At 43.2% G+C, this 72,089-nt stretch overlaps 2 protein-coding genes, 1 long non-coding RNA gene and 1 pseudogene across 4 annotated transcripts; 1 reads left to right on the top strand and 3 right to left on the bottom strand.

Moving 5' to 3' along the window:
• Window positions 1–24,208: 24,208 nt before the first annotated feature.
• Window positions 24,209–25,335, bottom strand: LOC123134532 (cytochrome c oxidase subunit 3-like; annotated as a pseudogene).
• A 635-nt stretch (window positions 25,336–25,970) lies between these two features.
• Window positions 25,971–26,549, bottom strand: LOC123134533 (60S ribosomal protein L5, mitochondrial-like). The gene has a single exon (XM_044553772.1). It carries the CDS (start codon window positions 26,538–26,540, stop codon window positions 25,971–25,973), a length of 570 nt encoding a protein of 189 aa, XP_044409707.1. The 5' UTR covers window positions 26,541–26,549.
• A 1,930-nt stretch (window positions 26,550–28,479) lies between these two features.
• LOC123138224 (AP2-like ethylene-responsive transcription factor BBM1) lies at window positions 28,480–33,447 on the bottom strand. 2 transcript variants are annotated; one of them, XM_044558156.1, is made up of 9 exons: window positions 32,994–33,438; window positions 32,193–32,856; window positions 31,987–32,069; window positions 29,862–29,870; window positions 29,556–29,644; window positions 29,404–29,477; window positions 29,266–29,316; window positions 29,093–29,169; window positions 28,480–28,971 (listed from the first exon to the last, which is right to left on the bottom strand). In XM_044558156.1, exons 2-9 carry the CDS (start codon window positions 32,777–32,779, stop codon window positions 28,814–28,816), a joined length of 1,128 nt encoding a protein of 375 aa, XP_044414091.1. In that variant the 5' UTR covers window positions 32,780–32,856; window positions 32,994–33,438; the 3' UTR covers window positions 28,480–28,813. The 2 variants fall into 2 exon arrangements, with proteins under 2 accessions (XP_044414091.1, XP_044414090.1); XM_044558155.1 differs by having other exon boundaries at window positions 29,093–29,316; window positions 32,994–33,447.
• Window positions 33,448–34,381: 934 nt separating this feature from the next.
• Window positions 34,382–35,345, top strand: LOC123134531 (uncharacterized). The gene is made up of 2 exons (XR_006465660.1): window positions 34,382–34,555; window positions 34,655–35,345. It is a non-coding gene; the product is annotated as an uncharacterized lncRNA (long non-coding RNA).
• Window positions 35,346–72,089: the final 36,744 nt, after the last annotated feature.

Below are 72,089 nucleotides of genomic sequence, written 5' to 3'. Positions count from 1 at the left end.
TCTCCCTGAGTATGCACCGTTGCGAAAGTTCTTCGTGCTGAGACACCACGTGATGATCGGGTGTGATAGGCTCTACGTTCAAATACAACGGGTGCAAAACAGTTGCACACGCAGAATACTCAGGTTAAACTTGACGAGCCTAGCATATACAGATATGGCCTCGGAACACGGAGACCGAAAGGTCGAGCGTGAATCATATAGTAGATATGATCAACATAGTGATGTTCACCATTGAAACTACTCCATCTCACGTGATGATCGGACATGGTTTAGTTGATTTGGATCACGTGATCACTTAGATGACTAGAGAGATGTCTGTCTAAGTGGGAGTTCTTAAGTAACATGATTAATTGAACTTAAATTTATCATGAACTTAGTCCTGGTAGTATTTTGCAAATTATGTTGTAGATCAATAGCTTGCGTTGTTGCTTTCATATGTTTATTTTGATATGTTCCTAGAGAAAATTGTGTTGAAAGATGTTAGTAGCAATGATGCGGATTGGATCCGTGATCTGAGGTTTATCCTCATTGCTGCACAGAAGAATTATGTCCTTAATGCACCGCTAGGTGACAGACCTATTGCAGGAGCAGATGCAGACGTTATGAACGTTTGCTAGCTCAATATGATGACTACTTGATAGTTTAGTGCACCATGCTTAACGGCTTAGAATCAGGACTTCAAAGACGTTTTGAACGTCATGGACCATATGAGATGTTCCAGGAGTTGAAGTTAATATTTCCAGCAAATACCCGAGTTGAGAGATATGAAGTCTCCAACAAGTTCTATAGCTAAAAGATGGAGGAGAATCGCTCAACTAGTGAGCATGTGCTCAGATTGTCTGGGTACTTCAATCGCTTGAATCAAGTGGGAGTTAATCTTCCAGATAAGATAGTGATTGACAGAATTCTCTAGTCACCATCACCAAGTTAGTAGAACTTTGTGATGAACTATAGTATGCAAGGGATGACGAAAACGATTCCCGAGCTCTTCGTGATGTTGAAATCGACGAAGGTAGAAATCAAGAAAGAGCATCAAGTGTTGATGGTTGACAAGATCACTAGTTTCAAGAAAAGGGCAAAGGGAAAGAAAGGGAACTTCAAGTAGAATGACAAGCAAGTTGTCACTCCCATGAAGAAGCCCAAAGCTGAACCAAAGCCTGAAACTGAGTGCTTACACTGCAAAGGAAATGGTCACTAGAAGCGAAATGCCTTGAATATTTAGTGGATAAGAAGGATGGCAAAGTTAACAAGGGTATATTTGATATACATGATATTGATGTGTACCTTACTAGTGTTTATAGTAACCCCTGAGTATTTGATACTTGTTCGGTTGCTAAGATTAGTAACTCGAAACAGGAGTTACAGAATAAACAGAAACTAGTTGAGGGTGAAGAGACGATGTATGTTGGAAGTGGTTCCAAGATTGATATGATCATCATCGCACACTCCCTATACTTTCGAGATTAGTGTTGAACCTAAATAAATGTTATTTGGTGTTTGCGTTGAGCATGAATATGATTTGATCATGTTTATTGCAATACTTTATTCATTTAAAATTAGAGAATAATTGTTGTTCTGTTTAAATGAATAAAACCTTTGATGGTCATACACCCAATGAAAATAGTTTGTTGGATCTCGGTCGTAGTGATACACATATTCATAATATTGATGCCAAAAGATGCAAAGTTGATAATGATAGTGCAACTTATTTGTGGCATTGCCGTTTGGGTCATATCGGTGTAAAGCGCATGAAGAAACTCCATAAAGATGGATTTTCGGAATCACTTGGTTATGAATAATTTGATGCTTGCGAACCGTGCCTTTTGGGCAAGATGACTAAAAACTCCATTCTCCGGAACAATGGAACAAGCTACTGACTTATTGGAAATAATACATACCAATGTATGCGATCCAATGAGTGTTGATGCTTGTGGCAAGTATCATTATTTTTTGACCTTCACAAAATGATTTGAGCAGATATGGGTATATCTACTTGATGAAACATAAGTCTGAAATAATTGAAAGGTTCAAAGAATTTCAGAGTGAAGTGGAAAAATCATCGTAACAAGAAAATAAAGTTTCTACGATCTGATCGCGGAGACGAATATAGTTTGGTCTTCAGTTAAAACAATGTGGAATAGTTTCACAGCTCACGCCACCTGGAACACCACAATGTTATGGTGTATCCGAACATCGTAACCGCACTTTATTGGATATAGTGCGATCTATGATGTCTCTTACTGATTTACCATTATCGTTTTGGGGTTATGCATTAGAGACAGCTGCATTCACGTTAAAAGGGCACCATCTAAACCCATTGAGACGACACTGTATGAACTATGGTTTAGCAGTAAACCTAAGCTGTCGTTTCTTAAAGTTTGGAGTTGTGATGCTTATATGAAAAAGGTTTTCAACCTAATAAGCTCGAACCCGAATCGGAGAAGTGCGTCTTCATAGAATACCCAAAGGTAACTATTGGGTACACCTTCTATCACAGATCCGAAACCAAGATTCGTTGCTAAGATGGATCCTTTCTAGAGAAGGAGTTTCTCTCGAAAGAAGTGAGTGGGAGGAAAGTAGAACTTGATAAGGTAATTGTACCTTCTCCCAAATTGGAAAGTAGTTCATCACAGAAATCAGTTCCAGTGATGCCTACACCGATTAGTGAGGAAGTTAATGATGATGATCATGAAGCTTCAGATCAAGTTACTACCGAACCTCTTAGGTCTTCTAGAATAAGATCCGCACCAAAGTGGTACGGTAATCCCGTTCTAGAAGTCATGTTACTAGACCATGATGAACCTACGAACTATGAGGAAGCGATGATGAGCCCAGATTCCGCGAAATGGCTTGAGGCCATGAAATCTGAGATAGGATCCATGTATGAGAACAAAGTATGGACTTTGATTGACTTGCTCGATGATTAGCAAGCCATGTTAAATAAATGGATCTTCAAGAGGAAGACGGACACTGATAGTAGTGTTACTATCTACAAAGCTCGACTTGTCACAAAAAGGTTTTCGACAAGTTCAAGGTGTTGACTACAATGAGATTTTCTCAACTGTAGCGATGCTTAAGTCTGTCTGAATCATGTTAGCAATTGCCACATTTTATGAAATCTGGCAAATGGATGTCAAAACTGCATTCCTCAATGGATTCTTAAAGAAGAGTTGTATATGATGCAACCAGAAGGTTTTGTCAATCCTAAAGGTGCTAACAAAATGTGCAAGCTCCAGCGATCCATCAATGGACTGGTGCAAGCATCTCGGAGTTGGAATATACGCCTTGATGAGTTGATCAAAGCATATGGTTTTATACAAACTTTTGGAAAGGCCTGTATTTACAAGAAAGTGAGTGGGAGCACTGTAGCATTTCTGATATTATATGTGTAAGACATATTGTTGATCAGAAATGATGTAGAATTTTTCTGCAAAGCATAAAGGAGTGTTTGAAAAGAGTTTTTCAAAGAAAGACCTCAGTAAAGCTACTTACACATTGAGCATCAAGATCTATAGAGATAGATCAAGACGCTTGATAAGATTTTTCAATGAGTACATACCTTGACAAGATTTTGAAGTAGTTCAAAATGGAACAGTCAAAGAAAGAGTTCTCGCCTGTGTTGCAAGGTGTGAAGTTGAGTAAGACTCAAAACCCGACCATGGCAGAAAATAGAAAAGAATGAATAGTCATTCCCTATGCCTCAGTCATGGGTTCTATAAAGTATGCTATGCTGTGTACTAGACCTATTGTATACCTTGCTCTGAGTTTGGCAAAGGAATACAATTTTGATCTAAAAGTAGATCGCTAGAACAGTGGTCAAGAATATCCTTAGTGAGGACTAAGGAGAGGTTTTTCGATTATGGAGGTGATAAAAGAGCCAGTCGTAAAAAGTTACAATGATGCAAGCTTTTACACCAATCCAGATGACTCTAAGTCTCAATCTGGATACATATTGAAAGTGGGAGCAATTAGCTAGAGTAACTCCGTGCAGACCATTGTGGACATAGAATATTTGCAAAATACATACGGCTCTGAATGTGACAGACCCGTTGACTAAACTTCTCTCATGAGCAAAACATGATCATACCTTAGTACTCTTTGGGTGTTAATCTTAGCACACGATCGTTTAGTATGTTGCTACTGCTTTCTTCATGACTTATACATGTTCCTGTGACTATGAGATTATGCAACTCCCGTTTACCAGAGGAACACTTTGTGTTCTACCAAACGTCACAAAGTAACTGGGTGATTATAAAGGTGCTCTATAGGTGTCTCCGAAGGTACATGTTGGGTTGGCGTAATTCGAGATTAGGTTGTGTCACTCCGATTGTCGGAGAGGTATCTCTGGGCCCTCTCGGTAATACACATCACTTAAGCCTTGCAAGCATTTCAACTAATGAGTTAGTTGTGGGATGATGTATTATGGAACGAGTAAAGAGACTTGCCGGTAACGAGATTGAACTAGGTATTGGATACCGACGATCAAATCTCGGGCAAGTAACATACCAATGACAAAGGGAACAATGTATGTTGTTTTGCGGTTTGACCGATAAAGATCTTCGTAGAATATGTGGGAACCAATATGAACATCCAGGTTCCGCTATTGGTTATTGACCGAGAATAGTTCTAGGTCATGTCTACATAGTTCTCGAACCCGTAGGGTCCGCACGCTTAACGTTACGATGACAGTTTTATTATGAGTTTATAAGTTTGATGTACCGAAGGTTGTTCGGAGTCCCGGATGTGATCACGGACATGACGAGGAGTCTCGAAATGGTCGAGACATAAAGATTGATATATTGGATGACTATATTCGGACACCGGAAGTGTTCCGGGTGTTTTCGGAGAAAAACCGGAGTACCGGAGGGTTACCGGAACCCCCCCCCCCCCGGGAAGTAATGGGCCTTGATGGGCCCTAGTGGAGAGAGAGAGGGGCCGGCCAGGGCAAGAGGCGCGCCCCCTCCCCTTGAGTCCGAATAGGACAAGGAAGGGGGGGCGCCCCCCTTGCCTCCCCCTCTCCCACTCCTTCCTTCCCCCTCCTTCTTGGAATAGGAAAGGGAGGGGGCAAACCTACTTGGAGTAGGTTTCCCCCTCCTAGGGCGCGCCTCCCCTTAGGCCGGCCCCCTCCTCCTCTCCCCCTTTATATACGGGGGAGGGGGGCACCCCATAGACACACAAGTTGATCTACGAATCGTTCCTTAGCCGTGTGCGGTGCCCCCCTCCACCATATTCCACCTCGGTCATATCGTCGCGGAGTTTAGGCGAAGCCCTGCGCCGGTAGAACATCATCATCATCACCACGCCGTCGTGCTGGCGGAACTCATCCCTGACGCTTTGCTAGATTGGAGCCCGGGGAACGTCATCGAGCTGAACGTGTGCTGAACACGGAGGTGCAGTACGTTCGGTGCTTGGATCGGTCGAATCATGAAGATGTACGACTACATCAACCGCGTTGTCATAACGCTTCCGCTTATGGTCTACGAGGGTACGTGGACAACACTCTCCCCTCTCATTTCTATGCCATCACCATGATCTTGCGTGTGCGTAGGAATTTTTTTTTTTGAAATTACTACGTTCCCCAACACACTTTGGTGTGGAACGTGTCCTCGTGGACCTACGAAGTTCAGTAGTAACTTGATCCGAAGTACCTTGATCATCAACATTAATTTCCTCTTTAGTTGGTGCTGGCACCACAGGAACATCAAGAGGTAGTACTTCATCAAGCTCTACTTTCCTCCGACTTAATTCTTTCGAGAGAAACTCTTTCTCCAGAAAGGACCCGTTCTTAGCAACAAAGATCTTGCCCTCGGATCTTAAGTAGAAGGTATACCCAATGGTTTCCTTAGGGTATCCTATGAAGATGCATTTTTCCGACTTGGGTTCGAGCTTCTCAGGTTGAAGTTTCTTGACATAAGCATCGCGTCCCCAAACTTTTAGAAACGACAGCTTAGGTCTCTTCCCAAACCATAATTCATATGGTGTTGTCTAAATGGATTTAGACGGTGCCCTATTTAAAGTGAATGTAGCTATCTCTAGAGCATATCCCCAAAATGATAGCGGTAAGTCGGTAAGAGACATCATAGATTGCACCATATCCAATAGAGTGCGATTACGATGTTCGGACACACCATTACGCTGAGGTGTTCCAGGCGGCGTGAGTTGTGAAACGATTCCACATTTCCTTAAGTGCGTACCAAATTCGTGACTTAAATATTCCCTCCATGATCTGATCGTAAGAACTTTATCTTTCAGTCACGTTGATTCTCTACCTCATTCTGAAATTCCTTGAACTTTTCAAAGGTCTCAGACTTGTGTTTTATCAAGTAGACATACCCATATCTACTCAAGTCGTCAGTCAGAGTGAGAACATAATGATATCCTCCGCGAGCCTCAACGCTCATTGGACCGCACACATCAGTATGTATATTTCCAATAAGTTGGTTGCTCGCTCCATTGTTCAGGAGAACGGAGTCTTGATCATTTTGCCCATGAGGCATGGTTCGCATGTGTCAAATGATTCATAATCGAGAGACTCTAAAAGTCCATCAGCATGGAGCTTCTTCATGCGCTTGACACCAATGTGACCAAGGCGGCAGTGCCACAAGTATGTGGGACTATCGTTATCAACTTTACATCTTTTGGTATTCACACTATGAATATGTGTAACATTACGCTCGAGATTCATTAAGAATAAACCATTCACCAGCGGGGCATGACCATAAAACATATCTCTCATATAAATAGAACAACCATTATTCTCGGATTTAAATGAGTAGCCATCTCGAATTAAACGAGATCCTGATACAATGTTCATGCTCAAAGCTGGTACTAAATAACAATTATTGAGGTTTAAAACTAATCCCGTAGGTAAATGTAGAGGTAGTGTGCCGACGGCGATCACATCGACCTTAGAACCATTCCCGACGCGCATCGTCACCTCATCCTTCGCCACTCTCCGCTTATTCCGCAGCTCCTACTTTGAGTTACAAATATGAGCAACCGCACTGGTATCAAATACCCAAGAGCTACTGCGAGTACTGGTAAGGTACACATTAATTACATGTATATCACATATACCTTTGGTGTTGTCGGCCTTCTTGTCCGCTAAGTACTTGGGGCAGTTCCGCTTCCAGTGACCACTTCCCTTGCAATAAAAGCACTCAGTCTCAGGCTTGGGTCCATTCATTGGCTTCTTCCCGGCAACTGGCTTACCGGGCGCGGCAACTCCCTTGCCGTCCTTCTTGAAGTTCTTCTTACCCTTGCCTTTCTTGAACTTAGTGGTTTTATTCACCATCAACACTTGATGTTCCTTTTTGATCTCTACCTCCGCTGATTTCAGCATTGAATATACCTCAGGAATGGTCTTTTCCATCCCCTGCATATTGAAGTTCATCACAAAGCTCTTGTAGCTCGATGGAAGCGACTGAAGGATTCTGTCAATGACCGCGTCATCTGGGAGATTAACTCCCAGCTGAGTCAAGCGATTGTGCAACCCAGACATCTTGAGTATGTGCTCACTGACAGAACTATTTTCCTCCATCTTACAGCTGAAGAACTTGTCGGAGACTTCATATCTCTCGACTCGGACATGAGCTTGGAAAACCATTTTCAGCTCTTCGAACATCTCATATGCTCCATGTTTCTCAAAACGCTTTTGGAGCCCCGGCTCTAAGCTGTAAAGCATGCCGCACTGAACGAGGGAGTAATCATCAGCACGAGACTGCCAAGCGTTCATAACGTCTTGGTTCTCTGGGATTGGTGCTTCACCTAGCGGTGCTTCTAGGACATAATCTTTCTTGGCGCTATGAGGATGATCCTCAGGTTTCGGACCCAGTCCGTATAGTTGCTGCCATCATCTTTCAGCTTGGTTTTCTCTAGGAACGCGTTAAAGTTGAGGGTAACGTGGGCCATTTGATCTACAAGACATATTGTAAAGATTTTAGACTAAGTTCATGATAATTAAGTTCATCTAATCAAATTATTTAATGAACTCCCACTCAGATTAGACATCCCTCTAGTCATCTAAGTGAAACATGATACGAGTCAACTAGGCCGTGTCCGATCATCACATGAGACGGACTAGTCGACATCGGTGAACATCTCCATGTTGATCGTATCTTCTATACGACTCATGCTTGACCTTTTGGTCCTTCGCGTTCCGAGGCCATGTCTGTACATGCTAGGCTCGTCAAGTCAACCTAAGTGTATTGCGTGTGTAAATCTGTCTTACACCCGTTGTATTCGAACGTTAGGATCTATCACACCCGATCATCACGTGGTGCTTCGAAACAACGAACCTTCGCAACGGTGCACAGTTAGGAGGGACACTTTCTTGAAATTATTGCAAGGGGTCATCTTATTTAAGCTACCGTCGTTCTAAGCAAATAAGATGTAAAACATGATAAACATCACATGCAATCAAATAGTGACATGATATGGCCAATATCATATAGCTCCTTTGATCTCCATCTTCGGGGCTCCATGATCATCTTCGTGACCGGCATGACACCATGATCTCCATCATCATGATCTCCATCATCGTGTCTCCATGAAGTTGCTCGCCAACTGTTACTTCTACTACTATGGCTAACGTGTTTAGCAATAAAGTAAAGTAATTTGCATGGCGTTATTCAATGACACGCAGGTCATACAAAAAATAAAGACAACTCCTATGGCTCCTGCCGGTTGTCAAACTCATCGACATGCAAGTCGTGATTCCCATTACAAGAACATGATCTCATACATCACATATATATCATTCATCACAACTTTTGGCCATATCACATCACAAAACACATGCTGCAAAAACAAGTTAGACGTCCTCTAATTGTTGTTGCATGTTTTTACGTGGCTGCAATAGGGTTCTAGCAAGAACGTTTTCTTACCTACGTGAAAGACACAACGTGATATGCCAACTTCTATTTACCCTTCATAAGGACCCTTTTCGTCGAATCCGCTTTAACTAAAGTGGGAGAGACAGACACCCGCTAGCCACCTTATGCAACTAGTGCATGTCAGTCGGTGGAACCTGTCTCACGTAAGCGTGCGTGTAAGGTCGGTCCGAGCCGCTTCATCCCACGATGCCGCCGAAGCAAAATAAGACTAGTAGTGGCAAGAAAGTTGACAACATCTACACCCACAACAAATTGTGTTCTACTCGTGCAAAGAGAACTACGCATAGACCTAGCTCATGATGCCACTGTTGGGGAACGTTGCAGAAAATAAAAAAATTCTACGCTATCACCAAGATCAATCTATGAGTTCATCTAGCAACGAGATAAAGGAGTGCATCTACATACCCTTGTAGATCGCGAGCGGAAGCGTTCAAGAGAACGGGGTTGAGGGAGTCGTACTCGTCGTGATCCAAATCACCGATGATCCTAGTGCTGAACGGACAGCACCTCCGCGTTCAACACACGTACGGTTGAGGAAGATGTCTCCTCCTTCTTGATCCAGCAAGGGGGAAGGAGAGGTTGACGGAGATCCAGCAGCACGACGGCGTGGTGGTGGATGCAGCAGCGATCTCGACAGGGCTTCGCCGAGCTTCTACGAGAGGGAGAGGTGTAGCAAGGGGGAAGGGAGGTGCCAAGAGCATGGGTGTGGCTGCCCTCCCTCCCCCCTCTTTATATAGGCCCCCTAGGGGGGCGGCCCTAGGAGATGCATTCTCCAAGGGGGGCGGCCAGGGGGGAAACTTGCCCCCCAAGCCAGGTGGAGGAGCCCCCACCCCTAGGGTTTCCAACCCTAGGCGCGGGGGGGCCAAGGGGGGGCGCACCAGCCCACCTGGGGCTGGTTAACCTCCCACTTCAGCCCATGGGGCCCTCTGGGATAGGTGGCCCCACCCGGTGGACCCCCGGGACCCTTCCGGTGGTCCCGGTACAATACCGGTGACCCTGAAACTTTCCCGATGGCCGAAACCTGACTTCCTATATATAATTCTTCACCTCCGGACCATTCCAGAACTCCTCGTGACGTCCAGGATCTCATCCGAGACTCCGAACAACTTTTGGGTTACTGCATACTAATATCTCTTCAACCCTAGCGTCACTGAACATTAAGTGTGTAGACCCTACGGGTTCGGGAGACACGCATACATGACCGAGACGCCTCTCCGATCAATAACCAACAGCGGGATCTGAATACCCATGTTGGCTCCCACATGCTCCTCGATGATCTCATCGGATGAACCGCGATGTCGAGGATTCAATCAATCCCGTATACAATTCCCTTTGTCAATCAGTACGTTACTTGCCCAAGACTCGATCGTCGGTATCCCAATACCTCGTTTAATCTCGTTACTGGCAAGACACTTTACTCGTACCGTAATGCATGATCCCGTGACTAGACACTTGGTCACATTGAGCTCATTATGATGATGCATTACCGAGTGGGCCCAGAGATACCTCTCCGTCATACGGAGTGACAAATCCCAGTCTTGATTCGTGCCAACCCAACAGACACTTTCGGAGATACCCGTAGTGCACCTTTATAGTCACCCAGTTACGTAGTGATGTTTGGCACACCCAAAGCACTCCTACGGTATCTGGGAGTTGCACAATCTCATGGTCTAAGGAAATGATACTTGACATTTGGAAAAGCTCTAGTTAAACGAACTACATGATCTTTGAGCTATGCTTAGGATTGGGTCTTGTCCATCACATCATTCTCCTAATGATGTGATCCCGTTATCAATGACATCCAATGCCCATAGTCAGGAAAACATGATTATCTGTTGATCAACGAGCTAGTCAACTAGAGGCTTACTAGGGACATGTTGTGGTCTATGTATTCACACGTGTATTACGATTTCCGGATAACACAGTTATAGCATGAATAACAGACAATTATCATGAACAAAGAAATATAATAATAACTATTTTATTATAGCCTCTAGGGCATATTTCCAACAGTATGAACCATAGTAAGTTGGAGTACAGTAGATATTACACCAATATGAATTTAGAATGAGTTCATTACTGTACCTAAGTGGTGGTTTTATTTTCTTATACTAACGGAGCTTACGAGTTTTGTTTTGAGTTTTGTGTGGTTGAAGTTTTCAAGTTTTGGGTAAAGATTCGATGGACTATGGAATAAGGAGTGGAAAGAGCCTAAGCTTGGGGATGCCCAAGGCACCCCAAGGTAATATTCAAGGACAACCAAGAGCCTAAGCTTGGGGATGCCCCGGATGGCATCCCCTCTTTCGTCTTCGTTCATCGGTAACTTTACTTGGAGCTATATTTTTATTCACCGCATGATATGTGTTTTGCTTGGAGTGTCATTTTATTTTGTTTTGCTTGTTGTTTGAATACAATACCAAGATATGAAATTCTTTAATGAGAGAGAGTCTTCACATAGTTGCATAATTATTTAGCTACTCATTGATCTTCACTTATATCTTGTTGGAGTAGTTTTTCGTTTGCTCTAGTACTTCACTTATATCTTTTAGAGCACGGCGGTGGTTATATTTTGTAGAAATTGCTAGTCTCTCATGCTTCACTTACATTATTTTGAGAGTCTTAAACAGCATGGTAATTTGAACGAAAACTTTCATAGGAGGTGAATTGGATGCTATGATCAATTTGATACTTGATAATTGTTTTGAGATATGGAGGTAGTGATATTAAAGTCATGCTAGTTGGGTGATTATGAATTTAAAGAATGCTTGTGTTGAAGTTAGCAAGTCCCGTAGCATGCACGTATGGTTAAAGTTGTGTAACAAATTTGAAACATAAAGTGTACCTGGCTTGTGCATCCTTATGAGTGGCGGTAGGGGACAAGCGATGGTCTTTTCCTACCAATCTATCCCCCTAGGAGCATGCGCGTAGTGCTTGATTTTTGATGACTTTTAAATTTTTGCAATAAGTATATGAGTTCTTTTGACTAATGTTGAGTCCACGGATTATACGCACTTTTACCTTTCCGCCATTGCTAGCCTCTTCGGTACCGTGCATTGCCCTTTCTCACCTTGAGAGTTGGTGCAAACTTCGCTGGTGCATCCAAACCCCGTGATACGATACGCTCTATCACACATAAGCCTCATTATATCTTCCTCAAAACAGCCACCATACCTACCTATTTATGGCATTTCCATAGCCATTCCGAGATATATTGCCATGCAACTTTCCACCGTTCCGTTTATCATCATCATGACATACATTACTTTTGTCATATTGCCATTGCATGATCATGTAGTAGACATCGTATTTGTGGCAAAGCCACCATGCATTAATTTTTATACATGTCACTCTTGATTCATTGCACCATCCCGGTACACCGCCGGAGGCATTCATATAGAGTCATATCTTTGTCTAGTTTCGAGTTGTAATTCATATGTTGTAATCAATAGAAGTGTGATGATCATCATTATTAGAGCATTGCCCAAAGAAAAAAAGAAAAAAAAGAAGAAAAAAAGAAGAAAGGCCAAAAGAAAAAAAAAGAGGCCCAAAGAAAAAAAGAAAATAAAGAAAATAAATAAAAAGGGCAATGCTACTATCTCTTTTTCCACACTTGTGCTTCAAAGTAGCACCATGTTTTTCATATAGTGAGTCTCATATGTTGTCACTTTCATATACTAGTGGGAATTTTTCATTATAGAACTTGCCTTGTATATTCCTACGATGGGCTTCCTCAAATGCCCTAGGTCTTCGTGAGCAAGCAAGTTGGATGCACACCCACTAGTTTTCTTTTGTTGAGCATTCATTTATAGCTCTAGTGCATCTGTTGCATGGCAATCCCTACTCCTCATGTTGACATCAATTGATGGGCATCTCCATAGCCCGTTGATTATCCTCGTCAATGTGAGACTTTCTCCTTTTTTGTCTTCTCCACACAATCCCCATCATCATATTCTATTCCACCCATAGTGCTATATCCATGGCTCATGCTCATGTATTGCGTGAAGGTTGAAAAGGTTTGAGATTATTTAAGTATGAAAACATTGCTTGGCTTGTCATCGGGGGTATAGAAGTTGGGAACATCTTTGTGTGATGAAAATGAAGCATAGCCTAACTATATGATTTTGTAGGGATGAACTTTCTTTTGCCATGTTATTTTGAGAAGACATGATTACCTTTATTAGTATGCTTGAAGTGTTACTATTTCTTATGTCAATATGAACTTTTATCTTGAATCATTTGGATCTGAACATTCATGCCACAATAAAGAGAAATTACTTTGAGAATCATGCTATGTAGCATTCCACATCAAAAATTCTGTTTTTATCATTTACCTACTCGAGGACGAGCAGGAATTAAGCTTGGGGATGCTTGATACGTCTCCAACGTATCTATAATTTTGTATTGTTCCATGCTATTATATTACTTGTTTTGAATGATTATGGGCTTTATTATACACTTTTATATTACTTTTGGGACTAACCTATTAACCGGAGGCCCAGCCCATATTGTTGTTTTATTGCCTGTTTCAGTATTTGAAAGAAAAGGAATATCAAACGGAGTCCAAACAGAATGAAACCTTCGGCAACACGATTTTTTGGAAGAATATCACCCAGGAGACTTGTAGTTCATGTCAGAAGACCCTCGAGGAGGCCATGAGATAGGAGGGCGCCCCCTACTGGGCACGCCCCCATGTCTCGTGGACCCCTCAAGCACCCCCCGACCGACTTCTTTCGCCTATATATACCTACGTACCCTAAAACCATCAGAAATCAAGATAGATCGGGAGTTCCGCCGCCGCAAGCCTCTGTAGACACCAAAAACCTCTCGGGAGCCCGTTCCGGCACCCTGCCGGAGGGGGAACCCATCACCGGTGGCCATCTTCATCCTCCCGGTGCTATCCATGACGAGGAGGGGGTAGTTCACCCTCGGGGCTGAGGGTATGTACCAGTAGCTATGTGTTTGATCTCTCTCTCTCTCGTGTTCTCTCTCGTGTTCCCTCTATGGCACGATCTTGATGTATCCCGAGCTTTGCTATTGTAGTTGGATCTTATGATGTTTCTCTCCCTCTACTCTCTTGTGATGAATTAAGTTTCCCCTTTGAAGTTATCTTATTGGATTGAGTCTTTTATGAGAACACTTGATGTATGTCTTGCCGTGCTTATCTGTGGTGACAATAGGATATCATGTGCCTCTTGATGTATGTTTTGGTGACCAACTTGCGGGTTCCGCCCATGAACCTATGCATAGGGGTTGGCACACGTTCTTGACTCTCCGGTAGAAACTTTGGGGCACTCTTTGAAGTACTTTGTGTTGGTTGGATGAATCTGAGATTGTGTGATGCATATCGTATAATCATGCCCACGGATACTTGAGGTGACAATGGAGTATCTAGGTGACATTAGGGTTTTGGTTGATTTGTGTCTTAAGGTGTTATTCTAGTACGAACTCTTTAATAGATCGATCCGAAAGAATAACTTTGAGGTGGTTTCGTACCCTACCATAATCTCTATGTTTGTTCTCCGCTATTAGTGGATTTGGAGTGACTCTTTGTTGCATGTTGAGGGCTTGTTATATGATCTATCTATGTTATTATTGTTGAGAGAACTTGCACTAGTGAAAGTATGAACCCTAGGCCTTGTTTCCTATCATTGCAATACCGTTTACGCTCACCTTTACCACTTGTTACCTTGCTGTTTTTATAATTTCAGATTACAAAAACCTTTATCTACCATCCATATTGCACTTGTATCACCATCTCTTCGCCGAACTAGTGCACCTATACAATTTACCATTGTATTGGGTGTGTTGGGGACACAAGAGACTCTTTGTTATTTGGTTGCAGGGTTGTTTGAGAGAGACCATCTTCATCCTACGCCTCCTACGGATTGATAAACCTTAGGTCATCCACTTGAGGGAAATTTGCTACTGTCCTACAAACCTGTGCATTTGCAGGCCCAACAACGTCTACAAGAAGAAGGTTGTGTAGTAGACATCAGTAACTATCTATGAAATTGATTGATGGATATGAGAGTGGTGCAAGACCGGGACAGAGGAACCATAGGAATGTTATGTCAGGTTCCTTGCTCACTTCTCAAGCCCAATATCATTCCTCCAACTCAGACTTTCTGAAGGAAATATGCCCTAGAGGCAATAATAAAGTTATTATTTATTTCCTTATAATCATGATAAATGTTTATTATTCATGCTAGAATTTTATTTACAGTAAACATAATACATGTGTGAATACATAGACAAACAAAGTGTCACTAGTATGCCTCTACTTGACTAGCTCGTTAATCAAAGATGGTTATGTTTCCTAACCATGAACAATGAGTTGTTATTTGATTAACGAGGTCACATCATTAGTAGAATGATCTGATTGACATGACCCATTCCATTAGCTTAGCACCCGATCGTTTAGTATGTTGCTATTGCTTTCTTCATGACTTATACATGTTCCTATGACTATGAGATTATGCAACTCCCGTTTACCGGAGGAACACTTTGGGTACTACCAAACGTCACAACGTAACTGGGTGATTATAAAGGAGTACTACAGGTGTCTCCAATGGTCGATGTTGGGTTGGCGTATTTCAAGATTAGGATTTGTCACTCCGATTGTCGGAGAGGTATCTCTGGGCCCTCTTGGTAATACACATCACATAAGCCTTGCAAGCATTACAACTAATATGTTAGTTGTGAGATGATGTATTACGGAACGAGTAAAGAGACTTGCCGGTGACGAGATTGAACTAGGTATTGGATACCGACGATCGAATCTCGGGCAAGTAACATACCGATGACAAAGGGAACAACGTATGTTGTTATGCGGTCTGACCGATAAAGATCTTCGTAGAATATGTAGGAGCCAATATGGGCATCCAGGTCCCACTATTGGTTATTGACCGGAGACGTGTCTCAGTCATGTCTACATTGTTCTCGAACCCGTAGGGTCCGCACGCTTAAGGTTACGATGACAGTTATATTATGAGTTTATGCATTTTGATGTACCGAAGGTTGTTCGGAGTCCCGGATGTGATCACGGACATGACGAGGAGTCTCGAAATGGTCGAGACGTAAAGATTGATATATTGGAAGCCTATATTTGGATATCGGAAGTGTTCCGGGTGAAATCGGGATTTTACCGGAATACCGAGAGGGTTACCGGAACCCCCCGGGAGCTATTTGGGCCATAGTGGGCCTTAGTGGAAAAGAGAAGGGGCTGCCCTAGTTGGGCTGCGCCCCCCCCCCCTTCCCCTAGTCCTATTAGGACTAGGAGAGGTGGCCGGCCCCCTCCTCCTCTTTTCCCCTCCGAGGAATCCTAGTTGGACTAGGATTGGAGGGGGAATCCTACTCCCAGAGGGAGTAGGACTCTCCTGCGCCTCCCCCCCTTGGCCGGCCAGCCTCCCCTCCTCTCCTCCTTTATATACGGAGGCAGGGGCACCTCTAAACACACAAGTTGACACAAGTTGATCCACGTGATCGATTCCTTAGCCGTGTGCGGTGCCCCCTGCCACCATATTCCTCGATAATATTGTAGCGGAGTTTAGGCGAAGCCCTGCTGCTGTAGTTCATCAAGATCGTCACCACGCCGTCGTGCTGACGAAACTCTTCCCCGACACTTTGCTGGATCGGAGTCCGGGGATCGTCATCGAGCTGAACGTGTGCTCGAACTCGGAGGTGCCGTAGTTTCGGTGCTTGATCGGTTGGATCGAGAAGACGTACGACTACTTCCTCTACGCCGTGTCATCGCTTCCGCAGTCGGTCTGCGTTGGGTACGTAGACAATACTCTCCCCTCGTTGCTATGCATCACATGATCTTGCGTGTGCGTAGGAAATTTTTTGAAATTACTACGAAACCCAACAGTGGCATCCGAGCCTAGGTTATTGATGTTGATGTTATATGCACGAGTAGAACACAAGTGAGTTGTGGACGATACAAGTCATACTGCCTACCAGCATGTCATATTTTGGTTCGGCGGTATTGTTGGACGAGACGACCCAGACCAACCTTACGCGTACGCTTACGCGAGACCGGTTCCCTCGACGTGCTTTGCACAGAGATGGCTTGCGGGCAACTGTCTCTCCAACTTTAGTTGAACCAAGTATGGCTACGCCCGGTCCTTGCGAAGGTTAAAACGGAGTCTATTTGACAAACTATCGTTGTGGTTTTGATGCGTAGGTGAGATTGGTTCTTACTTAAGCCCGTAGCAGCCACATAAAACAAGCAACAACAAAGTAGAGGACGTCTAACTTGTTTTTGCAGGGCATGTTGTGATGTGATATGGTCAAAGCATGATGCTGAATTTTATTGTATGAGATGATCATGTTTTGTAACCGAGTTATCGGCAACTGGCAGGAGCCATATGGTTGTCGCTTTATTGTATGCAATGCAATCGCGATGTAATGCTTTACTTTATTACTAAACGGTAGTGATAGTCGTGGAAGCATAAGATTGGCGAGACGACAACGATGCTACGATGGAGATCAAGGTGTCGCGCCGGTGACGATGGTGATCATGACGGTGCTTCGGAGATGGAGATCACAAGCACAAGATCATGATGACCATATCATATCACTTATATTGATTGCATGTGATGTTTATCTTTTTATGCATCTTATCTTGCTTTGATTGACGGTAGCATTATAAGATGATCTCTCACTAAATTATCAAGAAGTGTTCTCCCTGAGTATGCACCGTTGCCAAAGTTCGTCGTGCCCAGACACCACGTGATGATCGGGTGTGATAAGCTCTACGTCCATCTACAACGGGTGCAAGACAGTTTTGCACACGCAGAATACTCAGGTTAAACTTGACGAGCCTAGCATATGTAGATATGGCCTCGGAACACGGAGACCGAAAGGTCGAGCGTGAATCATATAGTAGATATGATCAACATAACGATGTTCACCATTGAAAACTACTCCATCTCACGTGATGATCGGTCATGGTTTAGTTGATTTGGATCACGTAATCACTTAGAGGATTAGAGGGATGTCTATCTAAGTGGGAGTTCTTAAATAATATGATTAATTGAACTTAAATTTATCATGAACTTAGTACCTGATAGTATCTTGCTTGTTTATGTTGATTGTAGATAGATGGCTCGTGCTGTTGTTCCGTTGAATTTTAATGCGTTCCTTGAGAAAGCAAAGTTGAAAGATGATGGTAGCAATTACACGGACTGGGTCCGTAACTTGAGGATTATCCTCATTGCTGCACAGAAAAATTACGTCCTAGAAGCACCGCTGGGTGCCAGGCCTGCTGCTGGAGCAACACCAGATGTTATGAACGTCTGGCAGAGCAAAGCTGATGACTACTCGATAGTTCAGTGTGCCATGCTTTACGGCTTAGAATTGGGACTTCAACGACGTTTTGAACGTCATGGAGCATATGAGATGTTCCAGGAGTTGAAGTTAATATTTCAAGCAAATGCCCGAATTGAGAGATATGAAGTCTCCAATAAGTTCTATAGCTGCAAGATGGAGGAGAACAGTTCTGTCAATGAGCATATACTCAAAATGTCTGGGTATAATAATCACTTGATTCAATTGGGAGTTAATCTTCCGGATGATTGCGTCATTGACAGAGTTCTCCAATCACTGCCACCAAGCTACAAGAGCTTCGTGATGAACTATAATATGCAAGGGATGAACAAGACTATTCCCGAGCTCTTCGCAATGCTGAAAGCTGCGGAGGTAGAAATCAAGAAGGAGCATCAAGTGTTGATGGTTAACAAGACCACTAGTTTCAAGAAAAAGGGCAAAGGGAAGAAAAAGGGGAACTTCAAGAAGAAACGGCAAGCAAGTTGCTGCTCAAGAGAAGAAACCCAAGTCTGGACCTAAGCCTGAAACTGAGTGCTTCTACTGCAAGCAGACTGGTCACTGGAAGCAGAACTGCCCCAAGTATTTGGCGGATAAGAAGGATGGCAAGGTGAACAAAGGTATATGTGATATACATGTTATTGATGTGTACCTTACTAGAGCTCGCAGTAGCACCTGGGTAATTGATATTGGTTCTGTTGCTAATATTTGCAACTCGAAACAGGGACTACGGAATAAGCGGGCACTGGCAAAGGACGAGGTGACGATGCGCGTGGGAAACGGTTCCAAAGTCGATGTGATCGCAGTCGGCATGCTACCTCTACATCTACCTTCGGGATTAATATTAGACCTAAATAATTGTTATTTGGTGCCAGCGTTGAGCATGAACATTATATCTGGATCTTGTTTAATGCGAGACGGTTATTCATTTAAATCAGAGAATAATGGTTGTTCTATTTATATGAGTAATATCTTTTATGGTCATGCACCCTTGAAGAGTGGTCTATTCTTATTGAATCTCGATAGTAGTAATACACATATTCATAATATTGAAGCCAAAAGATGCAGAGTTGATAATGAAAGTGCAACTTATTTGTGGCACTGTCGTTTAGGTCATATCGGTATAAAGCGCATGAAGAAACTCCATGCTGATGGACTTTTGGAACCACTTGATTATGAATCACTTGGTACTTGCGAACCGTGCCTCATGGGCAAGATGACTAAAACACCGTTCTCCGGTTCTATGGAGAGAGCAACAGATTTGTTGGAAATCATACATACCGATGTATGTGGCCCGATGAATATTGAGGCTCGTGGCGGATATCGTTATTTTCTCACCTTCACAGATGATTTAAGCAGATATGGGTATATCTACTTAATGAAACATAAGTCTGAAACATTTGAAAAGTTCAAAGAATTTCAGAGTGAAGTTGAAAATCATCGTAACAAGAAAATAAAGTTTCTATGATCTGATCGTGGAGGAGAATATTTGAGTTACGAGTTTGGTGTACATTTGAAAAACTGTGGAATAGTTTCGCAACTCACGCCACCCGGAACACCACAGCGTAATGGTGTGTCCGAACGTCGTAATCGTACTTTACTAGATATGGTGCGATCTATGATGTCTCTTACTGATTTACCGCTATCTTTTTGGGGATATGCTTTAGAGACGGCCGCATTCACGTTAAATAGGGCACCATCAAAATCCGTTGAGATGACGCCTTATGAACTGTGGTTTGGCAAGAAACCAAAGTTGTCGTTTCTTAAAGTTTGGGGCTGCGATGCTTATGTGAAAAAGCTTCAACCTGATAAGCTCGAACCCAAATCGGAGAAATGTGTCTTCATAGGATACCCAAAGGAAACTGTTGGGTACACCTTCTATCACAGATCCGAAGGCAAGACATTCGTTGCTAAGAATGGATCATTTCTAGAGAAGGAGTTTCTCTCGAAAGAAGTGAGTGGGAGGAAAGTAGAACTTGACGAGGTAACTGTACCCGCTCCCTTACTGGAAAGTAGTTCATCACAGAAAACTATTTCAGTGACACCTACACCAGTTAGTGAGGAAGCCAATGATAATGATCATGAAACTTCAGATCAAGATACTGCTGAACCTCGTAGATCAACCAGAGTAAGATCCGCACCAGAGTGGTACGGTAATCCTGTTCTGGAGGTCATGCTACTAGATCATGATGAACCTACGAACTATGAAGAAGCGATGGTGAGCCCAGATTCCGCAAAGTGGCTTGAAGCCATGAAATCTGAGATGGGATCCATGTATGAGAACAAAGTATGGACTTTGGTTGACTTGCCCGATGATCGGCAAGCAATTGAGAATAAATGGATCTTTAAGAAGAAGACTGACGCTGATGGTAATGTTACTGTCTACAAAGCTCGACTTGTCGCAAAAGGTTTTTGGCAAGTTCAAGGAATTGACTACGATGAGACCTTCTCACCCGTAGCGATGCTTAAGTCCGTCCGAATCATGTTAGCAATTGCCGCATTTTATGATTATGAAATTTGGCAAATGAATGTCAAAACTGCATTCCTGAATGGATTTCTGGAAGAAGAGTTGTATATGATGCAACCAGAAGGTTTTGTCGATCCAAAGGGAGCTAACAAAGTGTGCAAGCTCCAGCGATCCATTTATGGACTGGTGCAAGCCTCTCGGAGTTGGAATAAACGTTTTGATAGTGTGATCAAAGCATTTGGTTTTATACAGACTTTCGGAGAAGCCTGTATTTACAAGAAAGTGAGTGGGAGCTCTGTAGCATTTCTGATATTATATGTGGATGACATATTACTGATTGGAAATGATATAGAATTTCTGGATAGCATAAAGGGATACTTGAATAAAAGTTTTTCAATGAAAGACCTCGGTGAAGCTGCTTACATATTAGGCATTAAGATCTATAGAGATAGATCAAAACGCTTAATTGGACTTTCACAAAGCACATACCTTGACAAAATTTTGAAGAAGTTCAAAATGGATCAAGCAAAGAAAGGGTTCTTGCCTGTGTTACAAGGTGTGAAATTGAGTAAGACTCAATGCCCGACCACTGCAGAAGATAGAGAGAATATGAAAGATGTTCCCTATGCATCAGCCATAGGCTCTATCATGTATGCAATGCTGTGTACTAGACCTGATGTGTGCCTTGCTATAAGTTTAGCAGGGAGGTACCAAAGTAATCCAGGAGTGGATCACTGGACAGCGGTCAAGAACATCCTGAAATACCTGAAAAGGACTAAGGATATGTTTCTCGTATATGGAGGTGACAAAGAGCTCATCATAAAAGGTTACGTTGATGCAAGCTTTGACACTGATCCGGACGATTCTAAATCGCAAACCGGATACGTGTTTACATTAAACGGTGGAGCTGTCAGTTGGTGCAGTTCTAAACAAAGCGTCGTAGCGGGATCTACATGTGAAGCGGAATACATAGCTGCTTCAGAAGCAGCAAATGAAGGAGTCTGGATGAAGGAGTTCATATCCGATCTAGGTGTCATACCTAGTGCATCGGGTCCAATGAAAATCTTTTGTGACAATACTGGTGCAATTGCCTTGGCAAAGGAATCCAGATTTCACAAAAGGACCAAACACATCAAGAGACGCTTCAACTCCATCCGGGATCTAGTCCAGGTGGGAGACATAGAGATTTGCAAGATACATACGGATCTGAATGTTGCAGACCCGTTGACTAAGCCTCTTCCACGAGCAAAACATGATCAGCACCAAAGCTCCATGGGTGTTAGAATCATTACAGTGTAATCTAGATTATTGACTCTAGTGCAAGTGGGAGACTGAAGGAAATATGCCCTAGAGGCAATAATAAAGTTATTATTTATTTCCTTATAATCATGATAAATGTTTATTATTCATGCTAGAATTGTATTTACCGGAAACATAATACATGTGTGAATACATAGACAAACAAAGTGTCACTAGTATGCCTCTACTTGACTAGCTCGTTAATCAAAGATGGTTATGTTTCCTAACCATGAACAATGAGTTGTTATTTGATTAACGAGGTCACATCATTAGTAGAATGATCTGATTGACATGACCCATTCCATTAGCTTAGCACCCGATCGTTTAGTATGTTGCTATTGCTTTCTTCATGACTTATACATGTTCCTATGACTATGAGATTATGCAACTCCCGTTTACCGGAGGAACACTTTGGGTACTACCAAACGTCACAACGTAACTGGGTGATTATAAAGGAGTACTACAGGTGTCTCCAATGGTCGATGTTGGGTTGGCGTATTTCAAGATTAGGATTTGTCACTCCGATTGTCGGAGAGGTATCTCTGGGCCCTCTCGGTAATACACATCACATAAGCCTTGCAAGCATTACAACTAATATGTTAGTTGTGAGATGATGTATTACGGAACGAGTAAAGAGACTTGCCGGTGACGAGATTGAACTAGGTATTGGATACCGACGATCGAATCTCGGACAAGTAACATACCGATGACAAAGGGAACAACGTATGTTGTTATGCGGTCTGACCGATAAAGATCTTCGTAGAATATGTAGGAGCCAATATGGGCATCCAGGTCCCGCTATTGGTTATTGACCGGAGACGTGTCTCGGTCATGTCTACGTTGTTCTCGAACCCGTAGGGTCCGCACGCTTAAGGTTACGATGACAGTTATATTATGAGTTTATGCATTTTGATGTACCGAAGGTTGTTTGGAGTCCCGGATGTGATCACGGACATGACGAGGAGTCTCGAAATGGTCGAGACGTAAAGATTGATATATTGGAAGCCTATATTTGGATATCGGAAGTGTTCCGGGTGAAATCGGGATTTTACCGGAATACCGAGAGGGTTACCGGAACCCCCCGGGAGCTATTTGGGCCATAGTGGGCCTTAGTGGAAAAGAGAAGGGGCTGCCCTAGTTGGGCTGCGCGCCCCCCCCCCTTCCCCTAGTCCTATTAGGACTAGGAGAGGTGGCCGGCCCCCTCCTCCTCTTTTCCCCTCCGAGGAATCCTAGTTGGACTAGGATTGGAGGGGGAATCCTACTCCCAGAGGGAGTAGGACTCTCCTGCGCCTCCCCCCCTTGGCCGGCCAGCCTCCCCTCCTCTCCTCCTTTATATACGGAGGCAGGGGCACCTCTAAACACACAAGTTGACACAAGTTGATCCACGTGATCGATTCCTTAGCCGTGTGCGGTGCCCCCTGCCACCATATTCCTCGATAATACTGTAGCGGAGTTTAGCCGAAGCCCTGCTGCTGTAGTTCATCAAGATCGTCACCATGCCGTCGTGCTGACGAAACTCTTCCCCGACACTTTGCTGGATCGGAGTCCGGGGATCGTCATCGAGTTGAACGTGTGCTCGAACTCGGAGGTGCCGTAGTTTCGGTGCTTGATCGGTTGGATCGAGAAGACGTACGACTACTTCCTCTACGTCGTGTCATCGCTTCCGCAGTCGGTCTGCGTTGGGTACGTAGACAATACTCTCCCCTCGTTGCTATGCATCACATGATCTTGCGTGTGCGTAGGAAATTTTTTGAAATTACTACGAAACCCAACACTTTCATGCTATAATTAAGAACCCTCCTAAACAATGACAACGTATCGAGCGGGCCCTACGTCTATCGGGGAGCTCAAATCCTCACTAGAGTGAGGCACGTCTCGATCAATACATCTCGAATCTAAAGAGAGAATGTTATTGTTATGCTGTCCCCACTCTAGAGTATGATTGACCATATCATCCAGCGAGTGGTCTTAAGCGTTCAATGCATTCATACTGAACTCAAATGTGCGCGCTTCCCAAGAGAAAGTAATGCGAACTACTAACTGTTATGCTAGCTTGGCCCGATCAAGACTTCTATAACTCAGAAACTATCTTGTGTCTTATCTGTGTGCGCGGTTGAGGAAATTGGACTTCGTATTCTTCCTGGGTCTGGCTCGGCCGGAATCTACAATCTACACCTCTCGAAACACAATATCTTGAGTACCCGGAGAAGTTCTCTTTGTCTTCGAGCTTTTATTCCTCAATCCATTTATTCGTTCCCTTCTTTCATATACCTCCCCACCAATAGATAGAGACAAATGGGAATAACCGAACCACGTCTACAAAATGCCAGTACCATGCAGCTGCTTCAAAGCCAACGTGATGCTTCTTGGTTAGATGACCAAGATATTGGCGAATACCACATACGATCAAGAAAAGAGTACCTGTAATCACATGAAAACCATGAAAGCCAGATGCTAAGAAAAAGATAGAACCATAAATACTATCTGAAATAGTGGAGGGTGCTTGGTAATATTCCATTCCTTGAAATCAAGTGGATACTAGAGCCAGTGAAACGGTTGCTACTAAAGCGTAAACTGCTCCATTTTCCTTCCCCGCGAGTATAGCATGATGAGCCCAAGTTACGGCAGCTCTGGATGAAGGGAGAAGATGGGTATTAAGAAGAGGGATTTCCCAAGGATCTAAAACCCCAATCCCTTTTGGGGGCCAAATACCTCCGATCTCTACCGTAGGTGCCAAGGAAGAATTAGAAGAAGCCCAAAAAAGCAAAAAGGAACATAACCTCCAAGACTATGAAGAGAATAGAACCATATCGAGGTCCTAATTGTACAACTTTTGTATGATGCCCTTCCAACGTGGATTCACGTAGAACATCCCGCCACCATACGAACATGGTATAAAGGATAAATATTAGGCCCAAACTGAGAAGTGTTGCACCCCCTTGAAATGAGTGCATGTACATCACACCTCCTACGGTGGTTGCCAAAGCACTGAGTGAACCCGAAATAGGCCATGGACTTGGATCTACCAAATGATAAGAATGCCTCTGAGATTCAATCATAAACCACTTTCTCCCGGTTGTATGTAAACCCCCCCTCACCCCCATCCCCTAAAGTGGTAAAGAAGGAGGCTCTTTTTTGTCTCATTAGGACAAACAAATAGGAAGGGATAGTTCTTTCATTGCATTGATAGAAGTGAGACTATCAAAAGATCTCTCTATTATTTAGAGAAAAGAGTTGGCGTGGGTTCTACCAACGAAACGAAGAAGTTTTTGATTGGTCTTTATCATTCGGAACCCTCTCCGTATTAGTAAGAAAAACACATCCAGACTCTGACTTCAATGGTGGGAACAACCTCAGCACTCCGGCATGAACATGAACAATCATTCTATGAAAAATTTCATGTATGATAATGGTCGATCCCTCGGGAGTGACATTCGTTACTTTGGATTTTGTTCACGCGGTGATCTTCTCTCTTTCCAAGAGTACTACCCTTTACGTAGTCTATGTCTGGGGAGACATGTGCGGTAGAGAGGTCCCCCACTTCGATACCTGGCCCGTTAGCATCTCCGATCCGAGAGTTGGGATGAATCCGTTAGTTTCGGTTGGGAGCCAGACGGTAATGGACCTACAACCCTTGCTTGTCGACTAGCTGCAGAGCTAACCTTTGTTCTATTGGTTTGGTGGTTGCTACCAAGACGATTTCTTTATGCCCATCAAAGAACCTCGAGATGCTAATCCACGAAAAACGATACGAGAAATGCGAAAGAACTCAACTATGGAACGAGGACGACCCGTGAAAATACCTCGATTTCTTACTCATGCCATTGAACTCTTTCTTGGCAACTTGGACAACTTATAACAATGTTTGTCCTGCATATCAGACGGAAGATTGGGTTACAAAATTCAAAAGCTTTCGTCTCAATTCATATTTAGCCGCGAGCAATCTACATTTGTGATCTCGTATATTTCGTCGCTTCTCCGGCATCTTACTTAGTTTCCCCCTCATCTTTTAGCAAAAAGTCGCTCCACAGTAGTAAAGTCTCATCTTTTGTATTGGCCGAAGTGACAATAGTCACATTGAACCCTCGAATATGGTCGAAGATCTCGAAATGATCTTCCAGTTTCGGGGAGAATTTGCAAAACTCCGTTTCCATAAAGAATTTGATGGAGTTTTCCTGTATTTCGACCGGAGAATCCAACATAGACATTATTGTAAAGATTCTGACCAAAAAATGGTACATTCCATGCCCTCGGAGAACGCTTTGTCGTGCAAAGTCACTGACATATCCAGTGTCTTTTTCGGACCCCGAGAATGGATTGGATCGAAACGACTTTCCTGCTTGAAAATAGGGGGCCCTTTGTGTCTGTATGAATCTCTGACCGCACAAAATCTCCATAGCCAATTTTCCAAATTGGATTATGAAATTAGAGGCAACTTTTGGTACTGATCTTATTTCAAATAATCCAGGAACTTCCATAACATTGGCGTGATTCAGTTTGAGCAACAGATCCCGACGTAATACATCTTCGTAATGAAAATGGAGTGGAAACATCATGGCTTTTCCGCTTTTTTTGAGAATGAGCACTATGAACTATCCGGTTCAAAAAGGATAGTTGATTGAACCGAAACCAACACCAAGTACGAGTTATTAAGCGCCGAATCAAAAAAAAGTGTACTTCATTTACGCTTGATGTAGGATTTACCTATTCATATGAAGTTCACTCTTCTGCTGACTTGAGTCTAGAAGGGAAGCGACTGATTTCCAATTCTTCTTTGCTAGCGCTTGACTCCTGTGGAATTCCATTAACAAGCTTAAAAGAAAGCCTTTTATTTGGTTTTTGAGATACTAGTTATTTATAGGTTAAGTTCGATATTTCACTCCGTGGGCCGACTAATTAATTCAAGTAATTCCTGGAGGGGAATCAATCGAAGAGATTGCCTGCACATGCTACAATTCCTTACTCAAAAGGACTAGAGTGCTAAGCTGCCTTCCCGGCACCACCACTATAATGAATGGCTCAAACAAATAGGAGATGAGAATATAATTGATCCTTTCTAGAATATAATATAAAGAGTAGCTTGTTCTACCCATCTATCTAGAGAATAAAAAGGAACTAATGTCACTGATAGGAAATACATAGACCGTGCGCCCACTTACCACTCTACCACTTCAATTCAATGATGGACTTCATCGATACCGATACCAAACCTAACTTGAGAGAGATCGATCACAGGCATATCGAGCACATGTCTCACTCTACAAGTCAAGTTTGATGAGCTCTTAGCGGACTTGTGCCTACTATCTACTAAGTGTGTGCTAGGGAAAGAAAGCAAGCTGAGCAGTTCTCACTCTGTCCGTTGACCAAGAAAGCTTAAAGAATACCGTAAAGTGATCACTGAAACTTCATACCGATTCGCCACGTGAAAGCGGGGTTAAGGTAAGGCAAGAAAGACTGGCGCCGAAAGATATATATGTTTTGAAGAGAGAGATCAGCAGGCAAAAATCTTGAAGGAAGGACTAACCGAAGGAAGGAACAGACCGTAGCAAAAGCCGAAGAAGATGCGAATCAGGAAAAGGGAGACGAGTTCCAGTTGTTAGAAAGACCGGTGCCCGGAAAAGCAAGTCGGAAGGGGATCCGGATGGTCAGTGCTTAAAGAAAAAAGATAGGTGTTGCTCTGTTGTTTGCTTTGAGGTTTTCCCTGGTTGGGGAGACCGAGAAGAAAACCAGTAGGAAGGCGATCCGAAGTCTAGTGTTAAAAGAGATAGTTGCCCGCCTCTTGATGGAGAATTGAAAACATCCCAACGTATTTTTCACTAATTAAGTAGTAGTGAGGCGTCCGTACGTCAGCTGGAGAAGAATGCTTGCTTTTCGTATCACTGGTGTAGTGATTGACACGGTCTTTGCATATTGAACAACCTAAGAGTGGAAACACCTTAATCGCTTCTCCAAACTTATCTATATATATTTCTCGATGGAAGCAGAAGGAAAGGCTTAAAGAAGGTGACAAGAAGAGAAACTTATTAGTTCGTTGTAGCCAACTTGTCATTCCAATGAGAGGTCGAAGTACGATAGAAGTTATTGATGCCGATTTAGGCGAGCAACATAGCCTGGCAGAGCCAGAGGAAGAAGTCCGTCTTGTTGGCGAGTTAGCAAGTAGTTTCCTTTAGATGATTTCCGCGAGCATACTAGCTTTTCACGAACGCAGAGGAGAAAGAAAACCAACAACCAATAGGGTGAGGCAACTAACTACCAACCCTTTTATTGAATAGCCGCGGCGTGGGTAAACATAAAGAAGCCACAGAAGAAATCCAGCAATATATGGTTAAAATCTTGTTCTGGACACAAAAGCATGCTAAATTGCTGAAATTCTCTCTGAAAGAACTACATATAATCTGAAGAATCATACAGCAGCAGATAATGACAGGCTGCACATGTGTTGCGACACTGCAAATGAATGAAAAAAATGAAGGCAAATGGATTTAAGAAGCTGGCTCATGGGAATATACACTTGAATATTTCATTAAACCAAGCATCAAAACTTAGAAGTAAAATGTATTCTCCGTTTTAGACATGTGAAATGAAGCAACATCTTCCAGTGCAACTCTAGCCTACAAACACTATAACAGTAATGCATGGTCAAAATCTTGTTCTGGACACAAAGCATGCTAAATTACTGAAATTCTCTCTGAAAGAACTATATATAATCTGAAGAATCATACAGCAGCAAATAATGACAGGCTGCGACCAGTTCTTCTATCTGTATGTACCACTAGGCTCCAAAATATGGCCAACCAAATCTGTTCAATATACGATACCAAATCAGGTACTATTCTGGCTTGGTTGCAAGCAGCTTCAACCCTGCGCCTTCTATACAATGCATGCCCCTGTCCATGTAGTTGCTTCTGTCAAAGTTGGTCACCGCGTTTTTGCCTCGTATCTCGATGGCAGCAATATCATAAGCTTCTGCGGCTTCTTCCTCAGTTTCTAGTTCAAACACGAAAACAGAACATCAGGGAATTGAAATGGGATGCTGTCTTTCAGTTAGAAAAATGGGTAACTGTTGATGAGAGTTCAAGGGGGGCAGAATTAGGGATGTGCATCGTACTGAAAGTTCCAAGGTAAATGTCTCTAGTTCCAGCAATCAGTCCTATGCGTGCCTGCCATCGACCATCTTTCTGCCTCCTGTCGTAGGACATGGTTACATGTGAGTTTTGAGCTGGTTTGAAGAAGAAAAGCTGGCTTTTTGAACAAGCTGAACAAATGAGAAGGAGACGCCACCTTGTAACTCCTCTGTAAATAGACGCCCCTCTTGAGAAGCAGCTACTCCTCCTGCAGGACAAATCGACTTGTTATAGAAGTCATCATCTCACTAGAACACTGATCTGAAGAGTCTGAATTAATATACCCTTGACATACCTTCTCAAGTATGTCACACATTCCTCTGGAGACATGTCCTGTATGTCCGCCAGCTCCTTCTCATATTCCGAAATCTGGAATAATATTGACTCATGAGATCCACTTGTCCATAACTATATCGGTGCAAGCAAAAACAAGAGAGAAAAACGTACCGAAAAGTTCAGCTTTGTATTTAGTCCAAAGAATTTAAGAGCTGCAACATCATATGCCCTGGCAGCTTTTTGCTCAGTATCATAACTTCCTGCGTAGTAGAAAATTTGGAGAGAAAACAATCAGATCCTATGCACAGATCCTTAGGCCTTAGGCCACAACGGAACGCCTAGCGCTTAATCATGCTAGGCGTGCGCTTAGGCGAATAGACGCTAGGCGGTGGCAAAATGCACAATTAATGCCTGGCGCTTTTTTTCCTTGAGAATAATGAAAGACATAATGACAGGACTGAAATAAATAATGCTTACCTAAATAAACTGAAGCACCGCCGTATTGGAACACCATTGCAAGAAACCATCAGTAACCAATCAGAATATATATCTAATATAATAGTATATCTTAAAGAAACAGGAAATAACAAAGATACCAGAAAAGATTAACATGATATATGTTAAAACTCATGACAATTAAATGTTATGCCTAATTTTGAAGCAATTCAAGAAAGCTAGTATGTTATACTTGCTAAGAGATAACGTCCAAGACATAAATTTAAGGGGCCGTTTGGATCATAGTCAAGAGCTGCCGCACCAAAAAATTGGCGTTGACTGCTAGGGCGGTTGGCCACTTGGTTGGAAGCCAAAATTTTGAAGCCATGCCACAATATTGGCTGGCAGTTCAGCTTTTACGCCCACGAGCGGGCAAAACGCTGGCGGCGGATTCCCTTGCCAATATATTAGCACATCAGCTATTTGCAAGGCGGGTGTGGGCGGGATCCAAACAGCCTCTAAGAGCCAAAACAGGAGGGACAGGGTAGTATGGTAGTGCCAAAACCACAGGAGTGGATCATATAAAGAGAAAAATAGTGAATTAATTTTAGTTAGTTCACAAAGTTGGTATCAAACCCCCCACCTCATGATGATCGAAAGGGAGACACACTGCCAACCTACCTACACTCCTGGACAGGATGTAAGAGGCAAGATAGTTTGTATATTATCTTGTTACAACTATTACCACTTGACATCTTTAGCAATTGTTTCCTAACTAAAAAAAGATGCTAAATAATTTTCTTATACCCGATTGGTCAACCATTGAATTGATCTTTGACCAGTAAATCAGTGAACTGGTAATTTGACCGGCTAATTGTTCGGTTTGAGTTTTAAATGCATGGTCTTATGGGACACAAAACTCCAGAATTATATGTTTGGAAGTCCAGGTTAACAAACAGGACATGATTCTTCCTGTTATGCAAATTCAGGTGCTCACTATGGTGTTTAGTGATATGCATCTGACAGCTAAATTTTCTTTGCATTCTAGTCCGGTTTGTGTCTAGGCATCCCAGGCCCCAGCTTTCTTAGCACCATGTACTCAGCAAAAATTTAACCTTGCTAACTTATCATATAAGTTCCTGATTCCAAAAAAAAGGCACAACGCATAATATATTATCCTCATGTCGAATAGAAGATAGTCAAATTCAATAGGTACCTCTGCATGGCGCAGTGTGATAGGATCTCACACCCCACTAAATGCATGCCAAATATAGTCTTCACTTAAACCAAAACAAGAAAACCTACGCACGGATACAATTCCTTCGAAAGCTATGTCGCTTTTTTATTTTTATTGAGGAAAAAAAATTAAGAGTGGAGTTCGAAGTTGCATGAGACCTATGTTGAGTCGGTACTCTTGCTGGAGATTGGTTAAATAAAGGATAGCATTAATGCAGCCCAAGACTGTAATGTCAGCACTACTAACTACCAAGTGTAGTGAATCAGATGGCGCAAAAAGGCATGACGATACAAATTATAAACTTGGACAAACAGAAAATTTCATGAAATGCAGAAACGACACAGTACTACCTTGCTGACACAGAAACTACGGGAAAAAAGATAACGTTACAAAGAAACCGCCAATAAACTGGCATTTTCTTTTAACGAAAATAATAAACACGTGAAACACAATGTTCCATTATTTTTCCCTTTGAACTATATATATATTGCCTACTACTCCCTCCGTCTTGACACTAATGTAGTGTCAAAAATGCTCTTATATTATGGGACGGAGGTAGTATTTATGATACTTCCGGAGCCAATCAAACTATATGTCCTACTCTGTCCTAGTATTTGTTTAACTATTAGCCAGCCGAATTGCACATCATTAATGTTCTTTGTGCTCCATATAGCAAGGTCTCCATCAAAAGTGAAAGTAAGAGTTATCTACCTATTTATCTCTAGTGTTTCTATGCCTACGCGTGGGCTGTGGCTCTCTCCTGAGTGCATGCTGCCCTAGACCTAGCCACATTCTACAATGGACCGCCGACAACGAGACTATAAGCATAAACCGCCAACTATCACAAATGTATCCTTCACAAATAGGTCATGGCACAGAGATACAATGTATATAACTGCCCCTTAGAAGCTCCAAATAAAAGAGGCATACCTTGCTTTCCTTTCCTTCTCCGTCCTTCTACTCTGCAAGTACTGTCCCACAAATGAGCTTCATATTTCCCACTCCACCTGTGCCTGCACAATTGATTAAGTTTGGTAAGCAGTGCCATCTATGATTTGTTTAGTTAATATAGTGAAACACATTGTTGTGTTTCCACTGATCAAATACTAATTATAGGAACACAAAACCAAGCTTACCTGGTCACACCATGGAAACAAGATGAGCGGGAGCCAGGTGCTCGCACCGCAGTAATTGCAGAAGTAGAACCGGCGGTGCCCTTCTCCTCTCTATACCCCGCAACGGTTACAGGATTAATAGAATCAACAATTTCCTCAGACTCATCCTTTTTGACAATGCTGAGAACATGAACTCCCTTGTGATTATCGCCACCATCAGCACACCCCTCATTTTCTGGCACAGTTACCAAAGCATCCTTCTCCCCGGCATGGTTCTCGCTGTTCAAAGGGTCAACCGAGTGGCTCTTCACATCTGCACAGGCCTGAACTTCAGCTTCATCAACTTCCTCATTCTTCGGGACCTTCTTCTGATCAGTGCCACTGGACTCGTCTCCCTTGTGAGTGCTTGCATCGTTGGCCTCTGACTCCACTGCGCCGTGCAAGACACCAATCTCCGCCGTGGCAGGGGCTATTGCAGGCAAGGAATTCAGATTGATAGAAGGGCTCCTCTCGATCTTCCGACCATACCCAGATTCCCCAGCAGCTTTCTCCTCCACAAAACCGTTCATTTGCTGACCCTGACTAACTTCCTCCCCGGATTTCATCATCTATGTACTGGAGCAGAGACAAAACAACTCCCAAAACCCTAATAACCTACCAATCAGCCTTCCTATTCACGAACTATCTGAAAGACGGGAAAAAGACACAGAGCATCCCAAACAAGAAAAAAGAATCAAACGGTTAGATCCCAACCAGGCAATCATTCCATCGCCCAGCAGAACTTCTTCTGCCGCCGCCAGAATCGGAAAAACAAGAAAGTACCTTGAGCCGCCTGCTCGCCGCGATCGAAAGATCCGGAGGCCTCCGGGGGGCTGGACGAGCGCCCAAGAAAGCAAAAGAAGAAATATCCCAGCGCGGATATTAGTAGCAACGGCGAGGCAGCAAAAGCTGGGAAAATCTATCAACGGCAATGGATACCGATGCAGGAAATAAATATCGGCGGGGTGGGGCGGCGGAATTGGGGAAGGAAACGACGAGGCCAGCGCGGGCGAGGGGCGGGGCGGGGGGCGGCCTAGTGCGGAGTGATGCCGGAAACAACAAGCTAATCGCCGGTGGAGAAGGAGAACAAAAGATTTGGACAAATCGAGAGAGGAAACGCGAAGTGGGGGAAATCGCGGAGGGCGGATTTTATCTCGCGCTTGACAGGGCGCCGCCGCACTGGCGCTCTGAAACCATCGGATGGATATTTGCTGGATCTTTTACTCTTACCACCTGCAGCGGTTACTGGCAGCACTACATCAGGAGTAAAATACAGTAGAAAAATAAAATAATGCTCGTTTTATATTAATATAAATGGGGGATTTGCTGGTAATAAAAATGGAGGCGATGTGGTGATGTGGGAGTTTTGCTTCGTGGGCGACGCCCTCGTGATGCGTGCCAGGCTGGAGGAGCCTGGCAGTCCGTGCCTCGGAGGCCCCGTTCTGTGGCAGTTACACGTGGACGCAGAAAAATGTGCTGCGAGTGTGGACGGAAGATCTGAGCCGTTCAGGAGGTATGAGAGCTGAGAGTGCGTGCTGGAACGTTCTAGCGGATGTACGGCGGGGAGCCGATCTCGAGGCCGACCGCCTCGACGGCTCGGAGCTGCGGAGGATTAGAGGGCCAAGATCCTGCGGCTGGCTGCGCGTTTTGCTTGTTTATTTATGGGTCAATTCAGCTCTGTGATTTTAGGGTTGTTTAGTTCTTAGCCACATATTGCCACACTTTGCCATATCTTATCTTAGGCAGATTTGATCAAGTTAGATGATTGTTTGGTTCTACCCATATCTAATTTAAGAATTTTATTATGAGCAGTGAACCCCACATGTCATAGACACAAAAGGTGTGGCAAGATTTCCTTAGACAAGCCAAAGCATGGCTAACAATTTAAACAACTCAAGCCCATATAAAATAGTGGATTATACCATGATCGTCGTGCTTAGGTGCACTAGTTTTCACATTTGGATTTGTTCTATCATTAGTGGAACTAGAACCATCATTAGGGTTAGGGGAAGTAGAAGTAGATGCATCATTACTGGCAAGTATGGCAAAAAGTAATGTGGCAAATATAAGGCAAAGATAATCACAATCCAAACAACATTTTTATTTTATCCTAAAATCTAAAAAGTGCATACGCACTATTTGGAAATAATGAACGGCCGGCTCATGACCGCTCGATCCTGTCCGATTCATCGCGCGCGTGGGGCAGGTGCTACGAGGCTCTCAATGGCTGACGTTTGTCGCTATCCGCTCGCGTCTACGCCCTTCATCCTCATCCCCTCGCGTCGGCTGCCGCCACCACGCCTCACCGGACACCTCCGCCTTCGCCCCAACTTGCACTGGCCGCAGTAACCCACCTCTGGCACCCTATCGCTGCCCCTCTCTCTCTCCAGGAAAAAAAATCCACATCCATCACATTTGTTGTGTCTATCTTTCTTGTTTCCCAGCTCGATCCCCTTTGCTTGGTCAACGTTCGATGCTGGAGCTCGCGACGAAGCATGGAGGAGAAGAGGAGCAACGGCGTTGACGCACTGCTCCATCATCTCGCAGGGGCCGTCGTATTCCCTGCTGCCTCCCCGACTCACCGTTCGCGAGCACCCCACGGTCACCGGTGCGCTTAGGCCGTCATTTCCCTGCGTGTGTGTCATCGTCCATGCCGGCATCTTCCTTCTGCGCATGGCGTCTTGGGGGCCGGCGTCTACCTCCCTCGCGTGGCTCACCGTGTCTGCATCAATCTACATCTACGCAAGGCAGCCATCTTCGATCTGACATGCGTGACGGCGTCCTGGTCGCCATCGACCTCCTACTCGTTAGCTAGGCATCGAAGCCTGCAAGCTGTGGCAACTTCCCAGCGCATGGATGCATCGACCTTGAGTCGTGGCCGTCCCTGTCATCCCGTTCACGGCAGACTCTTTTTCCTCTCGCGTGTGTGTGTTTCTTTCTCTCACGGTGTGTGTGGATTGTTACGTTTACTAGTTGCCTCATGTCAGGTGGATGGATCTGAGTGCTAGCTTAGTGTGTGTCGTGTGCATATGGATCTGAATGCTAGTCACATAGTGTTGAATTCATGTCCCTTCCCGTGTGTGTGTATGGAGATCAAATCGATCTCTACAAATTAATTCTAGTTGAAATTTGCTACCCTCTATGGTGCTCCATTCTGTTTGGTACATCTTTTTTCCTTTTAAATGATATATGCAATGCTAAAATTGACATGCTTACGGCGATGTTTTGCACGATCTGTAGTTTTAGAGCAAGCAGGCTATGTTGCACACTCACGATTATGCAGTTGGCTGGGGAAGTAGACGAAGTTGAGATGGTGAAAACCACACATCCATGCTGAATATCGACTACTAGACAGTTGGTCAAGATAACAGACGAAGTTGCACATTATTCGTTAGACAGTTGGTCAAACTATCCCGACCATATTTTTTTAATCATGAATAGGAAATATGTATGATGGAAACATCCCCTTTTGGTAGTCAATTTTTTGTTGGCATTTATAGTAGTTGTAGTTGCAAATATAGTCGTTTTTATACAACCTATGGGAAGTTGCACACACGCGATGATACTAAGAGTAGTCTTTAGCAGATCTTGTAAAATACCGTACCGCAAAATCATTTTCGTGTACACCGAAAAACAGTTTACGGTAATGTAGTCCAGTTGCACACATATTGATGTCTAGTTGGCTTGTAATATAGTCTAGTTGCACATATATTGATGTTTAGTTGACAGAAAGACTAGTTGCACACACATTGATATTTAGTTGGCAGGAAGACTAGTCACACATATTGATGTTTAGTTGGCTTGTAATTTAGTCTAGTTGCACACACATGAATGTTTAGTTGACAGGAAGACTAGTTGCACATACATATGCTCAGTTGGCTTGTAATTTAGTCTAGTTGCACACACATTGATGTTTAGTTGGCAGGACACTAGTTGCACACACATATATATGCGCAATTGACATGGCTATGTAGTCTAGTTGCACACACATTGATATTTAATTGGCAGGACTAGTTACACACACATATACTCAGTTGGCGCGTCACTGTAGTCTAGTTGCACATACATTAATGTTTAGTTGGCAGGACTACTGGCACACACATATGCTCAGTTGGCGCGACAATGTAGTCTAGTTGCATATACATTGATTTTAGTTGACAGGAAGACTAATTCGTCAAAACATCCACATAGGGGGTCTACTTTTGAAGAGCACGCCGCGAGGGTTTCAAGGGTGAAAACGGATCTGAATTTTGACACGTGGTTTAAAAGATATGTCTTCTATAATTTTGAAAACCAAAAATTAATGCATAAGAGATGAACATGAAGAACATTAATGCAGCGGCATGCAGGCATCCATCATGTGAGAAGAGACCACATAGAGTAATTAATTAGTCGTGTCCTTTTTAGTGGCACTTTTGGATTACAGTAATTTTGCCTTCTAACGTGCTGCCTTTTCTGGGACCAGGGGCCGGCCGCTCGCGAGAGCTAGCGAGCCCCCGACCGCCAGCTAGACGCGCCCTTATTTTATTCGCGATGTATTCATGTGATTTTTAAATGGTAAACATTCCCGGTCGGAAACTAGTTGAGGACAATACTTTTTAGATATTTTATCTAAAACTCAAAATCTATCTCCCAGTTCTTTTTTCTAAACCCCTATATTAATTAATAAAAAAGGTTATTATCTTTCATTACAAAACACACCATGCAGGACGGAACACTACTAAGATTACCCACAGTGGGAGTAATGTAAGTAGTAACATCACACATATATAGATAAAATAGATGATGTGGCAAGCAATAAATGAAGAAAGAGAGGCATGTGGTAACATAGCTAGTTACTACTAGTATGAGTAACATCATACATATCAAAGTAAGATGAGTCTATAGCCTAATAAATGAAGTGTTGCATGTTACCACACATATGTTACTCCCCGCTAGTCCTGGCCATCTCCGGCCCGACCCTAAAATCCAGGGCCTAGGCCCGATGGGCTTGCCCGTGGGCCGGGCTTGGGCCTGAGTTTTGAGCCCACCAACAGGGCTTGGACGGGCTTGAGCTTGGCATATTGGCATTTTAAGGAAGAGGCCCGACCCACGGCCCTATGCCCTAAGGGCTTTTCAGGGCTTTTTACAAGATGGGTCGGGCTTGGGCTTGAAAAGTAGGCCCGATGATAGGGCCTGGGAGGTCCTGAGCCTCAGTTTTCTGTCGTGGGCTTTTTTAGACCTAGCCCGGCCCGGCCCATGGCCAGGTATACTCCCCACTATAGAGGTATGCCCGTCCCATGGGCATGTTACTACTCTATGTTACTACCCATTGTGGCTAGTCTAAGAAGAATCCCATCAGATCTACTAATAAAGCTAAACTTCACAATTTTGCGAGCCACCTCATTGGCTAGCCGATTAATTTTCGCAATTTTAAAATTCTTGATCATCCTGGACATACTCAAGGATTCTTTCTTCAGATCAACGAGAGGCGACCTATCGAGCTTCTCATTTGTAAGAAAAAAGAACAAAAACACAATCAGTCTCTAGAATAATGGACTCGTGAAGGATAATACCGATATAGAGGTCTGCCGGACATGCACATAGCTCAGCTTCATTCACGCTAGAACACTGACCTAGAAAGTCCCACGAAGAAATAATAACTTCATCAGATGAGTTTCTAGCAACCACCCCCCATAATGGCAGCATTAATACTCTCTACATAACTGGCATCGACATTGATCTTGATATTATCATCTGGGGGAGGTTTCCACAACACATGATCTTGTAATGGTGCGGAAACTGGTATAGCACCTCCTATTTCTCCTTTGCCTTTGTTACTAGAAACAACCTCAATAGTGTCGTGACATGACGTAAAAGAAGACGAATAATTGTCCACAAAAATTGCAGAAGCACCAATAAATTCCTTCCCCTTTTCAAAAATTACCAAGCTCGCCAAAAGAGAAACAAAATTTGCTCTTGTTGTTGCAAGCTCAGATAATCCAACAAAATCAAAAGCCAATCTGATATCGAGAATTTGAACAACTCTTCATAGGAATATTCCACGACTCTCTCAAATTCAATCGCAGAGCGCGGGCCTTTGAACAAGTAATGAGAGCATGAAAAGTGTTTTCATCTTCTACTCAATAAATGGAGCACATACCTGAAGTAATTTGATAGTGTTTAACTCTATTAGTTTGCAGTGCAAAGCTATTGGATGCGGCACGCCATGCAAAATTCCTTATCATCTGAGGAATATTAGCCTTCCAAATTAGATTCCAAAGCCTACTTTCTACGTTTGGTTCACCACTAGATTGACTCACTTTATCATGACTATCCTTCAACTTAAGCACAAAATTGTACGCACTTTTAACAGAAAAAATTATAGCTCTTCTCATAGTGCCATGCAATAATATCCCCACCCCCAGAAGCGTGAATACGAATCTTAAGAATCTCCTTTGCAGGGATAGAAAAGATACTTAATCAAATTTTCATCCCAAACCTTTCTCCCGCTGAAGAACAAATTGGAGACCCACTTTAATCTAGATTATGCCTTTTAGTTGAAATTTTAAGACTAGAGCTCCTAGGTAACCAATATCCCTCCAAATATTAATGCTAGATCCATCACCCACCCGCCAAATGACTCCCTTCTTAAGCAGTTCCAGACCATGCACAATACTTTGCCAAGTCACTCATGCAGACTACTATAGGATCGAAAGTATGTCTAGAGGGCGGTTATTAGACTACGTGAACAAATAAAAATCTATCATTTTCCCAATTTTAGTTGTGGGCAGAGTTTAGCAATTATGACAAGTCAAGCAATCAACCTACACATGCAATTCTAAGAGTATAGCAGCAGAAAGTAAAACATTGCATATGAAGGTAAAGGGAAGGGTTTGGAGAAGGCAAACACAATGGAGATACGAAGATTTTTGGCGTGGTTCTAATAGGTTGTGCTGTCGTACTTCCACGTTGATGGAGACTTCAACCCACGAAGGGTAATGGTTACGCGCGTCCACGGAGGGCTCCACCCACGAAGGGTCCATGAAGAAGCAACCTTGTCTATCCCACCATGGCCATCGGCCACGAAGGACTTGCTTCACTCGGGTAGATCTTCACGAAGTAGGCGATATCCTTGCCCTTACAAACTTCTTGGTTCAAACTCCACATCTTGTCGGAGGCTCCCAAGCGACACCTAACCAATCTAGGAGACACCACTCTCCAAAAGGTAATAGACGGTATGTTGATGATGAACTCCTTGCTCTTGTGCTTCAAATGATAATCTATCCAACACTCAACTCTTTCTCACACATTTGGCTATGGTGGAATAAGGATTTGAGTGGAAATCAACTCGGGGAAGGCTAGAAATCAAGGTTCAAATGGTAGGAATGGAATCTCTTGATCTCAACACATTAGTAGGTGGTTCTCTCTCAAAAATGAATGTTGGAAGTGTAGGCACGTAGTGATGGCTCTCCTCTATGAGGAAGAGGGGTGGAGGGGTATATATAGCCTCCACATAAAATCTAACCATTACACACTTTTGAGCCATCTCGGTGGCACCGATCAGAAAACTCGGTGGCACTGATCTGTGTAAAAATATGAATGTTAGGAATCTCGATGGGACCGATGGGAACAACTTGGTGGGACGATGTGCTAGGGCTTAGGGCAAAACTCATATTGGTGGCACTGATTACATCAACTTGGTGGGACCGAAGTGAAGCAATAAGGCAACAGAGAATCAGTCAAGCCATCTCGGTGGGACCAATTGCAACTTCTCGGTGAGACCGAAATGATTGCAACAAGTCATAGAGAGCTAGCAAGGCCATCTCGGTGAGACCAAGATCCGCATCGGTGGAACCAAATTGTTAGGGTTCTGGCTGTGGCTAAGTCCAGATGTACTCGGTGGCTCCGGATGAGAAGTTTCGGTGGGGCCGAGTTAGAGATTAGGGTTTGGACATATTTGTGTAGAGAAAGTGGCTGAGGGTTTTGGAGCAATATCACTAAGCCCTTTGAGAAAATAGATCATTAAGCAACACCGCATCCCCTTTTAATAGTATTGGCTTTCCTATGGACTCAATGTGATCTTGGATCACTTAAACAAAAATGTAGAGTCTTGAGCTTTTACTAATCCTTGTCCTTAGCATTTTGTGTTGGGGAACGTTGCAGAAAATAAAATTTTCCTACGGTTTCACCAAGATCCATCTATGAGTTCATCTAAGCAACGGGTGATAGGAGTGCATCTACATACCTTTGTAGATCGCGAGCGGAAGCGTTCAAGAGAACGGGGATGATGGAGTCGTACTTGCCGTGATCCAAATCACCGATGACCAAGTGCCGAACGGACAGCACCTCCGCGTTCAACACACGTATGGAGCAGATGACGTCTCCTCCTTCTTGATCCAGCAAGGGGGAAGGAGAGGTTGAGGGAGAAGGCTCCAGCAGCAGCACGACGGCGTGGTGATGGTGGAGAGGCAGTACTCCGCCAGGGCTTCGCCAAGCACTTAACAGAGGAGGAGAGGTGTTGGGGAGGGGAGGGGCTGCGCCTTGGATGTTCTGTGCAGCCCTCCCCTCGCCCCTCTATTTATAGGGGAAGGGGGAAGGGGACCGCCCCCCTCTAGATGAGATCTAGAGGGGGGCGGCGGTCAAGGGAGGGGGCTTGCCCCCCAAGCAAGGGGGCGCCCCCACTAGGGTTCCCCCCAACCCTAGGCGCATGGGCCCAACGGGGGGCGCGCCCAGCCCTCCAGGGGCTGTTTCCCTGCCCCCTACGGCCCATGAGGCCCTCCGAGAAGGGTGGACCCTCCCGGTGGACCCCCAGAACCCCTCCGGTGGCCCCGGTACAATACCGATATGCCCCCGAAACTTTCCGGTGACCGTATGACAACTTCCCACATATAAATCTTTACCTCCGGACCATTCCGGAACTCCTCGTGACGTCCGAGATCTCATCCGGGACTCCGAACAACATTCGGTAATCACATACAAGTCTTCCCAATAACCCTAGCGTCACCGAACCTTAAGTGTGTAGACCCTACGGGTTCGGGAGACATGCAGACGTGACCGAGACGGCTCTCCAGTAAATAACCAACAGCAGGATCTGGATACCCATGTTGGCTCCCACATACTCCTCGATGATCTCATCGGATGAACCATGATGTCGAGGATTCAAACAACCCGTTATACTATTCCCTTTGTCAGACGGTATGTTACTTGCCCGAGATTCGATCATCGGTATCCCAATACCTCGTTCAATCTCGTTGCGGGCAAGTCACTTTACTCGTACCGTAATGCATGATCCCGTGACCAGACACTTGGTCACTTTGAGCTCATTATGATGATGCACTACCGAGTGGGCCCAGTGATACCTCTCCGTAATACGGAGTGACAAATCCTAGTCTCGATCCGTGTCAACCCAACAGACACTTACGGTGATACCTGTAGTGCACCTTTATAGTCACGCAGTTACGTTGTGACGTTTGGTACACCCAAAGCACTCCTACGGTATCCGGGAGTTACACGATCTCATGGTCTAAGGAAAAGATACTTGACATTGGAAAAGCTCTAGCAAAACGAACTACATGATCTTGTGCTATACTTAGGATTGGGTCTTGTCCATCACATCATTCTCCTAATGATGTGATCCCATTGTCAACGACATCCAATGTCCATAGTCAGGAAACCATGACTATCCGTTGACCAACGAGCTAGTCAACTAGAGGCTTTCTAGGGACGTATTGTGGTCTATGTATTCACACGTGTATTACGATTTCCGGATAATACAATTATAGCATGAATAAAAGACAATTATCATGAACAAGGAAATATAATAATAATCCTTTTATTATTGCCTCTAGGGCATATTTCCAACAGTCTCCCACTTGCACTAGAGTCAATAATCCAGTTACATTGTGATGAATCGAACACCCATAGAGTTCTGGTGTTGATCATGTTTTGCTCGCGGAAGAGGTTTAGTCAACGGATCTGCGACATTCAGATCCGTATGTACTTTGCAAATATCTATGTCTCCATCTTGAACATTTTCACGGATGGAGTTGAAACGACGCTTGATGTGCCTGGTCTTCTTGTGAAACCTGGGCTCCTTGGCAAGGGCAATAGCTCCAGTGTTGTCACAGAAGAGTTTGATCGGCCCCGACGCATTGGGTATGACTCCTAGGTCGGTGATGAACTCCTTCACCCAAATTGCTTCATGCGCTGCCTCCGAGGCTGCCATGTACTCCGCTTCACATGTAGATCCCGCCACGACGCTCTGCTTGCAGCTGCACCAGCTTACTGCCCCACCATTCAACATATACACGTATCCGGTTTGTGACTTAGAGTCATCCAGATCTGTGTCGAAGCTAGCGTCGACGTAACCCTTTACGACGAGCTCTTCGTCACCTCCATAAACGAGAAACATGTCCTTTGTCCTTTTAGGTACTTCAGGATATTCTTGACCGCTGTCCAGTGTTCCTTACCGGGATTACTTTGGTACCTTCCTACCAAACTTACGGCAAGGTTTACATCAGGTCTGGTACACAGCATGGCATACATAATAGATCCTATGGGGCATAGGGATGACGCTCATCTCTTCTTTATCTTTTGCCGTGGTCGGGCATTGAGCCGAGCTCAATCTCACACCTTGCAATACAGGCAAGAACCCTTTCTTGGACTGATCCATTTTGAACTTCTTCAAAATCTTATCAAGGTATGTGCTTTGTGAAAGACCTATGAGGCGTCTTGATCTATCCCTATAGATTTTGATGCCTAATATGTAAGCAGCTTCTCCAAGGTCCTTCATTGAAAAACACTTATTCAAGTAGGCCTTAATGTTGTCCAAGAATTCTATATCATTTCCCATCAAAAGTATGTCATCTACATATAATATGAGAAATGCTACAGAGCTCCCACTCACTTTCTTGTAAACGCAGGCTTCTCCATAAGTCTGCATAAACCCAAACGCTTTGATCATCTCATCAAAGCGAATGTTCCAACTCTAAGATGCTTGCACCAGCCCATAAATGGATCACTGGAGCTTGCATACTTTGTTAGCATTCTTAGGATCGACAAAACCTTCCGGCTGCATCATATACAGCTCTTCCTTAAGATAACCGTTAAGGAATGCCATTTTGAGGTCCATCTGCCATATCTCATAATCATAGTATGCGGCAATTGCTAACATGATTCGGACGGACTTAAGCTTCGCTACGGGAGAGAAAGTCTCATCATAGTCAATCCCTTGAACTTGTCGATAACCCTTAGCAACAAGTCGAGCTTTATAGATGGTGACATTTCCATCCGTGTCCGTCTTCTTCTTAAAGATCAATTTGTTTTCTATCGCTCGCCGATCATCGGGCAAGTCAGTCAAAGTCCATACTTTGTTTTCATACATGGATTCTATCTTGGATTGCATGGCTTCTAGCCATTTGTTGGAATCTGGGCCCGCCATCGCTTCTTCATAGTTCGAAGCTTCACCGTTGTCTAACAACATGATTTCCAGGACAGGGTTGCCATACCACTCTGGTGTGGAACGTGTCCTTGTGGACCTACGAAGTTCAGTAGCAACTTGATCCGAAGTACCTTGATCATCATCATTAATTTCCTCTCCAGTCGGTGTAGGCACCACAGGAACATTTTCCTGAGCTGCACTACTTTCCGGTTCAAGAGGTAGTACTTCATCGAGTTCTACTTTCCTCCCACTTACTCCTTTCGAGAGAAACTCCTTTTCCAGAAAGGATCCGTTCTTGGCAACAAAGATCTTGCCTTCGGATCTAAGGTAGAAGGTATACCCAATGGTTTCCTTAGGGTATCCTATGAAGACGCATTTTTCCGACTTGGGTTCGAGCTTTTCAGGTTGAAGTTTCTTGACATAAGCATCGCATCCCCAAACTTTTAGAAACGACAGCTTAGGTTTCTTCCCAAACCATAATTCATACGGTGTCGTCTCAACGGATTTAGACGGTGCCCTATTTAAAGTGAATGTAGCTGTCTCTAGAGCGTATCCCCAAAATGATAGCGGTAAATCAGTAAGAGACATCATAGATCGCACCATATCCAATAGAGTGCGATTACGACGTTCGAACACACCGTTACGCTGAGGTGTTCCAGGCGGCGTGAGTTGTGAAACGATTCCATATTTTCTTAAGTGTGTACCAAATTCGTGACTTAAATATTCTCCTCCACGATCTGATCGTAAGAATTTTATCTTTCGTTCACATTGATTCTCTACCTCATTCTGAAATTCCTTGAACTTTTCAAAGGTCTCAGACTTGTGTTTCATCAAGTAGACATACCCATATCTACTCAAGTCATCTATAAGAGTGAGAACATAACGATATCCTCCGCGAGCCTCAACGCTCATTGGACCACACACATCAGTATGTATGATTTCCAATAAGTTGGTTGCTCGCTCCATTGTTCCGGAGAACGGGGTCTTGGTCATTTTGCCCATGAGGCATGGTTCGCATGTGTCAAATGATTCATAATCGAGAGACTCTAAAAGTCCATCAGCATGGAGCTTCTTCATGCGCTTGACACCAATGTGACCAAGGCGGTAGTGCCACAAGTATGTGGGACTATCGTTATCAACTTTACATCTTTTGGTATTCACACTATGAATATGTGTAACATTACGTTCGAGATTCATTAAGAATAAACCATTGACCATCGGGGCATGACCATAAAACATATCTCTCATATAAATAGAACAACCATTATTCTCGAATTTAAATGAGTAGCCATCTCGCATCAACCGAGATCCAGATACAATGTTCATGCTCAAACTTGGCACTAAATAACAATTATTGAGGTTTAAAACTAATCACGTAGGTAAATGTAGAGGTAGCGTGCCGGTGGCGATCACATCGACCTTGGAACCATTCCCGACGCGCATCGTCACCTCGTCCTTCGCCAGTCTCCGCTTATTCCGCAGCTCCTGCTGTGAGTTACAAATATGAGCAACGGCACCGGTATCAAATACCCAGGAGTTACTACGAGTACTGGTAAGGTACACATCAATTACATGTATATCAAATATACCTTTAGTGTTGCCGGCCTTCTTGTCCGCTAAGTATTTGGGGGCAGTTCCGCTTCCAGTGACCCTTCCCTTTGCAATAAAAGCACTCAGTCTCAGGCTTGGGTCCATTCTTTGACTTTTTCCCGGCAACTGGCTTACCGGGCGTGGCAACATCTTTGCCGTCCTTCTTGAAGTTCTTACCCTTGCCCTTCTTGAACTTAGTGGTCTTATTGACCATCAACACTTGATGTTCTTTCTTGATTTCAACCTCTGCTGACTTCAGCATTGAAAATACTTCAGGAATGGTCTTCACCATCCCCTGCATATTGTAGTTCAACAGAAAGCTCTTGTAGCTCGGTGGGAGCGACTGAAGGATTCTGTCAATGACCGCCTCGTCGGGAGGTTGATCTCCAGCTGGGACAGGCGGTTATGCAACCCAGACATTTTGAGTATGTGCTCACTGACAGAACTGTTTTCCTCCATCTTACAACTATAGAACTTGTCGGAGACTTCATATCTCTCGACCCAGGCATGAGCTTGAAAAACCATTTTCAGCTCCTCGAACATCTCATATGCTCCGTGTCGCTCAAAACGCTTTTGGAGCCCCGGTTCTAAGCTGTAAAGATGCCGCACTGAACGAGGGAGTAATCATCAGCACGTGACTGCCAAGCGTTCATAACGTCTTGTTTCTCTGGGATGGGTGCTTCACCTAGCGGTGCTTCTAGGACATAATCTTTCTTGGCTGCTATGAGGATGATCCTCAGGTTCCGGACCCAGTCCGAATAGTTGTTGCCATCATCTTTCAGCTTGGTTTTCTCTAGGAACGCGTTGAAGTTCATGTTGACATGAGCGTTGGCCATTTGATCTAGAAGACATATTTTGCAAAGACTTTAGACTAAGTTCATGATAATTAAGTTCATCTAATCAAATTATTTAATGAACTCCCACTCAAATTGACATCCCTCTAGTCATCTAAGTGTTACACAATCCGAGTCGACTAGGCCGTGTCCGATCATCACGTGAGACGGACTAGTCATCATCGGTGAACATCTCCATGTTGATCGTATCTTCCATACGACTCATGTTCGACCTTTCGGTCTCTGTGTTCCGAGGCCATGTCTGTACATGCTAGGCTCGTCAAGTTAACCCTAAGTGTTTATGCATGTGTAAAACTGTCTTACACCCGTTGTATGTGAACGTAAGGATCTATCACACCCGATCATCACGTGGTGCTTCGAAACGACGAACTTTAGCAACGGCGCACAGTTAGGGGGAACACTTTCTTGAAATTATTATAAGGGATCATCTTATTTACTACCGTCATTCTAAGTAAACAAGATGCATAAACATAATAAACATCACATGCAATTATATAATAGTGACATGATATGGCCAATATCATATAGCTCCTTTGATCTCCATCTTCGGGGCTCCATGATCATCTTCGTCACCGGCATGACACCATGATCTCCATCATCGTGTTTTCATGAAGTTGTCACGCCAATGACTACTTCTACTTCTATGGCTAACGCGTTTAGCAATAAAGTAAAGTAATTTACATGGCGTTCTTCAATGACACGCAGGTCATACAAAAATAAAGACAACTCCTATGGCTCCTGCCGGCTGTCATACTCATCGACATGCAAGTCGTGATTCCTATTACAAGAACATGATCTCATACATCACAATATATCATTCATCATTCATCACAACTTCTGGCCATATCACATCACATGACAATTGCTGCAAAAACAAGTTAGACGTCCTCTAATTGTTGTTGCATCTTTTACGTGGCTGCAATTGGGTTCTAGCAAGAACGTTTTCTTACCTACGAATAACCACAACGTGATTTTGTCAACTTCTATTTACCCTTCATAAGGACCCTTTTCATCGAATCCGCTCCAACTAAAGTTGGAGAGACAGACACCCGCTAGCCACCTTATGCAACTAGTGCATGTCAGTCGGTGGAACCTGTCTCATGTAAGCGTACGTGTAAGGTCGGTCCGGGCCACTTCATCCCACAATACCGCTGAAGCAAAATAAGACTAGTAGCGGCAAGCAAGTTGACAAGATCTACGCCCACAACAAAATTGTGTTCTACTCGTGCTATAGAGAACTACGCATAGACCTAGCTCATGATGCCACTGTTGGGGAACGTTGCAGAAAATAAAATTTTCCTACGGTTTCACCAAGATCCATCTATGAGTTCATCTAAGCAACGAGTGATAGGAGTGCATCTACATACCTTTGTAGATCGCGAGCGGAAGCGTTCAAGAGAACGGGGATGATGGAGTCGTACTCGCCGTGATCCAAATCACCGATAAACAAGTGCCGAACGGACAACACCTCCGCGTTCAACACACGTACGGAGCGGATAACGTCTCCTCCTTCTTGATCCAGCAAGGGGGAAGGAGAGGTTGAGGAAGAAGGCTCCAGCAGCAGCACGACGGCGTGGTGATGGTGGAGAGGCAGTACTCCGACAGGGCTTCGCCAAGCACTTAACGGAGGAGGAGAGGTGTTGGGGAGGGGAGGGGCTGCGCCTTGGATGTTCTGTGCAGCCCTCCCCTCGCCCCTCTATTTATAGGGGAAGGGGGGAAGGGGGCCGACCCCCTCTAGATGAGATCTAGAGGGGGGGTGGCGGCCAAGGGAGGGGGCTTGCCCCCCAAGCAAGGGGGGCGCCCCCACTAGGGTTCCCCCCAACCCTAGGCGCATGGGCCCAAGGGGGGGCACGCCCAGCCCTCCAGGGGCTGTTTCCCTGCCCCTACGGCCCATGAGGCCCTCCGAGAAGGGTGGCCCCTCCCGGTGGACCCCCGGAACCCCTCCGGTGGCCCCGGTACAATACCGATATGCCCCCGAAACTTTCCGGTGACCGTATGACAACTTCCCACATATAAATCTTTACCTCCGGACCATTTCGGAACTCCTCATGACGTCCGGGATCTCATCCGGGACTCCGAACAACATTCGGTAATCACATACAAGTCTTCCTAATAACCCTAGCGTCACTGAACCTTAAGTGTGTAGACCCTACGGGTTCGGGAGACATGCAGACGTGGCCGAGACGGCTCTCCGGTCAATAACCAACAGCGGGATCTGGATACCCATGTTGGCTCCCACATACTCCTCGATGATCTCATCGGATGAACCATGATGTCGAGGATTCAAACAACCCCGTATACTATTCCCTTTGTCAGACGGTATGTTACTTGCCCGGGATTTGATCGTTGGTATCCCAATACCTCGTTCAATCTCGTTGCGGGCAAGTCACTTTACTCGTACCGTAATGCATGATCCCGTGACCAGACACTTGGTCACTTTGAGCTCATTATGATGATGCACTACCGAGTGGGCCCAGTGATACCTCTCCGTAATACGGAGTGACAAATCCCAGTCTCGATCCATGTCAACCCAACAGACACTTTCGGAGATACCTGTAGTGCACCTTTATAGTCACCCAGTTATGTTGTGACGTTTGGTACACCCAAAGCACTCCTACGGTATCCGGGAGTTACACGATCTCATGGTCTAAGGAAAAGATACTTGACATTGGAAAAGATCTAGCAAAACGAACTACACGATCTTGTGCTATGCTTAGGATTGGGTCTTGTCCATCACATCATTATCCTAATGATGTGATCCCGTTGTCAACAACATCCAATGTCCATAGTCAGGAAACCATGACTATCCGTTGACCAACGAGCTAGTCAACTAGAGGCTTTCTAGGGACGTATTGTGGTCTATGTATTGTATTACGATTTCCGGATAATACAATTATAGCATGAATAAAAGACAATTATCATGAACAAGGAAATATAATAATAATCCTTTTATTATTGCCTCTAGGGCATATTTCCAACATTTTGAGGGGTCCACATCGCTAGTTCGTGCCATGCCAATCATTGAACATCCTGAAATATTTATCTTGAATGGACATTAGTTCGATGAGATACATGTTGTTATGAATTACCAAAACCACCCGAGGATTAGTTGCACTTTCAACTATGGATATCAAGAATATGTCCCTGAGGATAATACTTTGCCTTTGTCAGCTTAGCACACAATGAGTATGGATAAACCAACAATCGCCATGCTTGTTTAGCTAAGAGGACTTGGTTAAATAATCTGATATCCCAAAATACCATACCTCCCTTACCTTTAGGCCTTGCTAATTTGTCCCATGCTAACCAATGTGTTTTCCTTCTATCTTCCTCATATCCCCACCAAAAATTCCTGATAATCTGGGATAACTCCTCACAAAGTGAAGCCGGAAACTTAAAGATACCCATTGCATACGCAGCTAGAGCGTGAATAACTAATTTTATTAAGTCTTCGTTCACCTACAAGAAGCGTATTTTTCAATCCAATCAGAGAGCCTTTTCAAAACCTTTTCTTTAGTATATTGAAACTTACCAACCTTCATTCTTCCCTCTGGAACCAGTAGTCCAAGATATTTATCTTCGAACCCATCGACCGTAATTTTGGAATGACCATTATAGCCACTTGATTCTCCAAACTGCACTTGTTCCCAAACATCATGGAACACTTATCAAGACTCAATAATTACCCAATCCCCTTCTCATACCCCATCAAAATATTTTTAATGGCTACTGTTTGGTCAAAGGAGCCTTTGAAAAATATCATTTTGTCCTCTGCAAACAAGAAGTGATAAATACCAGGAGCTTGTCTATTCAAACGAAGCTCCTAAGGATCTCCCCTAGCAGAAGCATCATTAAGCAGTAAAGAAAGTGCATCAGCTACAAATAGGAACAAATACACGAATAAAGGATCTCCCAACCCGAGCCCCTGAGTAGGTGAAAATGACTCCAACAACTGTCCATTAAAGCACACCGCAAATTTCACTGATGTAACACACGACATAATCCAATTTATCCACCTCGGTGCAAAACCCAAAGCCCCCATCATACATTGCAAGAAATGCCAGTACACGCGGTCATAGGCTTTCACCAAGTCCAACTTATACGCACAAAATTCCCCTCTTAAATATTTAAGCATACTCAACAAATGCATACATTCAAAGACTATGAGAGCATTGTCAGAAATTAACCTTCCCGGAATAAATGCACTTGAGCAGGGGAAATCGTACCATCAAGGAGCGGTCACAGTCTATTAACAAGACACTTGGAAAAAATCTTGTAGATAACAACATTGCACAAACTTATCGGCTTGAAATCTTTAATAGATCAAGGACTCTTAACTTTCGGGATGATAACAATAGTTGTGTTATTAATGTCCTCTAACATAATTCTAGAATTAAAAAACTATTGAACAACCTTAACAATATCCTCTTTGATCAAATCCCAATTCTGTTAGAAAAACCTTGTAGGAAAACCATATGGTCTCGGGGCTTTTAACGGCCCCATTTGAAAAAGAGCATCGCTAATCTCTTGTTCCATAAATGGTTTGCAAAGATCATCATTCATATCACTAGAGACAAGGGGATTGACTAGCAAAATAATATGGGACGGGTGAACTGAATCATCACAAGAATAAAGTTGTTTAAAGAACAAGGCTGTGATACCTTCCATCTCCTCCAGATTTTTGTTAGACACCCATCATCCCTCCTTAATGCATAAATATAATTTTTCTTTGCTCTCTAGGAAGCCTTCCTTTGAAATTAGTTAGTATTCCGGTCTGCTCCACTTATCTTATCCAAACGAGATTTTGCTTCCATAACATTTCTTTCTTTATAAGAAGGTCATCCATCTCTACAAGAATTTTCTTCCTTTCCATCACTGCAGAATGATCATTCCTACTAAACAACATATTTAGTATTTTACGAGCCCACTCCAGTTTTTTTGGCAGATACCCAATATGAACCCGACTCCACCCATGAAGAAATTTCAATAATTTGTCTAACTTATTTGCAACATCTTCAAGATCGTTAATATTTGAATCTCTATTCAAACAAGCACTAATCTGATCATCCAAAGCCCCACCTTCCCTCTCCCAATAAGGTTCATATTTCAACCGTTTAACAAATATACCAACCCTGGGAGTACCCAACAACTCAATAAAAATGGGGCAGCAATCAGACCTGGAGCTTATAATATGGGATACCTTGCATCGAGGGAACATTGTATACCAAAGCGGACACACCATCACACAATCAAGACGCACCTTTAACATTCTTGCATCCATCTTGCTTATTATTATATGTCCAAGACACAACATGAAAACCCAAGTCATATAAATTACAATGAGACAGTGCTTCACGAAAATTAGCCATTAATCTAGCAGACCTCTTATGACGAGAGAAATGCTCATTTTGCCACATAGCTTCGTTAAAATCCACCCCCACCATAAACCAAGCTCCAACACTAAGAGGTTTTACCCATCTCAAGAGATCCCACATAACGTACCTTTGGCTCGCCTTAGACTCACCATAAATGAATGTGCACCTCCACTTTGTTCCATCTCCCTTGTCGACGTACATATTAATAAAATGATCACCATATTTGTTCATCTCACAAGAGTATGCCCATCTTCACTTTTGTCTCACTGGGCCACTGCCTCGCTACACATCCGCGATGGCCCTTTTAGCATGTTGACGACGGCCTGGGGGTCATCCAAGTATCGTGAAAGTACCTGACCCACCACCAGCTTGTCCGCCACCGCCCGCAAAGCCACCTCCATGTCGAATCGACTTGCTCTTGATCATTGTCGGAGAGTGCAACTTGGCCTTGTTGTTCCTAAAAAGTGTAGGGGGCTTCATTGTTGTGGCAGCTGATACGTCCATTTTGCATCATGTTTTCATACTATTATTTATAGTGTTTTTATTCAATATAATACTTTGTGGAGTAATTCTAATGCCTTTCTCTCATAATATGCAAGGTTTAAACAAAAGGGAGATTACCGGCAGCTGGAATTCTGGACCTGAAAAAGCTATGTCAGAGATACCTATTCTACACATCTCCAAATGAGGTGAAATTTTACGGATATTTATTTTGGAAAATATAAAAATTATTGGAGAAAAGATATACCAGAGGGGCCCATCCAGGTGCCCACTAGGCACCAGGGCGCGCCTACCCCCCGGGCGCACCCTTGTGAGAAGTGGCCCCCCTGGCCATCCCCCGATGCCCATCTTCTGGTTTATAAGGTCATTTGCCCTAGAAAATAAAAATAAAAAGAGGACTTTTGGGATAGAGCGCCGCCGTCTCGAGGCAAAACATGTGCAGGATCTCTTTTGCTCTTCGGCGGAGCGATTCCGCCAGGGATACTTCCCTCCAGGAGAGGGAAATTGAAGCCATCGTCATCACCAACAGCCCTCTCACCTTGGAAGGACCACTCTTCATCAACATCTTCACCATCACCATCTCATCTCAAAACCCTAGTTCATATCTTGTGTCAAATCTTTGTATCAAAACCTTAGATTGGTACATACGGGTGACTAGTAGTGTTGATTACATCTTGTAGTTGATGCTCTTAGCCGGTTTATTTGGTGGAAGATTATATGTTCAGATATATTATGCTATTCAATACCCCTCTGATCTTGAGCATGAATATGTTTTGTGAGTAGTTACTTTTGTTCTTGAGGACATGGGAGAAGTCTTGTCATAAGTAATCATGTGAATTTGATATTCGTTCGATATTTTGATGACATGCATGTTGTGATTCCCTTAGTGGTGTTATGTGAACGTCGACTAAATGTCACTTCACCATCTTTGGGCCTAAGGAAATGCATTGGGGAGTTGTTATTAGATGATGGGTTGCTAGAGTGACAGAAGCTTAAACCCTAGTTTATGCGCTATTCCGTAAGGGGCTGATTTGGATCCATATGTTTAATGCTATGGTTAGATTGTATCTTAATTCTTGTTTTGTAGTTGTGGATGCTTGCGAGAGGGGTTAATCATAAGTGGAAGGCTTGTTCAAGTAAGAATAGCACCTAAGCACCGGTCCACCCACATATCAAATTATCAAAGTAGCGAACACGAATCAAACCAACATGATGAAAGTGACTAGATAAAATCCCCGTGTGTCCTCAAGAACGCTTTGCTTACTATAAGAGGCCGTTCTGTCCTGTCCTTTGCTATAAAAGGATTGCGCTACCTTGCTGCACTTATTGTCACTATTGATACTTATTGCTTGTTACAAATTATCTTGCTACCAAACTATCTGTTACCGACAATTTCAGTGCCTGCAGAAAATACCTTGCTGAAAACCGCTTATCATTTCCTTCTGCTCCTCGTTGGGTTTGGCACTCTTACTTATCAAAAGAACTATGATTGATCCCCTATACTTGTGGGTCATCAGCAGCCAAGCCAATGGAGAACTTCGGTGTTGATGCTTGTAATCTCCGTTGGTAATTCCCCGAAGAGGAGAGGATGATGCAGCACAACAAAGGTAAGTATTTCCCTCAGTTATGAAACCAAGGTTATCAATCTAGTAGGAGAACCAACAACACCTGCATACAAACAACAAATACTTGCAACCCAACACGTAAGAGGGGTTGTCAATCCCTCAACGCTATTGAGATAGATTAAATTGTATAGGTTTTGATAAATAGATCTAACAAAATACAAAATAGAATAAATAAAAGAAAATTGCAGCAAGGTATTTTTGGTTTTGATATATGATAGGAAATAGACCCCCGGGCCATAGTTTTCACTAGAGGCTTCTCTCGAGAAAATAGCATACGGTGGGTAAACAAATTACTATTGGGCAATTGACAGAAAAGCAAAGAATTATGACGATATCCAAGGCAATGATCATGTATATAGGCATCACGTCCAAGATTAGTAAACCAAAATGATTCTGCATCTACTACTATTACTCCACACATCAATCGCTATCCAGCATGCATCTAGTGTATTAAGTTCATGGAAAAATGCAATAAGAACGATGGCATGATGTGGACAAGATAAACTCACGTATGAATAAACCCCATCTTGTTACCCTTAACAGCAATGATACATGTGTGTCATGTCTCTTTCTGTCACTGAGATTGAGCATCGCAAGATCGAACCCATCACAAAGCATCACTTCCCATGGCAATATAAATCAATCTAGTTGGCCAAACAAACCACTAAATCGGAGAAGAAATACGTGGCTATAACAATCATGCATAAAAGAGTTCAACAAAGACTCAAATTGTCAGGGGAACGAACACCTATGGGATTGCAGGAATCCCTTGTATGTTCGGCTGGGAGAGTAGCTGCACGAAGAGCAGGTCTAGCAGTCAGCACAAGGGGATTTTTACCCAGGTTCGGGCCGCAAGGATGCGTAATACCCTAGTCCTGCTTGTCTGGGTATATGTGTTCTTACGCTGTTGAACTAGCTACGGTGCATGCATAGTCCAAAAAGTCTGAATCCTCTCTCTGTATGCCTCGGGCCTCCTTTTATACATGAAAGGGGTTGCCACAGTGGCACACAGGAGGTGGAAAGCAAGCTACAGTGTATGAGCTTATCGCTCGGCGCCGTAGAATAAAAACATTTAGTGCATTGCCTACGTGCCCTCTAACTTTATCGGGGACGGCAACAGAAGCCATCCCGTCCATCGCCGTCCCTCCTTGCTTCGATACGCGTCCAGGCTGACGAGGCATGCAGTGCCACGCTGGCTAACTAGCTGTTGTATTGGCGCTGTGGTAGAACCTCCATGAAGATCTGCATGCCGCCACACAGGCGTCTGCTTAGTTGGCACACTGGTCGTTGCACTGGAATGGTGGTGAGGTAGAAAATGTTGGGGAACGTAGCAGAAATTCAAAATTTTCTACGCATCACCAAGATCAATCTATGGAGACACTAGCAACGAGAGAGGGAGAGGATGAGTGTATCTTCATACCCTTGAAGATCGCGATGCGAAAGCATTACAAGAACGCGGATGATGGAGTCGTACTCGCGGCGATTCAAATCACAGAAGATCCGATCTAGCGCCAAACGGACGGTGCCTCCGTGTTCAACACACGTACAGCCCGGGGACGTCTCCTCCTTCTTGATCCAGCAAGGGGAGAGGAGAAGTTGAGGGAGAACTCTGACAGCACGACGGCGTGGTGTTGGTGGAGCTCGTGGTTCTCCAGCAGGGCTTCGCCAAGCACTACGGAGGAGGAGGAGGTGTTGGAGAAGGGAGAGGGTTGCGCCAGGGAAGAGGTGTGGCTGCCCTCCCATTCCTCCACTATATATAGGGGCAAGGGGAGAGGGGGAAGCGCCCTAGGATTTCCCCTGGGGGGGCGGCGGCCAAGCAGATTGGATCTCCCTAGGGAAAATCCTAGGGAGACTTGCCCCCCAAGCCAAGCAGGTGGAGGATTGCCTCCCAAGCCAGGTGAAGGCGCCCCACCTCCCCAAATAACGTGGGAAAGGGTGTGGGGGGCGCACCACCCCTTAGTGGGCTGGTTTTCCCCTTCCCCTTTGGCCCATGAGGCCCTCCAACACTTGCCGGGGCTCCCGAAACACCTTTCGGTCATGCTGGCCATAGCCTGGTACCCCCGGAGCACTTCCGGACTCCAATACCCTTCGTCCAATATATCGATCTTCACTGCAGGACCATTCCGGAACTCCTTGTGATGTCTGGGATCACATCCGGGACTCCGAACTACCTTCGGTAGCCACATACTATTTAACAACTCTAGCATCACCGGACCTTAAGTGTGTAGACCCTACGGGTTCGGGAATCATGCAGACATGACCGAGACATTCTTAGGCCAATAACCAACAGCGATATCTGGATACCCATGTTGGCTCCCACATGTTCCACGATGATCTCATCGGATGAACCACGATGTCGGGGATTCAATCAATCCCGTATACAATTCCCTTTGTCAATCGGTATGTTACTTGCCCGAGATTCGATCGTGGGTATCCCAATACCTTGTTCAATCTCGTTACCGGCAAGTCACTTTACTCGTTCCGTAATGCATAATCCCGTGACTAACTACTTAGTCACATTGAGCTCATTATGATGATGCATTACCGAGTGGGCCCAGAGATACCTCTCCGTCATACGGAGTGACAAATCCCAGTCTCGATTTGTGCCAACCCAACAGACACTTTCGAAGATACCTGTAGTGCACCTTTATGGCCACCTAGTTACGTTGTGACGTTTGGTACACCCAAAGCATTCCTACGGTATTCGGGAGTTGCACAATCTCATGGTCTAAGGAAATGATACTTGTCATTAGAAAAGCTCTTAGCAAACAAACTATACGATCTTGTGCTATGCTTAGGATTGGGTCTTGTCCATCACATCATTCTCCTAATGATGTGATCCCGTTATCAATGACATCCTATGTCCATGGTCAGGAAACCATAACCATCTATTGATCAATGAGCTAGTCAACTAGAGGCTCATTAGGGACATGTTGTGGTCTATGTATTCACACATGTATTACGGTTTCCAATTAATACAATTATAGCATGAACAATAGACAATTATCATGAACAAGGAAATATAATAATAACCATTTTATTATTGCCTCTAGGGCATATTTCCAACAGTCTCCCACTTGCACTAGAGTCAATAATCTAGTTCACATCACTATGTGATTGTAACGAATCCAACACCCATTGGGTTTGATCATATCTCGCTTGTGAGAGAGGTTATTAGTCAACGGGTCTGAATCTTTCAGATCCGTTTGTGCTTTACAAATCTCTATGTCATCTTCTAGATGCAGTTACCCTGCGCTATTTGGAACTATTCCAAATAACTGCTCTACTATACGAATCCGGTTTACTACGCAGAGTCATCCGGATTAGCGTCAAAGTTTGTATCGACGTAACCATTTACGACGAACTCTTTTACCACCTCCATAATCGAGAAAATTCCTTAGTCCACTAGTTACTAAGGATAAGTTTGACCACTGTCATGTGATCCATTCCTGGATCACTCTTGTACCCCTTGACTAACTCATGGCAAGGCACCCTTTAAGTGCAGTACATAGCATAGCATACTGTAGAGCCTACGTCTAAAGCATAGGGGACGACCTTCGTCCTTTCTCTCTCTTCTGCCGTGGTCAGGTCTTGAGTCTTACTCAACACTCATACCTTATAACACAGCCAAGAACTCCTTCTTTGCTGATCTATTTTGAACTCCTTCAAAATCTTGTCACGGTATGTATTCATTTGAAAGTACTATTAAGCGTTTGATCTATCCTTATAGATCTTGATGCTCAATGTTCATGTAGCTTAATCCAGGTTTTCCATTGAAAAACACTTTCAAACAACCCTATATGCTTTCCAGAAATTCTACATCATTTCCGATCAACAATATGTCAACAACATATACTCATCAGAAATTCTATAGTGCTCCCACTCACTTCTTTGGAAATACAAGTTTCTCGTAAACTTTGTATAAACCCAAAATCTTTGATCATCTCATCAAAGCGTATATTCCAACTCCGAGATGCTTACTCCAGTCCTTAGAAGGATTGCTGGAGCTTTGCATACTTGTTAGCATTTTTCAGGATTGACAAAACCTTCTGGTTGTATCACATACAACCTTTCCTCAAGAAAATCGTCGAGGAAACAATGTTTTGACATCCTATCTGCAAGATTTCATAAATAATGCAGTAACTGCTAATATAATTCCAACAGACTCTTGGCATGGCTACGAGTGAGAAAGTCTCATCGCAGTCAACTCCTGGAACTTGTCGGAAAACATCTTAACGACAAGTCGAGCTTTCTTAATGGTGATACTTACCATCATTGTCTGTCTTCCTTTTAAAATCCATCTGTACCCAACAGCCTTACGACCATCAAGTAGTTCTTCCAAAGTCCATACTTTGTTTTCATACATGGATCCTCTCTCGGATTTTTTATGGCCTCGAGCCATTCGTCGGAATTCAGGCCCACCATCGCTTCTCCATAGCTCGTAGGTTCATTGTTGTCTAGCAACATGACCTCCAAGGCAGTATTACCATACCACTCTGAAGCAGTACGTGTCCTTGTCGTCCTACGAGGTTTGGTAGTGACTTGATCCAAAGTTTCATGATCACTATCATCAGCTTCCACTTCAATTGGTGTAGGTGCCACAGGAACAACTTCCTGTGCCCTGCTACACACTGGTTGAAGTGATGGTTCAATAACCTCATCAAGTCTCCACCATCCTCCCACTCAATTCTTTCAAGAGAAACTTTTCCTCGAGAAAGGACCCGTTTCTAGAAACAATCACTTTTGCTTCGGGATCTGAAATAGGAGGTATACCCAACTATTTTGGGTGTCCTATGAAGATGTATTTATCCACTTTGGGTTCGAGCTTATCAGGATGAAACTTTTTCACATAAGCATCACAGCCCCAAACTTTCAAGAAATGACAGCTTAGGTTTCTCTAAACCATAGTTCATATGGTGTCATCTCAACGGAATTACGTGGTGCCCTATTTAAAGTGAATGCGGTTGTCTCTAATGCCTAACCCATGAACAATAGTGGTAATTCGATAAGAGACATCATGGTATGCCCCATATCCAATAGGGTGCATCTATGATGTTCGGACACACCATCACACTATGGTGTTCCAGGTGGTGTTAGTTGTGAAACAATTTCCACAATGTCTTAATTGTGTACCAAAGTCACAACTCAGATATTCATCTCTATGATCATATCATAGACATTTTATCCTCTTGTCACGAAGATCTTCAACTTCACTCTGAAATTACTTGAACCTTTCAATAATTCAGACTTGTGTTTCATCAAGTAAATATACTTAGCATCTACTCAAATCATCTGCAAAGTAAGAACATAACGATATCCACTGCGTGCCTCAACACTCATTGGACTGCACACATCAAAATGTATTACTTACAACAAGTTGCTTTGTTGTTCCATCTTACTAAAAACGAGGCTTTTCAGTCATCTTGCCCATGTGGTATGATTTGCATGTCTCAAGTGATTCGAAATCAAGTGAGTCCAAACAATCCATCTGTATGGAGTTTCTTCATGCGTCATACCAATAGACATGGTTCACATGTCTCAATCTTTTCAAAAATGAGTGAGTCCAAAGATCCATCAACATGGAGGTTCTTCATGTGTTTTATACCAATATGACTCAAATGGCAATGCCACAAGTATGTGGTACTATCATTACTATCTTATGTCTTTTGGCATGAACATGTGTATCACTACAATCGAGATTCAATAAACCATTCATTTTAGGTGCAAGACCGTTGAAGGTATTATTCAAATAAACAGAGTAACCATTATTCTCCTTAAATGATTAACTATATTGCGATAAACATAATCCAATCATGTCTATGCTCAATGCAAACACCAAATAACAATTATTTAGGTTTAACACCAATCTCGATGGTAGAGGGAGCAAGCGATGCTTGATCACGTCAACCGTGGAAATACTTCCAACACATATCTTCACCTCGCCTTTAGCTAGTCTCCGTTTATTCCGTAGCTCTTTTATTTCGAGTTACTAACACTTAACAACCGAACCGGTATCTTAATACCCTGGTGCTACTAGGAGTACTAGTAAAGTACACATTAATATAATGTATATCCAATATACTTCTGTCGACCTTGCATGCCTTCTTATCTACCAAGTATCTAGGGTAATTCTGCTCCAGTGACCGTTCCCCTTATTACAGAAGCACTTAGTCTCGGGTTTGGGTTCAACCTGGGGTTTCTTCACTAGAGCAGCAACTGTTTTACCGTTTCATGAAGTATCCCTTCTTGCCCTTGCCCTTCTTGAAACTAGTGGTTTCACTAACCATCAACAATTGATGCTCCTTCTTGATTTCTACTTTCGCGGTGTCGAACATCGCGAATAGCTCAAGGATCATCATATCTATCCCTGATATGTTATAGTTCATCACGAAGTTCTAATAGCTTGGTGGCAATGACTTTGGAGAAACATCACTATCTCATCTGGAAGATTAACTCCCACTCGATTCAAGTGATTGTTGTACCCAGACAATCTGAGTACAAGCTCAACGATTGAGCTTTTCTCCCTTAGTTTGTAGGCTAAGAAACTCGTCAGAGGTCTCATACCTCTTGACGTGGGCACTAGCCTGAAATCCCAATTTCAGCCCTTGGAACATCTCATATGTTCCGTGACGTTTCAAAAACGTCTTCGGCGACACAATTCTAAACCGTTTAACATTACTGAACTATCATGTAGTCATCAAAACGTGTATGTCAGATGTTCGCAACATCCACAGACGGCATTCGAGGTTCAGCACACCGAGCGGTGCATTAAGGACATAAGCCTTCTGCGCAGCAATGAGGACAATCCTCAGTTTATGGACCCAGTCCGCATAATTGCTACTATCAACTTTCAACTATATTTTCTCTAGGAACATATCTAAACAATAGAACTAAAGCGTATGCAACGACATAATTTGCAAAGACCTTTTGACTATGTTCAGGATAATTAAGTTCATCTAATGAACTCCCACTCAGATTGACATCCCTCTAGTCATCTAAGTGATACATGATCCGAGTCAACAAGGTCGTGTCCGATCATCACGTGATACGAACTAGCCATCATCGGTGAACATCTTCATGTTGATTGTATCTACTATACGACTCATGTTCGACCTTTCGGTCTCTTGTGTTCCGAGGCCATGTCTGTACATGCTAGGCTCGTCAAGTCAACCTAAGTGTTTCACATGTGTAAATCTGTCTTACACCCGTTGTATGCGAACGTTAGAATCTATCACACCCGATCATCACGTGGTGCTTCGAAACAACGAACTTTCGCAATGGTGCACAGTTAGGGGGAACACTTGCTTGAAATTTTAGTGAGGGATCATCTTATTTATGCTACCGTCATTCTAAGCAAATAAGATGTAAACATGACAAACATCACATGCAAATCATAAAGTGACATGATATGACCATCATCATCTTGCGCCTTTGATCTCCATCTTTGAGGCGCGACATGATCACCTTCGTCACCGGCATGACACCATGATCTCCATCATTGTGTCTCCATGAAGTTGTCTCGCCAACTATTACTTCTACTACTATAGCTAACAGTTAGCAATAAAGTAAAGTAATTATGTGGCGTTATTCAATGACACGCAGGTCATACAATAAATTAAGACAACTCCTATGGCTCCTGCCGGTTGTCATACTCATCGACATGCAAGTCGTGATTCCTATTACAAGAACATGATCAATCTCATACATCACATATCATTCATCACATTCTTTTTGGCCATATCACATCACATAGCATACCCTGCAAAAACAAGTTAGACGCCCTCTAATTGTTGTTGCATGTTTTACGTGGCTGCTATGGGTTTCTAGCAAGAACGTTTCTTACCTACGCAAAAGCCACAACGGTGATATGCCAATTGCTATTGACCCTTCATAAGGACCCTTTTCATCGAATCCGATCCGACTAAAGTGGGAGAGACTGGCACCCGCTAGCCACCTTATGCAACAAGTGCATGTCAGTCGATGGAACCTGTCTCACGTAAGTGTACGTGTAAGGTCGGTCTGGGCCGCTTCATCCCACAATACCGTCGAAACAAGATAGGACTAGTAACGGTAACCATATTGAACAAAATCAACGTCCACAACAACTTGTGTTCTACTCGTGCATAGAATCTACGCAATAGACCTAGCTCATGATGCCACTGTTGGGGAACGTAGCAGAAATTCAAAATTTTCTACGCATCACCAAGATCAATCTATGGAGACACTAGCAATGAGAGAGGGAGAGGATGAGTGTATCTTCATACCCTTGAAGATCGCGATGTGGAAGCGTTACAAGAACGCGGATGATGGAGTCGTACTCGCGGCGATTCAAATCATGGAAGATCCGATCTAGCGCCGAACGGACAACGCCTCCGTGTTCAACACACGTACAGCCCGGGGACGTCTCCTCCTTCTTGATCCAGCAAGGGGAGAGGAGAAGTTGAGGGAGAACTCTGACAGCACGACGGCGTGGTGTTGGTGGAGCTCGTGGTTCTCCAGCAGGGCTTCGCCAAGCACTACGGAGGAGTACGAGGTGTTGGAGGAGGGAGAGGGCTGCGCCAGGGAAGAGGTGCGGCTGCCCTCCCATCCCTCCACTATATATAGGGGCAAGGGGAGAGGGGGAGGCGCCCTAGGGTTTCCCCTGGGGGGCGGCGGCCAAGCAGATTGGATCTCCCTAGGGAAAATCCTAGGGAGACTTGCCCCCCAAGCCAAGCAGGTGGAGAATTGCCTCCCAAGCCAGGTGGAGGCGCCCCACCTCCCCAAATAACGTGGGAAAGGGTGTGTGTGGGGGGGGGGCGCACCACCCCTTAGTGGGCTGGTTTGCCCCTTCCCCTTTGGCCCATGAGGCCCCCCAACACTTGTCGGGGCTCCCGAAACGCCTTTCGGTCATGCTGGCCATAGCCTGGTACCCCCGGAACACTTCCGGACTCCAATACCCTTCGTCCAATATATCGATCTTCACCGCAGGACCATTCCGGAACTCCTCGTGACGTCCGGGATCACATCCGGGACTCCGAACTACCTTCGGTAACCACATACTATTTAACAACTCTGGCGTCACCGGACCTTAAGTGTGTAGACCCTACGGGTTTGGGAATCATGCAGACATGTCCGAGACATTCTTAGGCCAATTACCAACAGCGGGATCTGGATACCCATGTTGGCTCCCACATGTTCCACGATGATCTCATCGGATGAACCACGATGTTGGGGATTCAATAAATCCCGTATACAATTCCCTTTGTCAATCAGTATGTTACTTGCCCCAGATTCGATCGTCGGTATCCCAATACCTTGTTCAATCTCTTTACCGGCAAGTCACTTTACTCGTTCCGTAATGCATAATCCCATGACGAACTACTTAGTCACATTGAGCTCATCATGATGATGCATTACCGAGTGGGCCCAGAGATACCTCTCCATCATACGGAGTGACAAATCCCAGTCTCGATTTGTGCCAACCCAACAGACACTTTCGGAGATACCTGTAGTGCACCTTTATAGCCACCTAGTTATGTTGTGACGTTTGGTGCACCCAAAGCATTCCTACGGTATCCGGGAGTTGCACAATCTCATGGTCTAAGGAAATGATACTTGACATTAGAAAAACTCTTAGCAAACAAACTATACGATCTTGTGCTATGCTTAGGATTGGGTCTTGTCCATCACATCATTCTCCTAATGATGTGATCCCGTTATCAATGACATCCTATGTCCATGCTCAGGAAGCCATAACCATCTATTGATCAACGAGCTAGTCAACTAGAGGCTCACTAGGGACATGTTGTGGTCTATGTATTCACACATGTATTACGGTTTCCAATTAATACAATTATAGCATGAACAATAGACAATTATCATGAACAAGGAAATATAATAATAACCATTTTATTATTGCCTCTAGGGCATATTTCCAACAGCAAACCCTTGACGGGCACGGGCCTGGCCGCAGCCCAGCGATTGTCCCCAGCAAGGCTTGCCGGGGGCCTCGCAGTCATCCCCGGCAAGGGTCTTGCCGGGGGTCTTTGTCTCCTAGTCCCACGTGGACTCGCAGGCTGTCAATGTCCATGAAGATCTGCATGCTACCATGCATGCATTCTCAAATCTTAGTCTTAACATTGTCGATGGTGTCAGAACTTTCAGCCTCAAGGGTGATGGGCTTGCTGGTGCCGCGTTGGTTGCCCCGACAAGGGTGTTGCCGGGGGGAGGTCCAGCTCGCCCTCTGCTCCTTGTTCCTTGACTTGAGTATCTGCCTTGGTAGTCTTCCCGTTTTATCTTCTGCTGTCGGGCCCGGCCGTAGGTGTGGCTACGACTGCCCATGCACAAGTAAGGGGTACAAAAGAGCCCATACTTTTGTACACCGACAGGAGCCCCCGGGCCTGGGCCACACATGAGCGAAAGGCGTAGTTGGGTGATACGTCTCCAACGTATCTATAATTTTTGATTGTTCCATGCTTGTTTATGGGCTTTACTTTACACTTTTATATCATTTTTGGGACTAACCTACTAACCGGAGGCCCAGCATGTATTGCTGTTTTTTTGCCTATTTCAGTATTTCGAAGAAAAGGAATATCAAATGGAGTCCAAACGGAATGAAACCTTTGGGAGCGATCTTTTTGGAACAAATGCAATCCAGAGGACTTGGAGTGCAAGTCAATAAGCAATCGAGGAAGCCACGAGGGTGGAGGGCGCGCCCCCCTGCTAGGCGTGCCCCCTGTCTCGTGGGCCCCTCGGGCATCCACCAACGTATTTCTTCCTCCTATATATACCTACGTACCCCAAAAACATCAGAGGCAACCACGAAAAACTATTTCCACCACCGTAACCTTCTGTATGCGCGAGATCCCATCTTAAAGCCTTTGCCGGCACTCCGCCGGAGGGGGAATTGGCCACGGAGGGCTTCTACATCAACACCATAGCATCTCTGATGAGTTTTGAGTAGTTTACCACAGACCTTCAGGTCCATATTTATTAGCTAGATGTCTTCTTCTCTCTCTTTGGATCTCAATACCATGTTCTAATTGATCTTATTGGAGATCTATTCGACGTAACTCTTTTTGCGGTGTGTTTGTCGAGATCCGATGAATTGTGGGTTTATGATCAAGTTTATCTATGAGAAATATTTGAATCTCCTCTGAATTCCTTTATGTGTGATTAAGTTATCTTTGCAAGTCTCTTCGTATTATCAGTTTGGTTTGGCCTACTAGATTGATCTTTCTTGCAATGGGAGAAGTGCTTAGCTTTGGGTTCAATCTTACGGTGTCCTTTCCCAGTGACAGCAGGGGCAGCAAGGCACGTATTGTATTGTTGCTATCGAGGATAAAAAGATGGGGTTCATATCATATTGCATGAGTTTATCCCTCTACATCATGTCATCTTTCTTAATGCGTTACTCTGTTCTTCATGAACTTAATACTCTAGATGCATGCTGGATAGCGGTCGATGTGTGGAGTAATAGTAGTCGATGCAGGCAGGAGTCAGTATACTTGTCACGGACGTGATGCCTATATACATGATCATGCCTAGATAATCTCATAATTATTCGCTTTTCTATCAATTGCTCGACAGTAATTTGTTCACCCACCGTAATAATTATGCTATCTTGAGAGAAGCCACTAGTGAAACCTATGGCCCCCGGGTCTATATCTTATCACATAAGTTTGCTATTTACTTTTATTTGCATCTTTACTTTTCCAATCTATGTTATAAAATACCAAAAATATATTTATCTTATCATACTATCTCTATCAGATCTCACTTTCGCAAGTGGCCGTGAAGGGATTGACAACCCCTTTATTGCGTTGGTTGCGAGTTCTTGTTTGTTTGTGTAGGTGCTTGGGACTTGTGAGGAGTCTCCTACTGGATTGATACCTTGGTTCTCCAAAAACTGAGGGAAATACTTATGCTACTATTGCTGCATCACCCTTTCCTCTTCAAGGAAAACTAACGCAAGCTCAAGACGTAGCAAGAAGGATTTCTAGTGCCGTTGACGGGGAGATCTTCGCTCAAGTCAAGACATACCAAGTACCCATCACAAACTCATCTCCCTCGCATTTACATTATTTGCCATTTGCCTCTCGTTTTCCTCTCCCCACTTCACCATTGCCGTTTTATTCGCCCTCTCTTTCCCAATCTCCTCTCTCTTTCGCTTGCCTTTTTGTTTGCTTGTGTGTTGGACTACTTGTCGCAGTGGCGCAAGATAATACCATATTGTGTGATTTCTCCAATACCAATAATAATGATTTCCTTAGTACTCCGATTGCTCCTCTAATAATATTGAGTCTTGTGAAATCAATGCTGCTTTGCTAAATCTTGTTATGAAAGATCAATCTTCGGCCTTCCTAGTGAAGATGCCGCTACCCATCTAAACAACTTTGTTCATTTGTGTGAGATGCAAAATAAGAAAGATATGGATAACGATATTGTTAAATTAAAGTTATTTCCGTTTTCACTTAGAGATCGTGCTAAAGTTTGGTTTTCGTCTTTGCCTAAGAATAGTATTGATTCATGGAATAAGTGCAAAGATGCTTTTATCTCTAAGTATTTTCCTCCCGCTAAGATCATCTCTCTTAGGAACGATATTATGAATTTTAAACAACTTGATCATGAGCATGTTGCCCAATCTTGGGAAAGAATGAAATTGATGATTCGCAATTGCCCTACTCATGGTTTGAATTTATAGGTGATCATACAAATTTTTTATGCCGGATTGAATTTTGCTTCTAGAAATCTTTTAGATTCGGCCGCGGGAGGCACATTTATGGAAATCACCTTAGGAGAAGCTACAAAACTCCTTGATAATATCATGACTAATTATTCTCAATGGCACACCGAATGATCTACTAGTAAAAAAGTGCATGCTATAGAAGAAATTAATGTTTTGAGTAGAAAGATGGATGAACTTATGAGATTGTTTGCTACTAAGAGTGCTTCTATTGATCCCAATGATATGCCTTTATCTACCTTGATTGAGAATAATAACGAATCTATGGATGTAAATTTTGTTGGTAGGAATAATTTTGGAAACAATACTTATAGAGGAAACTTTAATCCTAGATTGTTCCCTAGTAATTCCTCTAATAATTATGGAAACTCCTACAATAATTCTTATGGTAATTTTAATAAATTGCCCTCTGATTTTGAGAATAGCGTGAAAGAATTTATGATCTCTCAAAAGAATTTTAATGTCTTGCTTGAAGAAAAATTGCTTAAAGTTGATGATTTGGCTAGGAACGTTGATAGACTCTCGCTTGATGTTCATTCTTTGAAACTTATATTTACTTCTCCTAAGCATGATATCAATGAGTCTCTCAAAGCTATGAGAAGTTCCATTGACGAATGCAAAGAAAGAACCGCTAGATTGCGTGCTAAGAAAGATTGCTTTATAAAGGCGTGTTCTTCTAGTTTCCATGAAAATAATGATGAAGATCTTAAAGTTATTGATGTGTCCCCTATTAGATCTTTGTTTTGCAATATGAATCTTAATAATGATGGGACTGGAGATGAGTCAACTTTAGTTAAAAGGCGTCCCAACGATTCGGAATTTTTAGATCTTGATGCTAAATTTGGTAAAAGTGGGATTGGAGAGGTCAAGACTTTAAATAGAATTGAACCCACTATCTTGGATTTCAAGGAATTTAATTATGATAATTGTTCTTTAGAAAGTTGTATTTCCTTGTTGCAATCCGTTGTGAATTCTCCTCATGCTTATAGTCAAAATAAAGTTTTTACCAAACATATTGTTGATGCCTTGATGCAATCTTTTGATGAAAAACTTAATTTGGAAGTTTCTATACCTAGAAAACTTAATGATGAGTGGGAACCTACTATAAAGATTAAAATTAAATATCATGAGTGTTATGCTTTGTGTGATTTGAGTGCTAGTGTTTCCACAATTCCGAAAACTTTATGTGATATTCTAGGTTTCCATGATCTTGATGATTGCTCTTTAAATTTACACCTTGCGGATTCCACCATTAAAAAGCCAATGGGAAGGATCAATGATGTTCTCGTTGTTGCAAATAGAAATTTGGTGCCCGTAGATTTTATTGTTCTTGATATAGATTGCAATCTTTCATGTCCTATTATTATTGGTAGACCTTTCCTTAGAACGATCGGTGCGATTATTGATATGAAGAAAGGGAATTTAGATTCCAATTTCCATTAAGGAAAGGCATGGAGCACTTTCCAAGAAAGAAGATTAAACTACCTTATGAATCTATCATGCGGGCTACGTACGAATCAAGTGCCAAAGATGGCACTACTTAGATCTATCCTCGCGTTTATGCCTAGCTAGGGGCGTTAAACGATAGCGCTAGTTGGGAGGCAACCCAATTTTCTTTGTGTTTTTTGTTTTTGTTTATGTTTAGTAATAAATTTTCATCTACCTTCTGTTTAGATGTGTTTCCATGTTTTATTTAGTGTTTGTGCCAAGTAGAACCTATAGGATAACCTATGGTGATAGTTAATTTGATTCTGCTGAAAAACAGAAACTTTGCACTCACGAGAAAAAAAAAATCAATAAATCACAGAAACGTGATTTTGCATTGATTCTTTTTGCTGTATATCAATAGATAAATTTCCCAGGACTTCCTATTTTGGTAGGATTTTTAGAGTTCCATAAGTATTCGAAAGTTACAGATTTTTACAGACTGTTCTGTTATTGACAGATTCTGCCTTTCGTGTGTTGTTTGCTTATTTTGATGCATCTATGGCTAGTAAGTAAGGGTATGAACCATAGAGAACTTGGAATACAGTAGGTTTAACACCAATATAAATAAATAATGAGTTCATTACAGTACCTTATGTGGTGGTTTTTCTTTCTTTCACTAACGGAGCTTATGAGATTTCCTGTTGAGTTTTGTGTTGTGAAGTTTTCAAGTTTTGGGTAAAGATTTGATGGACTATGGAATAAGGAGTGGCAAGAGCCTAAAGTTGGGTATGCCCATGACATCCCAAGATATTCAAGAATAGCCAAAAGCCTAAGCTTGGGGATGCCCCGAAGGCATCCCCTCTTTCGTCTTCGTTTATTGGTAACTTTACTTGGAGCTATATTTTTATTTGCCACATGATATGTGTTTTGCTTGGAGCGTCTTGTATGATATTAGTCTTTGCCTTTTAGTTTACCACAATCATCCTTGCTGTACACACCTTTTGGGAGAAGCCCACTTGATTTGAATTTATTAGAATACTCTATGTGCTTCACTTATATCTTTTGAGCTAGATAGTTTTTGCTCCAGTGCTTCACTTATATTTTTTAGAGCACGGCGGTGGCTTAATTTTGAAGAAATTGTTGATCTCTCATGCTTCACTTATATCATTTTGAGAGTCTTTTAGAACAGCATGGTATTTTCTATGGTTATAAATTTGGTCCTAGAATGATGAGCATCCAACTTGGGTATAATAAAAACTATCATAGAAAGTGCATTAAACACTAGGATCAATTTGATGCTTGATAATTGTTTTGAGATATAAATGTAGTAATGTTAAGATTCATGCTAGTGGGTAAATATGAAATTGAGAAATACTTGTGTTGAAGTTAGCAAGTCCCGTAGCATGCACATATGGTAAAAGTTGTGTGACAAATTTGTTGCATGAGGTATTCTTTTGATTATCTTCCTTATGAGTGGTAGTCGGGGACGAGCGATGGTCTTTTCCTACCAATCTATCCCTCTAGGAACATGCGTAGTAGTACTTTGCTTCGAGGGCTAAGTAAACTTTTGCAATAAGTATATGAGTTCTTTATGACTAATGTGAGTCCATGGATATACGCACACTCAACCTTCCACTTTGCTAGCCTCTATTATGCCGCACAAATTTCGCCGGTATCATGCACCCATTATTTACTTTCCTCAAAACAGCCACCATACCTACCTATTATGGCATTTCCATAGCCATTCCGAGATATATTACCATGCAACTTTCCACCGTTCCGTTATTATGACACGCTCCATCATTGTCATATTGCTCTTTGCATGATCATGTAGTTGACATCGTATTTGTGGCAAGGCCACCTTCATAATTTTCATACATGTCACTCTTGAATCATTGCATATCCCGGTACACCGCCGGTGGCATCCATATAGAGTCATACTTTGTTCTAAGTGTTGAGTTGTAATTCTTGAGTTGTAAATTAATAAAAGTGTGATGATCTTCATTATTAGAGCATTGTCCCAAGTGAGGAAAGGATGATGAAGACTATGATTCTCCCACAAGTCGGGATGAGACTTCGGACTTTATAAAAATAAAAGAGGCCAAAGAAGCCCATAAAAAAGGCCAAAGAAGCCCACCAAATAAAAAAATGAAATGAGAGAAAAAGAGAGAAGGGACAATTGCTACTATCTCTTTTCCACACTTCTGCTTCAAAATAGCACCATGATCTTCATGATAGAGAGTCTCCTATGTTGTCACTTTCATATACTAGTGGGAATTTTTCATTATAGAACTTGGCTTGTATATTCCAATGATGGGCTTCCTCAAAATGCCCTAGGTCTTCGTGAGCAAGCAAGTTGGATGCACACCCACTTAGTTTCTTTTGTTGAGCTTTCATACATTTATAGCTCTAGTGCATCCGTTGCATGGCAATCCCTACTCACTCACATTGATTTCTATTGATGGGCATCTCCATAGCCCGTTGATACGCCTAGTTGATGTGATACTATCTTCTCCCTTTTTTTCCTCACAACCACCACCATATACCACCATAGTGCTATGTCCATGGCTTACGCTCATGTATTGCGTAAGGGTTAAAAAAACTGAATCGCGTTAAAAAGTATGGACCAATTGCTTGGCTCGTCATCGGGGTTGTGATGATGGGAGTATTTTGTGTAATGAAAATGAAGCATGGCCTAACTATATGATTTTGTAGGGATAAGCTTTCTTTGGCTATGCTATTTTGATATGACATGATTATTTATTAGTATGCTTTAAGTATTATTATTTTTATGTTTTATACGCTTTTATCTTGAATCATTTGGATCTGAACAATCATGCCACAATAAAGGAAATTACATTAAGAATTATGCTAGGTAGCATTCCACATCAAAAATTTTGTTTTTATCATTTACCTACTCGAGGACGAGCAGGAATTAAGCTTGGGGATGCTTGATATGTCTCCAACGTATCTATAATTTTTGATTATTCCATGCTATTATATTACTTGTTTTGGATGTTTATGGGCTTTACTTTACACTTCTATATCATTTTTGGGACTAACCTACTAACTGAAGGCCCAACCCGTATTGCTGTTTTTTTGCCTATTTCAGTATTTTGAAGAAAAGGAATATCAAACGGAGTCCAAACGGAATGAAACCTTTGGGAGCTATCTTTTTGGAACAAACGCAATCCAGAGGACTTGGAGTGCAAGTCAAGAAGCAATCTAGGAAGCCACGAGGGTGGAGGGCGCGCCCCCTATCTCGTGGGCCCCTCGGGCATCCACCGACGTACTTCTTCCTCCTATATATACCTACGTACCCCGAAAACATCAGAGGCGACCACGAAAAACTATTTCCACCACCGTAAACTTCTGTATCCGCGAGATCCCATCTTGGAGCCTTCGCCGGCGCTCCGTCGGAGGGGGAATCGACCATGGAGGGCTTCTACATCAACACCATAGCCTCTCCGATGAGTTGTGAGTAGTTTACCACAGACCTTCGGGTCCATAGTTATTAGCTAGATGGCTTCTTCTCTCTCTTTGGATCTCAACACCATGTTCTCCTTGATCTTCTTGGAGATCTATTCGATGTAACTCTTTTTGCGGTGTGTTTGTCGAGATCCGATGAATTATGGGTTTATGATCAAGTTTATCTATGACAAATATTTGAATCTCCTCTGAATTCTTTTATGTGTGATTAAGTTATCTTTGCAAGTCTCTTCGAATTATCAGTTTGGTTTGGCCTACTAGATTGATCTTTCTTGCAATGGGAGAAGTGCTTAGCTTTGGGTTCAATCTTGCGGTGTCCTTTCCCAGTGACAACAGGGGCAGCAAGGCACGTATTGTATTGTTGCTATCGAGGATAAAAAGATGGGGTTCATATCATATTGCATGAGTTTATCCCTCTACATCATGTCATCTTTCTTAATGCGTTACTCTGTTCTTCATGAACTTAATACTCTAGATGCATGCTAGATAGCGGTCGATGTGTGGAGTAATAGTAGTAGATGCAGGCAGGAGTCGGTCTACTTGTCACGGACGTGATGCCTATATACATGATCATGCCTAGATAATCTCATAATTATTCTCTTTTCTATCAATTGCTCGACATTAATTTGTTCACCCACCGTAATAATTATGCTATCTTGAGAGAAGCCACTAGTGAAACCTATGGCCCCCGGGTCTATCTCTTATCACATAAGTTTGCTATTTACTTTTATTTGCAACTTTACTTTTCCAATCTATGTTATAAAATACCAAAAATATATTTATCTTATCATACTATCTCTATCAGATCTCACTTTCGCAAGTGGCCATGAAGGGATTGACAACCCCTTTATTGCGTTGGTTGCGAGTGCTT

Source organism: Triticum aestivum, chromosome 6B, assembly GCF_018294505.1.
Source record: "Triticum aestivum cultivar Chinese Spring chromosome 6B, IWGSC CS RefSeq v2.1, whole genome shotgun sequence".
In the NCBI taxonomy this organism is placed as follows: Eukaryota; Viridiplantae; Streptophyta; class Magnoliopsida; order Poales; family Poaceae; genus Triticum; species Triticum aestivum.
This window is presented reverse-complemented; position numbering and strand designations above follow the sequence as displayed.

Excerpts from the sequence above, each read along its gene's own strand:
- LOC123138224 (XM_044558155.1), bottom strand. The coding sequence starts at position 32,779 with ATGATGAAATCCGGGGAGGAAGTTAGTCAGGGTCAGCAAATGAACGGT. Across the intron at positions 29,478-29,555 it reads ATACAAAGCTGAACTTTTCG|ATTTCGGAATATGAGAAGGA; the intron begins GTACGTTTTTCT and ends ATATTATTCCAG. Across the intron at positions 28,972-29,092 it reads CATTTACCTTGGAACTTTCA|AAACTGAGGAAGAAGCCGCA; the intron begins GTACGATGCACA and ends TGTTTGAACTAG.
- LOC123134533 (XM_044553772.1), bottom strand. The coding sequence starts at position 26,540 with ATGATGTTTCCACTCCATTTTCATTACGAAGATGTATTACGTCGGGAT.